The 72,089-nt window shown below is 39.7% G+C and overlaps 1 protein-coding gene across 2 annotated transcripts; it reads left to right on the forward strand.

The window, feature by feature from the left end:
* Positions 1–224: 224 nt before the first annotated feature.
* On the forward strand, positions 225–43,480 carry CNIH3 (cornichon family AMPA receptor auxiliary protein 3; the record flags this gene model as incomplete). 2 transcript variants are annotated; one of them, XM_083858562.1, is made up of 6 exons in its annotated part: positions 225–305; positions 20,575–20,643; positions 23,527–23,574; positions 39,037–39,149; positions 41,590–41,733; positions 43,453–43,480. In XM_083858562.1, 6 exons carry the CDS (start codon positions 225–227, stop codon positions 43,478–43,480), a joined length of 483 nt encoding a protein of 160 aa, XP_083714688.1. The 2 variants fall into 2 exon arrangements, with proteins under 2 accessions (XP_083714688.1, XP_083714689.1); XM_083858563.1 differs by lacking the exon at positions 23,527–23,574.
* Between the last annotated feature and the right edge of the window lie 28,609 nt (positions 43,481–72,089).

Raw genomic sequence — 72,089 nt, forward strand, 5'->3', positions numbered from 1 at the left:
GGGGATCTCGGCCGAGGGGCCGGGCCGGGGGCGTTGCGGGGGTCGGGGCGGGCCCGGGTGCGGCTCAGGGGGGCGGTGGTGCTGCCCGGCCCCGGCTGTGTGCGGTCTCTGCTCCGCTCCATCCGCCCCGCTCTCCGCGCCGCCGCTCCGGGAGCGCCTCTCGCCCGCCCGCCCGCCCGGCACCTCCCGCCCGGCGGAGCGGGGCGCGGAGGGCTCTCCCCGCCATGGCTTTCACCTTCGCCGCCTTCTGCTACATGCTGTCGCTGGTCCTCTGCGCCGCCCTCATCTTCTTCGCCATCTGGCATGTGAGTACCCCGCGCTGGGGGCGGCTCCAGCCCCGGTGTGGCGGGTCGTGCCGTGAGGGAGCGGGGCGGGAGGAGATGAGGCGGCGGCGGGCGAGCATCCTCTGGCCAGGGCAGCCGGGGCGGACTGGGGCTGGCCGGGAGACCTCTGCCCGCGGGACGGGGTTTGTTACACCCTGGAAGCGCACGGAGCCGCCGCCACGGGTCTGTGGCGGGTTGGGATCTGTGTGGGCTCGGGGTCTGTGTCAGCTCGGGGTCTGTGTCAGCTCAGGATCTGTGTGGGCTCGGTTCCCGCCGCCCCAGAGGAATTGAGCGCTGCCCGCCGCTCCCCGCCGGCCGTGCCCTGTCCAGGTAACAACATCTCCTTCTCCTCCCTGCCCATAGAGCGCCGTGACGGGGAAACGCCGTACCTGATGAAGCCGACACGGTCTCTGTAATTAGTTATCCCTTCAGTAATTACTATGTTAATAACTTCCTAAAAAAAGTCGGGGTTGAATGGGAAACTCTCCCATCCTTCGGATGCGTGACCCGCGTGTCGTGGTCCACCTTTGTTAACTGAACTCCACAGGGCTGGTGCTCGCTCCTCACTCTTTGCTGTGGTAGGCGTGAGCGTGTAACTCAAGATGTGAAATCATCCCAATGCATAACTTGCAATTCTTTTGAACTGTTATGTATTTTCGAATTAATTGCACTTTATGTGTGCTGCACGATAGCTCCGTGCTGTGAGCATTCAGGGTGGAACAAGATCATTGGAAAACAGAGCCAGTCTCATGGATGCTCCTGCAGCTACCTGATGGAGTATGATTAAAAGAAAAATCCTCCTTTGACTAACAAGCAAGGGAGATGCAAGATTTATTTTTATTGAAATGAAAGTAAAGCTGGTAGCTTAGTTATATTAGCACTATGAAAGAAATCCTTCTGTACCGAGAATGCTTTGAAATTTACTTATTTTGTACTCTTCATGGGACTGTTACAAGTTTGTATTTTTTTATTAAACCACAAAGGTGTGATGGTAGTGCCAAGGGCTGTTGTGATGTCAAATACTGCAAGGTTGGAAAGGATCTCTAGCAGCCAGCTACTGCACTATGAAAAAAGGAGTAGTAAAATTTAGATTATTACTCATGTTTTCTCTCCTCCTCTTCTGCAAACCTTTAGGTCTCCAAATGTGAGAATTACACAGTTTCCTCAAGGGGCTTAGAGTTAGAAGTGTGTTCTCCTTTGAATCTCTAGCTACAAATTAAACTGCAGCTATTTTAATGGTTTTATATATTTGAGGTCTGTCTCTGTGTCCTCTTTTTTTGGGTCTGGAATTGTTGTAATGTGAATTCATAAAGGACTTCTAGCAAATCTGGCAAATTATTCTCACATAAATGAGTGTAGTGACTACAAATTTACTCTTAGTGGAACATTTTTTTAACTCTCAGTCTATAAACTCATGAAGAGCAATCCCTCAGTATGAGAGCTTTGTAAAGGCAACTAGGAAAGAAAACCTTTTCTTGATACACGTATGTTTATGCTGCATGTTTCTTGCATCTGTTAAGAAATTGTTGAGGGATTGAAATGGAAAATGGCTGGAAAATGGCTCTTCTGTTGTAAGAGAGAAAGAATTGGCACTATCTTTTCTAGTAAATAGAAAAAAATTCTATTAAAATGTATGGTTTGTGAAGGAAAGTAATAGAATAACAGATTCAGCACCCTGCCAAAATAAACTTTCAGGCATACGTGTTACCACATACACAGAACACAAGGATTTTTATTATCCTTTCTACAAGAATTGGTGCAGTCTGGTTTCTTCTGTGAGTTATGTATTGAGTCATAGGAGTTTCTTTTACCTTAAACAACTCAGTTGTGAAAATCTTCCCAAGAAACAAAACTCCTACTGCTTCCCAGTGACCTGATTTTTCTTCCACTATAATATACTGGTAAGGGACAATAAATATATTGTACATAGGTTCTAATAACAGCAGAGGAGTGTTTCAATAATTATATTTTCCTGCTTATTTTTTTTAAAGACCTTCTGTTGCTAGGAATAAGTTGATGAATAATCTGAGCATCCCATCACTTTGGAAGATTTCTGAGAATGAGGATGTATATTTTGTAGATTATTTTTAGGATTATTTTAAATTATTAAAACATAAGAAAAAACTGTAGCATTTGGGCTTGATATTGTTCTAGCCTGAAGCTGAATGAGGTTTGGGCATATATCTTGAATGATTTAACAGCGGATCAAATAAAATTTCATTTTCTTCCTGCTGGCAAGTCAGATGAATTATAATTTTTATTCATGTTGATCTAATAGGTTCAATAAAAATTGTACAACCAAAAAAAAGAGAGTAAGATGAGGATTTTTATTTTTCAACACTGTGCTTATCTGGTGCCTTTCCTCTAGAAAGTAAAGACTGTTTATACGTTCCTGTGCTCCTTATTCTTTGGAAGCAGATGAAATGAAGCTGGTCAGAGCATTTTAAAGGAATTGTAAACAAAACACACACTGTCCTCCAGATATCTGGAACATACTATAGTTTTTTTCCTTCCTCTGAGTGATCTTCTTGTATAGGTAGCCAGAGGTGTCTGTCATAAAAAACTTCCAAACAAAATCAAATTGGATATTATCAGAAACATTTGTTTAAACTCTGCACAAGAATTATCTTAATGTATTATTGCTGTAATTTCACTCATATATATTAAATGGAAGAAAAGGACTTGAAAATCTTCATGTACTACATTCATGTACTACATTCAACCAATGTGACACTCTGTGACAGAGGAATTTTTAAAGCATTTGGGTTGTTGAGTGACCACATTATCTCTTGCTGTAACATCACAGTATTAGAAACGCCACGTAGAAGTGCATGATACAACTAACAGCAGAATTTGGTCTACTAACTACATAATTTGATATCCTCATCTGATCTTCTTGTAAGCTCAAGAAAAGTGTTTGTTTTCCCACTGAATATCACAGACACTTTGTTCTGCCATCCTCAGCTCTTGTTCTTCTTTATATACAACTTTTTACTAATCAGTTTTCTTCCATTCCTAAATGATCTTGAAGTAAGATTTTAGTTTCCTGTTAACATTGAGCTGAGCCGTGTCAAGTCTGTTTGAACTCCTCACATTCATTTCTAGTGTAGCTCCACTAAATTGTGTCTCCAGTGAAGTTAACTGAAGTTGACCAAGTGACTTATTTGTCCTCAGTTAAAAAGGGATACGCTTGTGTTGAGTCCTGCAGCACTGTATTCTCTTAAAGCACATTGGTTTTGAGTAATCTGAATCCTTCCCTTCTGGTGATATTTTAAGATGAAAAGACTTGCTTTGAGATTTGTTATTTAAAGGAAAGCTTTAAGAAAAGAGCTTTTCAAAGTGGTCCATCTTATAATACCACAGCAAAACAATTCATAAATACCAAGAGCATTACTGTTATGAAGAAAAGAACTTCCATGGTGGGCCATCTCTTTTTCAGGTTCCACAAACATATCTTTGCGTGTGACTCTTCATAAACTAAGGATTGCCAGAAAGTATCAGGGGTATCATGCCAGTGAAAAAATTTGCAGTGCCAGCCTGAGAAGTTGTACCACACTGGATGCTCTTTGGAGTATTTTGATGTAGTTGTGAATGCAGGTGAATCCAGGAACAGCTCTTTGGCACAACAAGAGTGATGTGTGTTGAAAGCAATGGCATCTGCTTGAGCCAAGCATTAGGAGAATAAAGCAGCAGAAGATGGAGATTTTTTTGGTTTATGCCCCCCCACACCAACTGATTTTTCTTTTGAAGCATGAGGAGAGTATTAATCTTGATAAACTACCTTAATATAACTTTAGCTTCACTCAACAGGTACAAGCTCACAAGTATAATTAAAAACAGTGGTAAGCAGTGACTGAACAGAGGCTGATTGACTTGTAGTTTTAATCAAAGCATCCTTTTCTTGCAAACACCAGGGAATGAAGCCCTTGGAATCTGTATTCAGTGTTGTTTCTGCTACTGGCTTTGTGTGTTATGTTTATCAGACACCTTGAGTTATGTATGCCTTGTTTTCTCATTTGCTAAGTGTGAATAATGGAACTAAACTGCAAGTACTGCCTGTCATTTTATTTAAGAGCTATTCCTAAAATGTCTTTGCTTTCTGACAGAAGGTGCTATACACATATAAGATGTTGCCACTTCTGTTTTTTGTCACTGTACTCTCCTGGTGATGTGGACTGTGTTTTATTAGCACTCAAGTTTCAATAGCTTAGGTAAAAAAAATTCAAAAGCTCTCAAAGAGTCATGGATGTGGAATTCGGTGAGTATTTGGTTTCTGACTTACTTAGGCTTCCTCATAAAATTCTCACCTAATTTTTGATAAATTGTACATCCTTAATTTTGAAGATGCATTAAAAGCACATAAGCTTGGCTTGCTAGCAAATTCAGTTGAGCAAAACACTTTAGTCACAAATGTGCTGATCTGTCAGTGTTCTCGGTGTATCTGTGTCCTGTTGTTTCTGTAACTTAGGTTTGGAGGAGAGCTCTGCTTTACCTGAAACCTGTAAAGAGATCTACAATCTAATTTGAACCTGTGCTTCTCTCTGGTGAAGGCTACCAGTCATCTCAATTTAATCTCTTTGCAAAGCTTTAGAGCCTGTCTTGAAAAGAAAATAATTTTTTTACAGACTTGTGGTCAAGCCTGAATTTCTTTCGGATTTTGAAGCTCAGTACTGTTCTTTAATGAGTCATTAATGCATTTCTCTGAGAATGTTGGATAATTATGTGCTTAAAAATAAAATCATATTAAGGCTTGATGAAGGGGAGCACAAATGCTGTTGCTGTATGTTATACATATTTCTTGAAAACGTCTTTTCTTGCCTTAGCAGCTAAGCACATTGTCCCTGAAGGTTTTATAGTCAGGACAGTTTAAGGAGTGAGTCTGATATTTCCACTCTTTTTAAAGACAGAGCACAGCCAGATTGCCCTGGCTATAACCTAGCTTGACAGTTCCCTTACAACTTTTCTTTCAGAAGTTTGTCATATTAATGCTGACAGACAGATATTAGGCCAGGCAGCACAGGCTGTGGAGCAAACACATCTTATATATTGGGAAAGAGGTATGTCTCAGTTTAGTAACCTTGCCATGCTTAAATAGTAATTAAACAGCTCAAAGAAGTCTATGGGCTCCAACACAGACTTAAATACTGCGGAAAGATTAAGCAGAATCTCTGTGTATGCTTGAACTGTCATGATGAGATTTATTTGGAGAAGGATTTTAAATTGTGTGTGTTTGCCACTGGCTGTAATTCCAGATGCCTCACAAGTCACAGTGACTCCATTAGCTGTGTAAAATAAATTATTCTGTGGAGTCTCGTGCCTCCCACAATATGTGCAGAGAGCTATTTAAATGTTACTTGGTTGTCACATTTCCAAGGGGGTTTTGGTCTTAGGATTAGTTGTAAAATCTACTTACTAAAGGGATTTATATCCAAATTGGTAAATAATGTATTTCTAGTGCTTTTAAATAACTGCCATGCTTGTTAATAAGCAAGGCAATATAGCTGTCATATTTTATTAGACCGTGAGTAAAGCTCTTAGATTGAGTCAGAGGCATGAGTTTATAGTTCATTACGTGTATTTGTTTATTCAGCCACCACACACTACATTAAATCACATGTAAAACATTGAATTCAGCCCTCAGACCTCTGGCTTAGTGGATTACCCTTACCCCAGTGTAAATATCCTTTTAGCAAAGTATTTTTCAGAAGAAGGAGGAAGCTCAGCAGAGAATGTTTTCCATACAGATAACAGACATCTCTTTGACCCATTCCTCTTTGTCAGAGCCTGTGACTTGTGCCTCATTTATAACCAGTGTGGCTCCTGACAGCTGGAGGTGACTCTGCCAGGCAAAGGAACTAGATCTCCCTTAAGCTGTAAACTGGGAATACTGGGAGGCTTACCCTTCTGGTGGTGGTAGTTTGGAAAACAGGTATCTCTCCCACATGAAACAGGTAAGGATTATTACTATTTCCACTCTGAAAAGAGTCACTTAAAGTCACAGGGCAGTGTCAGCTGATGGGGTAAAGGCAGAAGAATATCAAATACTCTTTGATTTACTAGGTCACCTTCCAGTGTTTCACAGTTGGAAGTTCCCCGTTAAAAAATTCAACTTGTGACCCTGATGGTTTGCAGAGGGCAGGAAGCAATTTTATTAACAGAATGGTTCCTGTGTTCCTTGATAGTAATGACAACTCCAGAAATGTCATGTTCCTGTTAAAAGAAATAATAAAAGGTTCATAGAATAATTCTGATTGGAGGGAATCTAGGAAATAATCTAGTCAAATCTCTTCTTCAAGGCAGGCCTAATTTCAAAGTTGGGCCAGGCTGCTCAAGGTCTTGTCCAGATCACTTACAAACTCTCCATGGGTGGATAAATGAAACACTGGATGGATGGATGGATGGATGGATGGATGGATGGATGGATGGATGGATGAGGGGAGAGCAGTGGATATTGTGGATATTCCTCGACTTCAGCAAGGCTTTCCTCACTGTCTGTCACAGCATCCTCGTAGGCAAACTCAGGAAGGCTGGACTGGATGAGGGGACAGTGGGGTGGATTTGGAGCTGGCTGAATGGCAGATCTCAGAGGGTTGTAATCCATGGCACAGGAGAGGCCTGTCAGGAGTGGTGTCCCCTAAGGGTTGATGCAGGGCCCCGTGTTGTTTAATTTATCCATCCACTTTTACCCATCCATGACTTGGATGAAGGGGCAGAGGCCATCTCAGCTGAGACCAAGCTGGGAGGAGTGGCTGTGCAGCCCTTCAGAAGGATCTCAACAGGATGGAGAGATGGGCAGAGAAGAACTGCTTGAAGTTCAGCAAGGGCAATTTCAGGGTCCTGCACCTGTGGAGGAATAACCCCATGCACTTGTACAGGCTGGGGGCTGACCTGCTGGGGAGCAGCTCTGTGGAGAGGACCTGGGGGTCTGGTTGTACAACAAGCTGTCCCTGAGCCAGCAGTGTGTCCTTTTGGCCAAGAAGACCAATGGTATCCAGGGATGCATTAGGAAAAGCATTGCCAACAGGTGAAGGTGCATTATCCTGCCCCTCTGCCCAGCCCTGGTGAGGCACATCTGGAGTGCTGTGTCCAGTTCTGGGCTCCTCAGCAGAAGAGGGACATGGAGCTGCTGGAGCAGGTCCAGTGGAGGGCTGTGAAGGTGATTAAGGTACTGGAGCTTCTCCCTACTGAGGAAATTGGGCCTGTTTTGCCTTGAGAGGGAACTTCACCAATGTCAGTGTCTGAAGGGAGGGTGTGAAGAGGATGGACAAGGCTCTTCTAGAGTAGTGCAAATCAATAGGACAAAAGGCAATGGGCAAAAGCTGATGCACAGGAAGTTCCACCTGAAGATGAAGGAGAACTTCTTTCCTTGCAGGTAACTGAGCACTGGAACAGATTGCCCAGAGAAGTTGTGGAGTGTCCCTCACTGAAGATATTCCAGAAGCATGTGGACACAATCCTTTGCCATGTGCTCTGGGATGACCCTGCTTGAGCAGGAGGTTGGACCAGACAACCAACTGTGGTCCCTTCCAACCTGATCCACTCTGTGATTCTGCAACCCTGAGAACTTGTTCCGGTACTTACTGCACTGTGAACATTTTTTTCTTACACATGGCTGGAATTTCTGTGGTGCAGCTTCTGACTTTTGTGTCGTTCTCATGGTGCATTCCCCTGAGAAAAGTTTTGTGCTGACTTCTGTGGAACCCACCCCAGGAAACTAATCCTCCTAGATGCCATGCTAAGGCACATGGAGAAGAAAGAAATGGTTGGTGACAGCCAATATGGCCTTACTAAGGGCACTGAGAAATTTGGTGGCCTTTTAGAACAGGATTACAGTGTTGATGGATGAGGGAGGAGCAACAGGTGTCATCTGCCTGGACTTGTGCAAAGCATTTGACACTGCCCTGAATGACATCCTTGTCCCTAAACTGGAGAGACATGGATTAGACAGACGGATAACTGAGTGGATAAGGAACTGGCTGGACAGTTGGACTCTCAGAGTTGTGGCCAACAGCTCAGTTGTTGAAGCCAGTGACAACTGGTGTTCCTCAGGGGTCAGAATTGGAACTGATGGTGTTAAACCCCTCTGGTGACACAGAAAGTGGTATGAGGGCACCCTCAGCCGGTTTAATGACACCAGGCCATGGGGTGGGGTCAACTCATGGGAGGGAAGGGATGCCATCCAGAGGGACCTTGCCAGGTGGACAGATGGGCCTGTGTGAGCCTTGGGACATTCAACAAGGCCAAGAACCAGATCCTGCACCTGTGTCAGGGTGATCCCAAGCACAGATACAGGCAGGGTGGAGAATGGATTGAGAGCAGCCCTGAGGAGAAGGGCTCAGGGGTGTTGGTTGGTGAGAAGCTCAGCATGACCTGTGCTCACAGCCCAGAAAGCCAAACGTGTCCTGGGCTGCATCAACAGGGCTGTGACCAGCAGGTCATGGGAGGGGCTTCTCCCCCTCCACTGTGCCCTCCTGAGACCCCACCTGGAGTGCTGGGTCTGGCTCTGGAATCCCTAACATAAGAAGAACGTGGCTGTTGGAGTGGGTCCAGAGTAGTTCCACAAAAATGCTCAGTGGTTTGGAACACCCTGAGAAGGCTGAAATAATTGGAATTGTTCAGCTTGGAAAAGAGAACTCCAGGGAGACCTTAAAGCCCCTTCCAATACTGGAACGGGGCCTACAAGAGAGCTGGAGGGGGACTTTTTACAAGGACATGTAGTGAAAGAACAAGAGGGAACGGCTTTAAACAAAGGGTAGGTTTAAATGCAGAGAGACAGCAGTGCACCTTGTGAAGGCAAGACAAAAGTCTTTACATTTTTCTCCTCTTCCCATTGAAAAGGTATTGCTATAAAGGAAGGATTTATTTTAGGAATGTCATTGTGGAAAGTTACATTAAAATCACAAAACATTTACAATGGAAGTAGGTTTTCTCAGCAAGATGCTGCAGGAGTGCTGAACTTGTGGCTCCAGTTTTGATAATGTGAGCACATGAAGCAGAATATAAGAGGGATGAAGAAGTAGTGCCATCACTGAGCTCTCCCATTGTACACGGCTTGCAACTCCCTCATCAATGTAACAGGTCATGAAAAATCTGAGTTGGTTTCAGGTCCTTTTTTTTTCTGTGCTTTTGCAGGTCATGTCATATTCTAGCTGTCAAATATAGGATGAGTTTTTTAAAATACATCTGGAAGTCTAAGCACGTTGCTGGAGAAACCAAAGCTTAAAGAATTAAGGAAACCTACAGTAAAATGATGATCATTAGTAACTTATAGCCCTTGCAATTATCTCATACTAGATAGTGTGCAAGTGCCAGGCATTGTTGATACAAGCACTATTTTTTTTAAAATAGAATGACATTTGATTTTTTAAAATGCATTTAAATGCCAACCATCTTCACGCTGTGTGTGAGTCACAGTTTCAAGTGTGTAATTGTTTAGTCAATCTTCTGTTGCATTATTATTTTATCACACTATGAGTTTGGGCTAAATAGTTCACATTGTATCACCATTAACTAGAAACTACTTTATATGTTCACAGAATGGGCATTTATAAGCAAACATAATGAAGGCTCCACTGAAATCAATTTAATTGCATGTACTTCAGAGTCGTTCTTCCCTCAGTATTATATAAACACTATTATCAGATCCTTTAGAAAATTGATTTGCTGATCATCCAAGTGACAGGCCTGTTTTGAGCTATGCTGAAATGTATCCTTATCCTTAATCATGCTCCTGTAATTAAACTAAGGAGTTTTGTGAGAACATGGCTGAACAGATGAGGATGCTTTTTGAGTTGCTGGTTTTTAATCTCAATTTTTGGTCACTTCTACACGTTGCTGTATCCCCTCCTCTTGCCTCTTTTCTGCAACCACAGCTCTAGTGCTGCTTTATTGCTTCCCCTTGCCTTAGCCCAGCAAACACAGCTGTGTGGCTGGAAGCCACTTCATGTGTGTGTCTTGGCCTTGGAGTTGTTTCCTCCAAGTTCTGCCTGGCCTCTTTTTGGCAAAGAAAAAACTTGGGAAGGTCTTTAATGTGGTCATCCCTGCCTGATGCTGCCTGCATTAGGAGAGCCCCTGTTCCATTGTCCTGCCTCTTGCTGGTCCAGCTGGGCTCCTGCTGTGCCACTTAAAGTCAGGAAGCGCAGATCCAGCAGAATTTCTGTCTGCCACAGGCTTCTTTCTGAGACAGCATCAGTAGAACCCACTGCTGAGTGGGTAATGGGGAATAAAAATGACGTGGGAAGGGGGAAAATGGAACTGTGGGAGGGAGGACTTCAGGGAGAAAAATGTGAAGGAAAGAGGAAATGAGAGGAAGAAAATGATCAAGGGACTAACCAGAGGGAAGATTGCTTTGTTCTCATTCTCATTTGAGAGGCAATTATTTGAGCAGAAGAGGCTGCCTGAATCCAGAAGGTATGGTTAATTCAGGTGGTGGATGTTTCTGGACAGCCCGTGTAATGAGTTTTCTGTGTGGGTATGGTGTAATGTGTGACATGCTTGAACAGATTTTTTTGTGACAGAACCCAGCTTCCTTTATGTGTCTCTTGCATTTTGGTGAATGTGCATAAATTGCTGCTGGTAGGAATGAAGAACACAGGAGAGGGGGAAAAAAGTATCAGCAGCAAGGAGAAACCTGAGAGGAAAACTAAGGAGTGTGTGGGGGAAAGGAAGGCAATGCTTCTCCCAAGCATGTATCAGTGTAACAGAACTTTAAAATAACAAAATAATAACTTGGAGCAATATGTAGGCGTCTTTGGAAGCTCAAGAAAAGAACAAATTCTGTTGTGGTGATAAGATTGGATACTTGCTTAGAGACAGCCCTAGCCAGCTGGCCAGTCTCTCACACATGACTTTTATCTACTGATACTGAAAAGAATCTCCTCTTTTGATCTCATTCTCTTACCATCTTCTTTGGGGCAAATATTTTTTCTAGTTGTACCTATTTTGGTACATTTTCCCATCTGTTTACTGCATTGTTTCCCTGAATTTATTCTGCAGAAGCAGCCTATTTATTCCTAGCTTTGGATTATCAGCTTTGGGCTGTTAAGTAATAAAAAAGTGCTTTAGTTAATTTTGAGAATAATTTATGAAGATGGAGCTTTTGGCTGTAATGCATCTGTGTGTTTCTCATTGCATATACTCTAATTCAGATGAGAATAAAAAGACAAGTAGAAACATTGCATGGGAGCACATTGAATTTAAGGTGAGATAAATTAGAAATTATTTGTACTTTTTAGGAAAAACAAGGGCAGAAGAGTAAACCCTCACACATCTACAGGTGGGTAGTTATCTTGCTTCCAGACAGAATAAATCAGATATTGGTCCACTGTAACCAGACCACCTTTTCTCCTACCTTCTGCACCTGGCCAGCCTCTTGTACAGGTGTTTCACCAACTCCTGTCTGGTCTGTCCCCAGTTTGGTGTGGGAAAAAATGGATAGTGAAGAATTTGGCCTATGCAAAAAGCAGATAAACAAGTCTGTAATGATGCATCTGTGATATAGAGGTAGTGAGAAAGACATTGGAGTTAATTTCTTTCTGTGTTTTCTTAGTTGATATGGAATTTTGTATACAGAGAAGCAAGGGCAAAGCAGTGCTGAAAGCAGAGTTCTGCAGCCTCTCCTGGGCATGGGTAGAAAATAATACTGATTTCATCTCTCCCTGCTTGGTTGGGGGATCTGCAAACAAATTCATCTGCACTAGATATCTCCTGAATCACAGCCACAAATACGAGTTTGACACCTCAGCTGTAAAGCTTGGATCCAGACTCCCATCATTTCCTCTTGGTCCATTGAAGAGATCAAGACTAGGGATGAAGTCTTGGCCTAACTTTATACATATGCTTGTTCAGTTTATCTGCAGATGTGGTCCTTGTTTACATCCTTTCCAAGACAGAAGAAAAAGCTGGTGCAAGAATGTGTTTGACTTTGTTACAATGACCTTTGCCTTGATCAAAGGTCTGGAGCATCTCCCTTAAGAGTAAAGGCTGAGGGAACAGGGGCTGTTCAGCCTGAAGAAGGGACAGCTGAGAGAGGACTTCATCAAATGCCTATCAGTATCTGAAGGGAAGGTGCCAAGAGGACAGAGCCAAGGTCTTCTCAGTGGTGCCAGTCAATAGGACAAGTGGCAATGGGCAGTAGCTGCTGCACAGGAAGTTCAACTGGACTATGAGGAATAGCTTCTTTCCTGTGCAGTGACTGAGCACTGGAACAGAATATTCCAGAACCATGTGGACACAATCCTATGCCATGTCCTCTGGGATGACCCTGCTTGAACAGGGAGGTTGGACACACTGTGGCCCTTTCCAGCCTGACCCATTCTGTGATTCTCTGATGCCTTTTCTTAGTTTGCTAGATGTGTGCTGTGACTGGGAATCCTCATTGTAGCAGATTGCTTGCTTTTCAAGTCCTGACCATCAAATCAAGTTAATACCTAACTAAGAAGTGACAGCATTCCCAGTCATGACATGTCAGTTTGATGTCACTGATGCTCTGTCAATATACTGATCGTGGGGTTTTCGTGCTGAACTGAAGAGATCAGAAGTGGTTAGATACTGAAATGTTTAAAAGGTTTTGATCTTGTTATCTGAATCGAAAACCCTGTTTGTTTTGTAAAGACTCACACTAAATACCCTATTGCATGTAGGAGGAGGAGACCATATGCAGGAAGAGAATATTGGCGGCGTACTTGTGTCAAAAGTACAAGGAGTGTGGGAGATTTGTACTCTGTTCCCTACTGCTGCAGAGATTCCACCTGTATTTCCCCCAGCCTACAATGATGCATAAATGTTGTGCCTTTGGGGCTGGTGGGAAACACTGTCAAATCCTCTGTACGATTTTATTGGAAAAAAGAGAAGAGCACACGTACAAGCGCTTGGGAATGCGAACCGTATCTCCTGCCTTTGGTTCAGACCCTGACATTGACTTCACCATTGACTTTACTGACTGACCCATGGAGTCTTCAGTCAACTGAGGTAGAAGAGCTGTTTCTACCACACTGAATGTAATCAAACTGAAGTATTGCATCTCTATGTACAAATAAGCTTCCATTCTGTTCAGAACAATGTGATCTATTCACCAGTTTAGGTGCTAATTGAAAATGTGGGGGGGGTTTTCCTTCATGTTGGTAGCAAGCCTTTGTGTCCCACTGAGGGGTAAGTTGTGGGGTGTGTTTGATTCACAGAACACTGCTGGTTGCTGAACTGGTTCCCTGTAGTGAATGCAGTAAAGTAAGGTTTGTTGTTGTTTTGTTTTTTTAAAAAAAAAGAAGAATCGTGACAACAAAATGATGAAATCCTTTGGGAGAGAAGGAAGGATGGCAGTCTGGACTTACCTTAAAAATTCCTCCTCCGCTTGCAGTCTGTTTGGAAATGTCTTCTAGCTGCAGGGAGCAAACTATTAACCTATTTAGAAACAGGCTCTGTACAGCTATATTAGCATCATCCCTCCTGCACAGCTTGCTGCTTGTCTTCCTTTTCTTAACAAAATGCACTTTATATGTGCACAGCTGATTTTTGTCTGGCTGGATTTCAGCTGGTGTAGACTGGAAGACAGTGAGTGGGTATAAAATTGTGATAAAAGCACAGGTCATCTCTGTCTGTGGTGAATCAGTGGGACATTTGTCTCTCTGCTGCAGGAGGAGGTTGACATCTCACTTTCAGGATGGCTGGGGAAGATATTTCAGTATCTGTGGTGAGCAAGTGAAATCTGTGACCAGAATCCTGTTGTTAGCCAGTAAAAACTGTCTCACCTTGCAGTTTGATGAAATTATTTTTAAAAGCCCGTTTCATAGCAGTTGTAGAAATCTGTCAATAGATGCTTGTCAAATCATCCTTCTGGAAACATTGTGTGCACAACAGAATTTTGCAGTTGCTGAGGGTTTTTTAGTGGTTTTGTCAAAATTAATAACATCAATTCTTTACATTCACGAATCAAGTTGCTTTTCCAAACTGTGATTTGCAGTGTTGCAATAAAAACTGGTACCATGGACATAGTAAGTTTCCAATCAAGGCGCTCAAAGCTCTGTACAGTGTGGATGTACTCCTGAAGATAAATTTCTGTATTTTTCACAGTGTGGATGGAGTTTTTCATGCTTGTCCTAATAGGTGTGGACTGGTTCAGGTGACTGCCAAATAGTTACTCTTAATTGTTAGTGCACTTCTCTATAAGCTTGGAAATCTGATTTTGTGTAGCTGATGCAGTAATATTGCTTTTGTCCATCTGTAAAGGGTTGGGGTGTTTTTTAATTTTGTTACATTTTCACTTGTATGGTTTTGATCTATGCAGGGGGAATGCAGAGGTGTAAATATAGCAATGCAGGCTGGTATGTTTGTGCACACATGCTCTCAAGCAAAAGAGCCTTCTTCTATGGATTTTTGTCAGTATTTACTTACAGTAGTACAATTATACCTCCATATTTCCATAGGTCGGTAGGAAATAATTTTGAGTTGTGTTTACAGAATGGAGATCATGCATTTTTAGATTTGCATATTGGACTTTCTATTGGTAAAGCTGCCTTAGGATCTAACTTAAATACTTGAGAAATTACATTAAGATTTTTGTGACTTAAGTTAGCTTAAGCTTTCAGTTAGAGCCTAAAAAGTTAAAATCGTGTTGTCCTAAATGTAGCATCCTTTTTACAGACAAAAGAACTTCAGTAAAGAGATAGAGACTGAGTGCTCAGGTGTTTGTTTGTGCAGCCCTGAATGGAGCCACATTTTGGATTTCTGTGTGGAGGGTTGTTTGATGGTGGCAGGATGTGAAATTCGAGCTAAGTAGAGCAAGGAAATGCCATACAATTGTTAGTGTGAAATCTGACAAATAGAACAATTTTCTACCCTTGAGTGACTTAAAACCATTTGCAACCTGCTTAAAGCAGTGTTCTGCTCTAGAGATGAACAACAGCACAATAATCAGACAGAAGTGCATTGTTTCACTTTCATGTTATTAGTGTACTGACAGTATTCTCTGTTTCCCCTAAACTTTATATGGTGCAACAATCCAGAGGCTTTGGTTCTTCTGCCACTGATTCTGTAAATAATCATAAAAAATGGAAATTATATTTTCCTTTGTTAAGACCTTCATTGCCTTGGAGGCAGATGTATAACGGCAAAGCATTGTTAGATATTATTGTTTACTTTTATTAATATGTGGCAAATTAATAACTGTAATACTCAGAAAATTAAATACTCTGGGGAGAGAAAAGAGAAGAAAGGAATGCTTCTCATCTCACTTTTTTCTTTGCTCTTGATTTGGCTCTATTGCTAAGGTTCTCATCGACACCAGCATTTCAGATCCACTGGTCTGGGAAACTAGTGTGTTGCATGGAGGGATATGATGAAAATCAAGACTTGGTACTTTTTCTTTTTTAATAGGAAATGCTTAACAAATGGATATAGACAGAAAATACAAAATGATAAAAAACATAAAATTCACTGGAATTTGAGGCAGGTCACTTCTCCATTCATAAAATTTTGAATTACCTTTTGTGCTCAGTAGCATTAAGCAGATCAATTCAACCAGAGAACAAAGAGGGATGAAGAACACCTCATAGCTAAATCTCTTGTTCAGGTTCTTTTCATATCATGATAAGAATTGGGTAGCAAAAAAACCATTCTCTCAATCTGTCACTTTGTTGTTGTCTCTGTTCTCTGTAGCTCTTTATGGGCTCTCTCACTCCCTCATGTCAAGGCAGTGACTTATCTTCCCTTCTTGGTCCTTTTTCATTCCTACCTGACTGACTCGTACCTGACTGACATTTTTTCAGTTGCTGCTTCTGCCCAACAAAATCCAGCAATGCACCTCAGCATATTTTCATCAAAATGGATCAGCTCATGCTCCAAACACATTTTCCCAGCACAGTCAATATGTCTGTGCACCGGTTGCTGGGCAGGCACGAAGTTTAGGAGCACAGCCTGCTCCTAATCCTGCCTGCCTTCTGTCCATGTGCTGACTTGCAGTCAGCCTGTGAACTGCAGGCCCTGGGCACTGTGAAAGCTGCCTGGGAGTGTGGAAGGAGAGACAAATTGTCTAAATGAACCATTAAAGACAGTTCCTTCAATATGGGCTGGCGGTGCATTGATGGGGTGGTGGCAAGGAAGCATATGTTAGGTGTTACTGTTCTGTTCTGTGGTTGTCATCAAGTTCTGTTTTATCTTAACTTTCCTGAGATGCCAGTAGGCAATAATAGCCAACTTCTTTGCTGTCACTGCATTCACACCTACACCAACTTCACTGCCACCCTTAACCACCACATTCTCAATTAAAATATGTTTCTGTAAGAGCTCAGTGATTTAAAAAAATGTATCTTCCCTAAAAATGAGATATCATAGTTAATTTCTAGCATGAAGTGAAATTTTCATTTTGATGGGTACATAAGCATAGAAAGAAAGCAAAATTCATGCTCAATCTTATGTGAATACTTCCTTATTCAAAGCTATGATTATGGTCTCTCTGATAAGAAGAGAGAGTGCAGGTAATTTAAGCAAATTTTATAAATATACTTGCAATTGAAACAAGTATTGTCATCACAATCTCATTGATGCATTGTATGTATAAATTGGGGCAAACTCCTTGCTGAATTGTATTGGGAGTTTTGAGATTTGCAGATGGTGTGAATCACCAGAGACTGCAAGCAGTATTTTTATAGAACTTTGATTTTATTAGGTGGAAAACACAAACAAGTACACATCTCTCACCAGAAAAAAAGCATGGCTAGGGCAGAGGCAGAATAAAATTCCTGCAGTGATTTGCAATTGGATTCACAGGGTAAGTTCCCCAAGACAAAAGGTAGTGCAATATCCATTGTCCATTTAATTCTTGGCCTGTTTATGCAGTAATTATAAAAAAATTATGCTAAACATGATGCAGTTTTTCTTTTCCTCATAAGGCTTCACAAATCAACAGATAACTTGGTGTTTTGGCTTTTTTTCTTCAAGGCCCTAAATAAATGTCAGATGGTCCTTATTCTTGTCTATGAAGCTGTGTACAGCATTAATGTTTCCTAATAGAAATAAGTGTCTCCTTCTTGTAAGAACCAAGCCCTAGCACATGCTTCCAAATTCTGTTCAGCTTTGTGACCAGGGGCTGGTCATTTTTCTTTGGAACAGTGTGTTTACTGTGTGACCTTTGGAGAGATTGGGTTGCTGGTGTCCGTGCCATGAGCATGATTTGTAGTCTCGATTGCCACCCTCCATCAAATTAGATTGGCTCACTGAGAGATAATGAATGCTTTATAAAATACATTCATTTACAAAGGTGAAACAATGTCGTTTCTTATGAACTGCCCTGGCTGGGATCTGTTACATTGTCTGAAGATGAGGTGAGATGAGCTGCCCAGCTCAAGATGCTGCCAAGTGTGGCAGTTTGTGGGGTGAAATAGCCCTTGAGAGTGTCCAGGTGCTCTCCAGGAGCACTCAGGAGCTCTGAGTGGGAATCAGGCAGCTGACCTGACCCAGCTGCAGAGGGAACAGGCAGGAGGTTGTTCCTCAGGCTGTGTCAGAGCACTGCAGCTCCCCTGAGAGCCTTGTGAAATACTTCAGGAGACAAGTGCATGGTTATTTGGGGTTTGGGTGGAAGAATGGCAGTTCCAGCCACTAAGTGCCCCAGGCCATTAAACTGCTACAGGAGGCCAGTTATAATTGAAAGAGGAAGATATTTCCTAATTAATTATGTAAACCCCACTGCAGCGCAGCCCAGCTGTACTTTCAGTAATACAATATCATTTGTTGCACAGTTACTCAGTGTGTTGAGAGCAACTGCTGATCTTAAGAAGCTACAGTTTTACTCAGTTGTGGCTTTCAATTTTAGACAAACAACATTGTAAGATTTAAAAACAACAGCAAAAAAACCCCAACACACCCCACTCCCAACAACAAAACAGAAGAAAACCATACCCCCCCAAATGCTTTGGGAGTTGCTTTATATTCCTTTAATTCTGAGCCTGCCCATGCTTTACATTTTTTCACTGTAACTGAGAAATGGGAAACAGGAATGCCCTTTTTCATAAATTAAAATAGATATTTTCATGTCATCACTAGACTTCTATTTCTGCAGATTTAACAAAATATAAAATATTATGGAACTTTTTTTTGAAATAAATTGAGGAGGATTTATTTTTGTCAGCCTCCTTCCAGAGAGACACTGTAACTTTTATTGAAGAAACTTTCCTTCAGTCATGTGAGCTTGAAACCAGACCTCAATCTCTTTCAGGTGTAGTAGGAATGTCTCTTAACATTGTCATAGCTTGCAGGCTTCTCAAAAGGTTTGTCTGCGAGACTGTTGCATTTACACTTACTGGTTCTGTGAAAACCATGTGCTTAAATACCTGTCAGAGGCATTTCAAGGCACTTGTGTATAATGCAAGCATAACATAAATTATGTGCCAGCAAATAAAGAGTAGAGGTTTGGCTACAGAGCTGGGAATGTTGGTGAAGGTAAAAAAAAAAAAAAAAAAAAAAAAAGGAGGAAAAAATAGATAAATATAAGTAAACAAAAATATGCAGTATATTTGAGGCTAACCTCTTTTCCATCCTTCCCCCTTTCTGTCAGTGCTGATGCTGATATCCAGTTGCAAAGAGACACCCAATTCTATGTGTGTCTGACTCACGTGCTCACGTGTAACCCTCCTGCAGCTGGTCCAGCTGGAGGATATGTAGACCTGTCCAAGAAATATTAAATACAGAGAGGTCATGAGCCTTATCTTTGCAAATGTACTCCAAGCCCCTCACAGCTTCTTTTAGTTGCTCTTTTACCATTGCAGATCTAATTCCAACTTGGAGAGATACTGCATCCATAGGGAGAAATGCTTCACTTGTAATCACATTTTATAGTTCCCTTTGTGGTTTATTCAGCCACTTCGACTTGTCATAGTTGAATAAATTGAATTCTGTGGAGTGCTCTTGTAAAATGCCACACTTTTGATTTTTAAATGTGCTTCTGTGGCACAAATGCAGCATTAGAGTGGGATGAGGAGCAATGCTGGAGTTTGTGGATTGTAGCTCTGGGTTTTATTGTCGAGCCTCTCACCAGATTATTATGATTCAAGAACAGGCCACTTTCAGGTTTTCTGCTCCTGCCTTCCTCCTTCTCTGTTAAATGAAAGTTTTGGCTATGCAGCAGGTCTGTGCAGACACCCAGTTGGTTCTTTCCTGAACAGTCAGGCAGCAGGCACGTTGTTACACATCCAGGAATGGCTGTTGCACTCATACACTAATTACCAGACTGCTGCCTTGTATTTCCATCATCTTTTATTAAGAACAGACACTTTGGTTTGTAAAGTGTCTAAAAAGGAATCATTGTTTTAATGTCTCTTCATGTGGTGTCTGTCAGTGAGCTTTCCTTCCTTGGGTGAAGCAAGACAAAAGCAGCAGAAAAGGTATTACTAGAATGCAAACACAAAGTTAAAAATGTGCTTTGAGATCTCTGAATGAAGTGTACTGAGGATTATTACAGCTGTTTTGTTTCCAAGAAAACAGTCTTCCAAGAAAATGCTAGCTCTTTGCTAGATCTAACACGAGATCTTTCAAGAAAATGCTATCAAACACTATTATTTTTATAGACAAATTGACTGCTGTACTTTAAAAGCACCAGAAATTACCAAGATGTCTCAATCCATCTGTTAACAGAGGAAACCCAAGGACCTGAGCAAAAGGCATCTCTCCATTAATGAGGTCTGAAGTAAAGTTCTAAAACCTGCCAGAATTTAGGAAGGGTATGTTTGCTCTAGAGTTCTTTACCTTTTGAGGAATGTGCTTGTTAATGAATAGCAGCTTAATGGTGAAGCTGATACTAATTAAGAATTAATATCTGAGGTAGGTTTAACAACTAATAAAAATGGACTGTTTATTTACTAAACCTGGAACGTCATATCAGATCCATCTCTGTGTTTTAGGCAGCTAATGACTTTTTCCATCAAATTTGGAGATGTATTCGTTTGTGAAGTAGCTTTATATCACGTGGAAATCTGAGTAAAGAAATCTTGCCGCTATGAGGGAAGAAATATGGAAAGTAGCAACACTGAAAAGACTATAGATATGATTTTGCAGAGTGACAGATTAATGAGTTCTAGGTGTCGTGTGTAGGAGTATCCCATGTTTTGTTTTAACTACTTCATTCTAAAGGGAATGTGTTGGGGAAGCTATTTTTCCATATTTTCCCTGGAAAGCGGGGAAGGCAGGCAATGCGTTTAATTATTCCCTTAAGGTAAATAAGTTTGAAGGGGCATTCATTACAGGACTTGTAAAAATTGTTTTTCAGATAATTGCCTTCGATGAACTTCGGACAGACTTCAAGAGCCCCATCGACCAGTGCAACCCGGCCCACGCAGTGAGTACAGCCAGCCCCGGGGCTGGGGCTGCTCCAGAGACAGGGAGCACCCAGCTGGCAGTGAGGGATGGCTGTGGAAATGAGTTGGGAGTCTCTTGTGAAGTCAGCTGTGGTTCGGAAAATTGATTTATTGGGCCAGTCTTAGGCAGCCAGATGGTGATTTTTTTGTTAATGGCTTTCCTCTTTGCTGAAGGAGGCAGGAAAGTAATTTGTAAATTCAAAAACTGAAGAATGTCATGTGATGCTAATGCTTTCTTTTTTACCTTTTAATTCTGTGGCACGAGTTTTCCTTTTTGAAATACTTTGATTCCTCTGTGCTCAAGCACAGGATGACCACCTTCTCCCATACTGTCTGTATTAATGAGCCAAAAACTTGAAAGAACTTTTTAAGAGGTGCATGCCTGGACCTCTCTGTCCTATGGCAAGGCTCTGGATTATCCTATGCTTTAGGAGTAAATATCATTTTCTGCTGCATCTTCTATAGGAGAGCATTAAATACCTGGGACTGTAAACTCAGTTTTAACTAATGAACCAGAAATGCAGCCTAGATTTAAGCATATCTAAATTCCTTTGATAATTAAAGCTGTAATCTAGGGTTTAGCTGATTTAGCTGATACAGCTACACTTGCCAGTTTGTACCACCAGAACTGAGAGCAGAACTTGGCTCCCCATCACCTCACTGGCAGTGACACTGATTATGACAGGTGCTGAATCTGATCTCTACAGAGTATCAAGTTTTTGAATTGCCTACAATTGATAACCAGATTCACTAGCTAGTACTTTGTCATTTAACCTTGTTTCATAACTCAGCTGAGGACTTATACTGCTTAGACCACTGATGATTTTAAGCATAAACTTTATAATCCTAGAATTTTATTTTTTTTTTTTTTTTTTTACTGTTCACTGACACATAAGCAAAGAATGAGAAGAAAAGAAAGAAATTATATGAAGAAATCCTATTGAGGACATCAGGGGATGTAATCTGGTTTTGAATTTACTGGAAGTAATCTGATTTTCAATCCACTTTATCTGTTTTTACTTCCTATCTGAGAAATGCGCACTGAATTTATATGTACCAAATTCAAGTAAGTTGTTCACTTCCTAAAACTCGAGATGATCTATGGAGATGATCTCATCTTATTTTAAAATGGTAAAGAATTGGTTCCCATGATAAAAAAAAAATAATTAACAAGTCCCTTTTTCAGTCATATTAGTTGAGGAATTAAAACGTGAATCATAAAGTAAAGCACAGCAGAGTATTCTGTGGTTGGTTCACATACTTGACTTCCATGAAACCATCTGTGATAATTCAAGCAATAATCTCAGATTGCTTTTTTCTGCACAGTATACATGTTGATGCCTTTTATATTGTCATAAAGGGAAGATTTTTAGCAGGGATTTCTTATATCTTTTTGTCAAGTGTATTTTCTTTTTTCCCTCTGCACCATTGCTTGTGCCCATATTCCATTTATTTGGTGGTGTAGTTTTCCCTATTGCACTGTAAGAGTGTCTGAAGTTTACCCACATGTCCTCCACAATGTTTTCGTGACAGAGGGTAGAGCCTTTTTGACAAGAGGAGACTGAATTAAATACAAATCAGGGGCATGAAACAATGTCAGTACTGAGAATTTAATTCAAATTTCCTGGTTTGCTGTCCATTACCTTTGGTTCAGAGATAGAACTTCCTACTTCTCCAAGGCCAGCTGCAGTTGGCATCTGTCTTTCCCTCTGCACTTTGAAAGGCAAGGGAGCTTTCTGCAGCTCCACAGGCACATCCACACACATTCATTCTCATGTTTGCAACTGAGTCTAAAATTTCTGACTCTCTTTTAGCTCAGAGACTCCAAAAAGAGGTACAGTGTTTTTCTGCTGCCTATCAAGCTGCCACTGCCTGATTGCCTTTCCAAAATAATACTTTTATTTTAATGGCTTAAACTTGGGGACAGGAAAGCAAAAAAGACATTTATTTGGAGACTAGACAAATTAAATTTGTCACAACTTGAGTTTTAAAGCATTTGAAAAGCAAAAAGCTTAGGGAGAGTTGGCTTCTCACATTGTTATAGTACATTACCTATTTTAAAAAGTTAATAGTTTGGAATATTTTTGCCATAAATGAAAATATCACGTAGTCTTCTGAGGAAAGCAAACCCACTCTGTCTTCTGCAGTATAACTAACAGTAGAATCTTTCATAGTAACTCCAGTCATGGGGTTATGCAGTGAAATTTGGTTTTGCTAGTGAGCTTCTCATTATGAGCCATTGAAAAGAAAGCCTGGCTTTGATTTGTCTTCTTTCTCTGAGCTGAGTTTAGAACATCTTTTGAGTCACAGTACTTAATTACAGTGCTTCTCAGTATTTATGAATGCATTTGTTTTTTAAAGTGGCATTTCTAGGCCATTTCTGGTATTTTTCACTAATTTGTTAAACTCTCTTATCTGATGTTCAGGCACCATCTTAGTGACAGAGGCACTTCAAACTTCATTGTTGTTTTTCCCACTCTGGTTTTTCTTGAAGCCAGAGGTTGGGTGCCTGAAAATGCAAGATCAAGTCTCTGTGCTATCAATTGGCACAACTGGAGAGAGCCATAAATGCTGACTTAAAAAAAGAGTTGCAGCCTCTGACTGAAGGCTGACATAGACTTGAATCCCCAGCTGATATTGTTACACCCAGCATCAAATGAGAAATTACTTATTGGGAGTTAGAAATGGGAAAATCATTGGGTTTGCAAGCAGTAGGTAAGAAGTGAGTGCTGTCGATTCAGATTAATAACGTGTTGCTTCACTGCAGCCATTAATTGAAACATTGACCCTTTGTAATTGTAATATATTGTCTTAATTTGTAACACCAGCTAATCTCCTGCCTTTCCCCCACTTTCTCTCGACAGAGGGAGCGGCTGAGGAATATTGAGCGGATTTGCTTCCTCCTGCGAAAGGTGAGCGTGAACCAGCCAAGGATTTGTGAAGTTTATGAGAATTAAAGCCATCCCGTGGCAATGTGCATTTATTTTCTCTTTGATCCTCGCACTCTATTGATGGAAAGCTGGATTCAACTGAGAAGTGAAAGTCAGGATGACCTTGTAAGGACAGAGTAAGACAGATTATAAAAGGTTGGCATAATAGAGAGTGTCTGGATAAAAATTGAACTTCAGAACATCAGCCCATTTATTTTGGAACAAGCTTTTCCAAGGTGGTGAGTCCTTTTACAGTTGCAGCTGGAGGTTCTTTTATAGTCCTATAAAACTGCTGTTATTGTTGTAGTACAGGCTTTTAAAATACCCTTTTTTTTGAACAGTGGGTTACTACTTGACATGCTGAACATTTTTATTAGTTACATATCTAATGTTCAAGGTTTCTGGTTGATGGAATAAAGAAGTTGATAGCAGTATGTATTTTAGCTTGGCACAAGTGAGAGGCTGAGTGCCTCAGCCTCTGAGAGATTCAAAGGAACTGATAGATTGTGGGTTACTTATCTATGGCTTCCAATGGGATTTTCATAAGCAATCTTTGTTTTTCCTGACTGTCTCCCACTGAAATAAAAATAATCATAGTTCCAAACTATTTCATTCTGTGTTCAAGTTTCTACAGATTGTGTTCTGCAGAGTGGTAACAAAGTCACTAAATCCTACATTTTTCCTTAAAAAGGTCATCACTGCAGTGTGGACTGCTGAATGCACCCTAATCAAGCTGAGAACCTAAATTGGGATAGGATTTTGAAAAACTGGTGGCGTCATTCTCAGAGGTTTTGGGAAAGCCAGTGCTGAGGATTTTCCCTTTGGGTTGATCCAAAGGCATAACTATGACCCCATGTAGAACCTATGGGCTGCCATCCTCTGCTCAGTCAGAACCTGTGAGCATGGGACTGCTGGGAGCCACGTTTAAGTACTTCCTGAGCCTGTTTATGCCACTTGGGATAGGGAAATATCACCAGTATCTTTCCACTTTATCAAATAGGCAGGCAGCCAGTCTCAAGCTGTGTCCCAGTTTTCTTGGACATAAAGCAACTGTTGAGTGGTAATGGTTCAATATATGTGAGCCCCACGGGAACGCCTTGCCTGCATCAATGTTTAATTTTTATTGGGCCTCAGCCTTGTTGTGAACAGCAAAATGGAGTGTTTTGGCTAATTGCAGACTCTGTATTCATGAGGGATTGGCTTGCTTCTGGTTCACTTAAATGGTTTGTTAATTCAGCCTCTTCTTCAAAGTTCTTTGGGGACACATTTGTTTTAATTGAGAGATTATATGCAAGAAGAGGAGGGTGCAATAACTACAGAGATTTGTAGCCTTCAAATCTGACAGCCACTAAAAATAGCTGTGTTTTATGTAGCATAGAGGAAAATTGAGGAAAAACAGTAAAGAACTGAGTGCCAGCTATATTGATACAGGAAAATAGCTGTTAGGATTCTTCCAGCAAGTGCTAAATATATCCTTCAATATTGTGTGGCTTTAGGGTCTGTTTCTATTTCTATGAAACAACAGCATACCTGTTTTGAAGTCAGGAAGTTCTTTTACAGGGCTTTGAAAACAGGCTATTTATGACATTAGAAATTAATGCTTAAGAGCTGATGTAAATTTGTTATTTTAAAGAGGTTATAGGTGGGCTATAAAAGTATGTTCAGTTTAATTATATGCTGATTTTAGAAGGAGTTCTTGGGAATTGTTAAACTGTTAAATATGTCATAGAAATCTGACCCCAGTGAGCAAAGGATCTTTTAAGGGTGTGTTTTTGGTTTTATCTGCAAAATACTTGGAGAAGTTTATTGAGAAACTGTGACCAGATGTGTGATATTTCACCAGACATTATATAACTTACCTAACTTATTTACATTTTCCAAAATAGAATGGGGGGTGCAACTGTTCTGCAGCCAGGCATTTTCTGATGTTTGGTTTGGGGAATATGTTTCTATATCATTAAAATAAGCAGGGTTTGTGTGAAACATGATGATGCTGGCATGCAGGAACACAGGGGTCCTTGTTTCTATGGTGCTGTAGGATTAGATAAGCCCAAATTTTCTGGTTACTGAAGAATGATTGATTCGGCATAAAAAAGATACAAATGTTGGATAGCCACAGTCAGATCTCTCCTGTCCCAAAGTAAAGGAGGAGAAAGCTTATTTTTTGAACCCAGCATCATGAGAGATTCTCTCAGGCTAGAGGTTCCTCATTTCATTCAGTGGTGTGGGGCTTTCTAAGACAGATTTGTGCTGCAAACTGTTGAATATCCCATCATGTGGACATTGGCTGCCACATGAGTGTCAGGTGGGTCACGCAGGACACACCAGTGTGAGCAAATCTGTGGAGGTTTATTTGCTATCAACTACCTTTGTTTCCCTAAGGATGTGGTTCCATGGGTCACTCCAGTGCTGTCCAGAGGACACAAAGTAGTGCTGGGTGGGAGCAGAGCAGTACAGAGCAGCTCAGGCTTCTTGGGCTTATCAGCCCTGCTGAGGGGTGCAGTAGGTAAGATGTGCCTGTGAGGTCTACCATGATTTTTACAGTCAAATATTTTGGTGGGGTTATTAAAATATATTCAGTTACTGATGACAGCAATATTATTTAATTGTAATTGCAGTTGTATTTCAAGAAATCTGTCTAACCGGTTGATTCCTTATTTTTTAATCCTAATTGATACTTACGTTAACACTAAGGACAATTAGGAATTTCCTAGATTAAAATACAGTCAAATTCATTAATCAAGCACTGTAATATTATTACTTTACCTTGGAGGAAATTTAAATTAATTTTTGATTAGGTTATGCATCATAATTTTGGAATTAATTCAATAAATCCTTACTAAGGAGGAGAGTTGATTGAACTTCTTGCTCGGTGAACACATTTCAGATTTCAGTTTCCACGTCAGACACTGCTCAACAATTTAAATAACCCTCCTCCAACTATTAGCAAATACTTGTTTTTAAAGCCCATTAGGCTAAAATAAGAGTGATTTCTGAACATCAGAACTGGAACTTAACTGTGAGGGAGCTGAGGTAGGTAAAAGACAGACTTTTACTCATTTTTCTAATGTGGACCAGCATTTTATTTTAAGTTATGCCTAAAATTCCTAAAACTGGAAGTGTACTGTACAAGAGCTCAATCCCTTTTCTTGATTTTATTCAGGATATTTTGGCTTTTCTTTTTTTTACAACTCCTGAAGGGATGATGGGAAGAGAGTAAATTCAACAAGAATTCTAACTGCAGGCAAGGTGACATTAATCTCAAAGATGTTCCAGATGAACTTGAACTGTCTTGAAAAATACAAACAAATAGGCAGAAAAAAAAAAAAAACCCTGCAGGGACTGCATTTGAATAACCAAACTCAGCCAGTTCAGCACTCCAGTACTAGCAGTAGTATAGTAGATAGTGAATCAGGAGCTGGGGTGTTTAAAACAAAACAAACCTAAAAACCTCTCCACCTAATATTTTTAAAGCAAGTTTTAATGTTTTAGTCAGGTGATTGGGCAGTGCCAGTGCTTGGTGTGGTCTTGTACCTCTGTCACTGTGGTTTCCAGTGGAGCTCTATCTGCTGTAGTAATGGTGAAAATTTATTCTGTGTTCAGTAGTTCTGCTGTTTACAAGGTTCAGTTCTGGTTTTTACCACTTTGCAAAAGGAAAATACAAGTCTATTCTAAATTTATATTTCATTGTATATGCCCTAATACCCATGATAGTTATGTTTTACTGTATTTACAGGTTTTGGTAAATAACCAAAACCCATATTACCTCAAAGAGTGATTGTAGAAGCCATTCCATTCATACTGAGATAGTGTAAATTAAATGTAAAACCTAGTGAGTGTAATATAGAATTCCAAACACAGAATGTTTGTATAGTTTTGTTTTGGTACATTTCAATATTTATATATTCTGTAAAGAAAGTTAAAATTACTCACATGTGTGCAACTAACAGTAATCCAGAGACATGAGCAAACAGGAGCTTGAAGTGTTATGGGTTAACACCACAGGTCAGCTGTGGACAGAGCATTCTGAGGATGAAGACAAGACTTGGTCCTGTGTCTGTGTCATGCCTGTTTGTCAGCACTCAATGCAGACTCTCAAAGTTTGGACAAAACCCCACAATATATTCAGTGAAACATTACTGAGCTCCTTGGATCAGCTAACAGAGAACAAGTTAGCTCTTAGGCTTTTCCTTAACAGCAAAAGAGGATTATTTGAGTACGGAGTTTTCCTTTATATGTATCTGAATATGATGTGAAATTAACCTTATTAAAAAGCCCTATCTTTCCTTGTTTACCCTTATCCAGCTGACTTTTTTTTTCTCCCGTATTTTGGCTGAAGGGGACTGACCAATATGCACTAATTGCCATATTAAATATTTTTTTACTGGGACCTTGATAGGCTCCACACCTTCACCTTGCAGTGGCTCCAACCATTCCCTGCTTGCAGCAGGTACTATGGCCACTCTCCTTTGAGAAGTGTCAGGTGTCCCAACAGCTCATTTCAACCGAGTAATCATATTCTTTTCTTCTTGATAAATTTGCTGGTTATTGTGAGGATCACTCTCTCTGTTGTTCTGCCTTATAGTTACTGGCAAGCCTGAGATAATGTGATGGATTTTAAGAGTGTGATTTTGGGTCAGTCTGCTGATTGCTTCATCATGCATTTAGAGATTTATGGATGTGTGACATTCTTTTAGCCAGTCTGCAGGCTGATAGTCATTAGCAGAGCACTTCTGTCAGCCTATAGCATGGCTCATTAAAATGCTTAATGTGAGGTTATATAAGCAAATTTAGCAAATATTATGCATAATCACAAGGAATTTTGAAAGTGGTGTATAACCATCCATATTGTAAGAAGGAATCACATTTCCTCCCTGGGGCTGAGAAATCTCCTAGGTGGAAACTACAGCTGAAAGACAATTAATTTGTTGTGAAACTGGGAATGACACCAATGGTTTTACCTTGGTAGTGCATTTTTCACAACCTCAATAAAAATGTTTTAATTCCTCATTAAATTTGACTTAACAGAAAAAGAAAATGTTGCAGCATAGCTACACTTAGAGGGATAAGTCTGCAGGGTTAATATATCCCAGGTTTCCTCTTAACTGGTAGTGGACATTTATTCTTTGAAGCTTGGGTGCTTGTGGAAGAGGAAAACAGAATTTTCAGTCTGATCATAAGGCATTTTTGGGCTGTGGAAATGGCAGTGATATTCTGCCTTGCAGGAGGAAGAGGTTGATGCTTCCAGAGTTCTGATAAACTGCTGCTCAAACAAAGATCACAAAAGGGAACAAAAAATGGCAGCGTGTGACATTTTTCCTGTTAATAGTGACTGTTACAATGATGGAGCACATGAACTTTGTCTGCTCTCATTACTGACCAAAGAGTTCATCATTGTTACTGGCTTCTCACGACATTTTATGTTTCTTGATGTATCTAATGCTCTCTCTTTTCACACCTCATAAATGTGCTGAAACTGCTGAGATTTGAGTAATCTTCTGGGCAGTAGGAAAACTGTCAGGAGACCCTTCCCACAGAGTGACTGGGAGCATAAGCCCCAATCAATAGGGAATATGGATATCTCCTGAAGAGTGAATATAAAATTCTGTGTGTAGAAAAAATACTGCAGATACCCAGGTTGTTATTCAATGTCTCCCTGTGACTCAGGACAATACAGAAGATTATACCAAGGCAGTGTATAAAACTATTTAAGTAAATCCTGTGTATTTTTAAGAGTATTTTTATCATCTCAAATGCCTTTCTCTTTTTTTTTTTTTCTCTCCAGTCTTTGCACTGCAGTTTCAGTGGTTCTGAACAGAGTTGAATCCTTTTGATTGGATCACATTATATAGTTCTGTCAAGACCTGAACTTGCTATTAACTGGCCTGATAGGCAATGTGATTCTGAAACAGGTGTTCATTAATCCTTTTTTTAGAGGTTTAAACATACGATCTGTTATTGGGACTACAATGATAGTCTGAATTAACATTATCAGATTAAAACTTCATGTTTTAAAACTGTCTTAAGTCAAAAGGACAGTTTTAGGCTGTTTCATGTGTTTTTTGGAAGAAAATATAATACAGGAGCAACTCTGCTTTTGTTGTCTTTAGGTGGATGTTCTGTTGTCTTACCTTTTGCCACTTTTTGAATTTTGCATTCTGTTCTCTTAGTTGGATACCTTGATCTTTTAAAAGTTGTGTTGTGCTTCAGCCAGAGATGACTTTCAGCAAAACTTGGGTCTCTTTTTCCATAAATTTGCACTGATGTTTGTGTTACAGCAGTGCTTTTGGTCTCAGGTAAAGAATAAAGCCTTGTTGTGTCAGATGCTACAAAAACCACATGGTGATAGATATGAAGAACATTTGTTTACACTCACAAGACATGTACACAACAGGAAAGGAAAGGTTGCACAGTTGTTCTGATGAAAGAAATCTTTTTGGAGACATACTTACTTTTCTTGTTGGCAGGCAGAGCTTGAATCTTTTATTTTTAAGCAAAGGTAAAAATTTGTTTGCTGTTTTTGAGGACTGATGTTTTGTTGTGTCAATAATTGCAAGGGGTCTTAAATCTCTACAGCAGCTGTTCAAATCCAACAGAATTTGGAGTCAGATTCAAACTACAGTGGCCACACTGATGATTGCTGGGAGTGAAATTATCTCATGTATGCTTAGAGGCTTGGGATATTTGCTCTACAGAAATAGTAATAAACATTGGCAATAAGACGAGCTAGATCACTGTCAACATCACACTGAGCATGAGCTACACCCCTCTGCTATTCATACACACACACAATTAGCTTCCAAACTGCCTGAGAAGAAATTCCAGAGTTTGCATGCTGCCACTGGAATAGAGGATATTGCTGTTTCTGAGGCATTAATTGCACATGCAGATTTTGTAGGATGTAAGCTTGTCATGCTCTGCATATTCTGTCAATTAGGATTTGGGCTGTGATTGCATCATGCTTCATAAAACTAAATTCATTGAAGTTCTCCTTTGTTTGAAGAGCCCCAAAACTTTTAAAAATACATTAGACTCTGCCCATATATGAGAAACCCAAAACTGGTCTGTATTTCAGTACTCCATCCTTATTTCAACGGTACTGCTAAACTTCTATTGCATGAGAAAGCCAACTTTGTTCTGGCCTTCAGAGTAGCTCTGACAAGATATTTTTACTTTAGGAGAGAGTATTTTTACACTTCAGGGATAAAATTTGAAGTCAACTAAAAATGTATTAGTACACAATTACAAGTTTATGAAAATCATGACTTATGGTGGAGTTCTTTTTAGACAACTTTCACACAGCATCTCTCATTAGTCAAAACGGACAGGAGATAAATTTTAAATCTTCTCTTCATGTAAACAGTGGGGCTGTCCTTAGGTTGTACAAGGGAAAGAAAGAAGAATGATGACAGGAGAAGTGGAGATACAAGAAAAGGAAGTAAAATATTTGTAACTGAAATATGACACACTTTCGCTGGCTGTGTTGGTTTAATTGTTTTCTGCAGCTTGCCTAAACGAGGAGGGAGTTAATATATTCACAGTGATTCACACTTGGTAGAGGTTTTGTTTGCACCAGAAGGATAAAGGACATAATGATTTTCCCTGAATCTTGTACTAAATTTCCAGTACAGACAAAATTTGGGCCTTCTGTACCTCTGTCACCAAGCTGCCTTTTTCAGTTCTGTGCTCTGACAGGAAACTCAATACAGATCATTTAAAAGCTTCTCTCTTTCCTCTCTTAAGTCTTTTCTGCCTACTTTTTTTTTGTTACATTTGTTGCCTATGAAGTGCGGAATGGGATAAAATTGGGCATTCCCTATTCAGTTAGCCTTTTGGGCACCCACATAGTTTGAATTTCATCAGAAAGCGTGGAACTTGGCACAGAAGCTATTTTGCAGAACTGATAATAGAACAGGGATCAAAGAGCTGTAAGTATTTATAATTTGTACAGAAATTATCCCATAAATGTTGCTTGACTAGAGATAGTGCATCTCTTCTTCACACTTTGTTTTATTTTAAAGAGATTGCACTCATATTTACTAAAAAGGTATTAATATTGCAGTAAAAATACTGAATATAATCCCTTTTGTCCTTTCTTTGGAAACAATATCAAGTCTGGAAAGAAGGTCCTTAAAATAGGACTAAAGAACTGAGAGGAAATGTAGTATTTCTGGCAGGTAATTCATTCACTACTGACACTCATTGATTAAGTGAATTGTGCCAACACTATTTTTAGTCAATTTTACAAGTTCCTGAATTCAGCACTTTTGAAAAGTTAGAACATAACAATTGATATTTTTAGCAATAATTGCCTAAGGATGTCTGTGTGCTTACCTAGGGATAATGAGGAGATGGATCCTGCTGTGTCTGCCAGGTGCTCATAGCAGGGGGAGCTTGTAATGGGAGAAGTTACGAAAACTATTGCAAGAGTGAAGAGTTCAAACTTGTGACTCAGCCACAGTTTGGTCCTTATCCCTCTTCTACTCTGGGGGGGATGCTGGATTTGCCACAGAGCCATGCCTGATGAAATCTGGAATATCCTTTGAAGGGAGATATTCATAGTGTTATTACTCATGAAAATATTTATGTATAAAACTATTTCAGCTTAACTGACTATATTTTGCTGCTAATCTCATCTCTAAGTGTTTAGCCAATAATCAAAGTGCCGAACGAAGTGTCACTGTGTAGCTGTTGACCTCTTGCTCTACAATTCAACTTCTCCCAGTCCTGTTCTGGAGGATTTGTAAACATAAGTCCTTGCAGTGGGAGAACATCACAAGTAACAGTGGAATAAGCTGAAGATGCAGCAAAAATGTAGATGAGCAGTGCTGTCTGTACTGTGCTCCTGAGAGCAGTGTACTTCTCAGCCACTTGGGGTGATGCGATTTATGCATCTGTTCCTCAGAGCTGCGTTGAAATATTGGCAGAATTTGACTTGCTAATGGCCTGTATTTGCTCTAATTCAGTATGCAATAAAGTAAGTATTTGCATTTTAATAAAACGAAGGAAGTTAAACCAAAGGTCACTGTTGTGTTTGGCAGAATGTTCAGTATGGGTTTAAGTTGGGATCACACCCATAAAGCTACTATGCAATTACAAGAAGCAATATAATTCCTAAATGTGGAGCACAATGATTTTACACCATATCTGTTTATGGATGCAATTTTTTTCTGCTGTGAGTTAAATGTCCTACCTTGCATCTTGTTGTTGATGTTTTCTGTAAAGCTGTTGTAGTGCCAGGGAGGGAAATGTCTTTGCCATGTCTGCACTGCACCAAATCGGCTTCCTCAGACTGACAGTCTTTACGCACCCGATACGGGAACAGCCCTTTAGTGAACACTTAGTTTTCAGCATTTATGGAAGTGTCAGTCTTGGGCAGACCCCCAGGAGAAGGCCTGAGGGCCCTTCCTGAGTCGTGCAGATGGCTGAACTTGGTTTTGATCATCCCTGAGGTTTCTGCATTCATAGCCCTGCCTGTGAACTGGGGGGCTGGTTTTGTAGCTGCTAACGAACAGCTGCAGCGCTAATTGCTGTTCTCCCCAGTTTTGGGTGAGCAGACAAAGGCAGCAGGAGCTCTTGGAACAGCCCAGCTGCAGGGTGTCCTGGCTGGTTGTGCCTAAAATACCAAAGTGAGGTAGGGCAAGAAGGGGTTTATTACCCTGTTTTCTGCCAGTGCTGTGGAAATGAGAGGAGTCTGCACTCTGGGGTTGCTAACCCAGCTTCTGTTACTGGTTTGGAATTAGCACTAGAAAAAGGAAGGTCATAAAGATGTCTCCTGATCCCTGCTGAGTGGAAAAGAACAGTTTGCAGAGGAGACACACTTGTAAGATCAGAGCACACCTGCCCTAATGACGTGCCTTCCAAGGATGGGGCACTTCTTGAATTGTGCCGGTGCCCTGCAGACCTTTCAGTCTTTTTTTAAATCCGTTTCATAACCTTTTTACCTGTTGGCTGCTATGACCTCCCATGGGCTCTGCAATACCGAAATATTTATAGATACTCCTGATAAGTGTCCTGTAAAGACCTGATTCTCGTCTGTCACTCCTGTTGAAGTTATTACTGGCTTTAAGAAAAAGCTTAAATATTCTAGTCATAAACTAGCTCCAGTGGAATATATAGAATTGAATATAATTATCCCCATGTTGCAGAAGAGAGAATGAGACAATGAGAAGTGAAATGATAGGCCTAAATATAAATGTGTTTAGTAGCTGAGATGGAAAGCGCATCCAGAAATCCTGTATTTTAATATTAGATCTGGTACTGTGTCACAGATGGATATGGAGTGAGAATAGTAATTAGGCTCTTTGTGTTATTCATTTCATTGTCTTGTATTTGTGCTGTGGAGTGACTTATGTTCACATCCATTTAAAAGAAATGTTTAAAGAAATTCCAATAGCTCTTTAGAATAATTAAATTACCTTCACAAAGCATTGGCTTTTTGCTGTTTTGTTTTATTGTGATCCTGAGCAGTGGGTGGAGGGGGGAAAACACAGATGTTATATCCCCCCCCCTTTTTTTAAAATTTGTGCTCTGCATTTGGTTTGTAGCATTAAGTCTTGCATGTGTGTGCTGCTGCTCTTCCCCAGATAAAATGTAAAGCTGTATATATGAACTTAGTAAGTTCAACTGCACATTGTCCTTTTGATGATCTGGAATCCGTTTCCCAGGCATTTTCTTTTGAACTACATGCACAAATCTACTTACCAAACTGCTAAATACTTCTAAAGGTTTGCATAACATGGTTTTGAATGACTTAAAATGGTTTTGTTATATGTTTGTATTATAACAATTTGATGCTACTGAATTAGCAACTAGTGAACAGTCTGTAGAGACACAAGCAAGTGTGGATTTTAACAGGAGAATTGAAATAAATTGGACCTGAATATTTGGACAGAAAACCCTAATATATTTAATGTGACAGCATTGTATTGGGCTCTAGGGCAGCCTTTCAGAAGAGGTTTTGGAAGTCAAGTAATTCAAATAATTTAAAGTAGATTAGAAAGATACACTAGAAAAGTGGAAAGCCTTCTTGAATTTCAACAGTAAATGTAAGGTTTTGTGTGTTTGATCAGTGCAAACCGTATGTTTAAAACTGTTGGAGTTATTAAGATGTGTGGTCTGTGTATTTAAATTACACACAGTTGACCCTTCTTCTTTGGTTTGTGTACCAGCAGGAGGAAACAGATGATTTGTTCAAAGTATGTACATTCCACATACACACACAGTCTGGGCTAAGGCACATGCTGCTACTAATTTTTTTGTGTGGTTTTGCTTTCTTTTTTTTTTTTTTTTTTTTTTCATTTTCTTGCACTACGCGTCTGATTTTTCTGGTTTGTGCTGTTCAGTTAGGGGAATTTCAGAGTCATTAAATAATCTCCCTTTGATCTCACAATGTCTTAAACTCAGCTGACACTCCCCAGTAACCCAGGTTAGCTCTGGCAGGCTCCGTAGGGATGGGCTTTAAAGTGTTATTGAAATAACTCCTGTGTCCTGAAAACCTTGGGTACAGCTCCACCCCCTCATTCCCTGCTACTGATGAGGACCGGTTCTGTCAGCTTTTTTGAGGGATGTGGTAGAAAAAGCAGCAAATGAGCACCACAGTGACAAGCTGCAGTCATCCTCTAGTGCAAGCAGATGCAGTAGCAATAACCACTGCAATAAAGCAGCGTGGACTTAGATCAGACCTAATCTGGGGCCTGGGAGTGATTCCACACATGCAGGATGCTTTCAGTTTTTGTTACTTTCAGGTGGATGGAAAAGGGCTTATGTGTTTTTAAGGTGAGCAACTTGTTTCCACTGGGGTAATCACCAGAGCTCTTCATGTTACACGAAGGAGATTCAACCCCCACTTCTCTCCAGGATTTTCCTGGCATCTCTAGGAGAAGGCAGGCATTAAGAAGGGAAGTTGTTTCAGCTTCTAACAGCGTAATGAAGACTCTCAGAAACCTGGTAGGGTAGAGTGTGTAATGGCTGGCAATTTCTGGGTACAGTGTAAAATATGTGCTTGCGGTGCAGAGGTTGATGTGCACAGATGGAGACTGATGTAGACTCTTGAGTGTTTTGGGGGAAGGAACAGCGGTTCTGTGAGAATTATTGTTATTTTGTAGCACTCAGGAGCCTGGTCTAAGCAAAGTGCTGGAAAGAAGCATTTTGACATTTTAGTGGCTTAAGAGTGGGAAAACTGTTTGACTGACTTGTTGCAATTGATTTTCTAACTGTGAGAATTTAATGGCACTGATGAAGGGATATTATTATTCCTGCTATATTATCTTCCCAGTTCTGTTTTCTGTGAGGAATTTCATAGGCCCTATTCACTGGTAAGACAAACTGTAAGACTCATTCCATGTAAAAATGATACCGTGTCCAGTAAAATCAAAATTTCATTTGAGAAGGACGTATCCATCTGTAATAAACAGAATAAGGAGGAAAGATACAGATAGAAAATACAGACAGGTTTATCTTTTCTATAAGAACAACAGAACAGATTTAGGAAATAGGAAACAGAATAATATTATTTAGGACTGAGCTTCTCTAAAGAGGTCTTCATATTCCTATAAACAGAAAGGAGCTGCTGATAGGTGCTTAAATTCTGTGCTTGGCTTTCTGATCTTTATTTCAGCCAAGCCTAGATGTGTCTATCCATAGCAAAGCCTGCCTTATTTTCTTTGAAATTAGAGAAGGATCAATCTACACATGTAGTGTGTACTACTTTGCATGAGAATGAATTCTTGTGGTGAGATGGGAATGAGTATGATACCCACCTAAGGTTTTACATTTTAAATGTGAACGATGAATTGTGAATAAGGGTTTACTGATGTGGACATTTACTTAACCATACAGTTATATCAGAGCAAAACTAAGAAAGTTACAGTGGTTTCTTTCCCCCTTGCTTAGGTTGTAGCAAAAGGCATTTCTGATTAGCAGCAATTTTTTTTTGTCTAGAAGCTGAGTTCCTTTTCAGCTTTCCTGTGGTTTTCCACAGGGAAATATCAGCCAGCTGAATTTCTGGTGGTAAATTTGTAGTGCCATTTGAGCTTAGGACTCAAAGTAACCAAGTTGTGTCCCTTAAGAATTGTGCTGCTATGCCAATTTCTCCTTCTTCTCCATGTTTCATAACCATCACAAGCTTCATCTTGAGCTGTGTCAGAAAGCAGAGGTCTTTATTTGAATCAGGATGTTCCTGGTTCAAAATAGAAGTGTACTATTTATATCCTAACATGTTTACCATCTGACAGCTTCCTATGCTCTCACAGGAATGAATTAAAGACATTGGTTTAATTGCTGTTGCAGTTATCTGTATCACTGAAGTTGCTCTTCAGTTGAGTTCCTCAGCAGGAACAGCAAGGATTGACTGCTGCTTGCTTCTCAGCCAGCTTTCTTCTCTCCAGGAGCTCAATCCCATGTTTGCTAAAGTTGATTTCAAGTTTCCATTGTTTTCAGAGGATATAGTGTCAAATTGCAGGATGATTCTTACAGCCAAGAACTGAGGCAGTGTTTTATTTTAGTTCTTTACATGACCTCATAAGCCTTGCTGTTAGTTAGTGCTTTCCTATAATTTATGCTTCCAAGTCTCTCACCTCCTTTTAGATTTTGTCTCTGAAGTACATCAGCTGAATGTAACTGGCTTTGCAGGCTGGGCTTTGTTTGCTTTTTTTGCATGACTTCTCTCCAGAAACAGTGATCAGCAATGATCTTTTCTTTACTCATTTCTACAAGAAAATGCCACTCCAAAAATAGGTTGAAGAGACATAAATGACCCATTTCCTGTTCTACTGAAAGTATAGATAGATTTAATTTACACCAGAGGTTGTGACTGGAAAGTGAGCCTGCTTCTGAGAGTCCTCTGTTTCCTTTGTTTCCTTTCTAGTTTCCCTGCAGATTTTTGTTTTGTTTTTCAAGCTCTGCATAAATACTCACCGTGGGTTTCCTTCCCTGTTATTACCAGCCAGCCCACTGATCAGGCACCAGGGTTGCAGTCTCGCTAAGTTTGTGTATTGTGTTGGAATCAGAAATCAAATACGTGAAAATTAATGTAATGTGCTTTTAAGTGTTGTGATGTTTAGTAGGCAGACATACACCATGAAGACCTTTCTTGTCTATGATTTGTTATGAAGATGAATCATTCTTTGGGGAAAGGTTATAGTCATGTTGTAAATCACATTCTAAAACTGAAAAAGAAAAGATCCAGCAGTGATAAATAAGTACCATCTGGAATCTGAACTATATAATTGTATTATGCTTTGTCATCTACATAAGGTAAGCCCTTGCGAGTGTTTAAGTTGAAGGCACAGTCACAGAGATACCCAAATCTGTTAACTTCTTCAAGTACTGAAGTGAAATGAATTAATAGAGTATGTTCCATGTGAGGTGGAAAGACTCCTAGAACCAAGATGATGGAATTTCTTGCAGCACAGCTGTATGGGAGTAGGTATTTAGAGAAGCTGTACAGTAAATTCTACCTTGTTCAAAAAAAATAGGGCTCACTTTAATTATTTGACAGATGATAATAAATTGTCATCAAAAAAAGCCCCCAAATGCCTTTTGTGAGTTAATTTTGGTTGATGTTTGTCCAAGATGAAGCAATGGATGCAGATGAGTTGTGTATGAATTTGTCTAACTTTGATGGAAATCAGTCTTTTCTATGACTTGAAGAGAAGAAACAGGGATTTCTGAGAAAAGGCATGGGAAGAAAACAAGAGAAGAAAGACAGCTAAGAAATGGGAAAGCAGTGAAGAAAGCAAAGTGCCTTTTGAAATAACTACTCTGAATCAACATCACATACATTTCTGCTTCTGCCAGCTGCCCACTCATTTTCTCTTTTAATAGAAAGAATCGTCATGGTTCTGAAACAAATAGTGTAGGGAGCCATGGATTTTCTTAGGAAGTGAGTTTCCTGTCTTAGTGGGTTTGTGCTTGCAAGACTGACCTGGTAATGGATTTGTTCTCTTTATGGTGTATATAGCTTATCAAAATGGTTGAAGCAGCACTTTGTTTTTCCAAAGACACTCCTCCAATATAGAAGCAAAATTGCAGGAATAGCTTTGTTTCCTTTCTGAATGCTTGAGTAATAAAACTTCATTTTTTGAAAACTCTTTTACTGACGTTCATTTAGTCTCGAAGTGCTTTTGTGAGGGAGGCATTAATATAATGTATGCTCTGTAGACATAAATCTGGAACACCAGATAAGACAGTAAGTGACTTGTCCCATGTCTCTCAACAAGGCCTTGGAGTACAAACTTGGGTAGAACCTTAAGAAACCTGGCCCTGAGTTTTGTGATCCTTGCTCAAAGCCACTCTGTCTGCCAACTGAGGTGTGTCTAGGGACAGACACACAGGAGATTTGCAAGACTTGCAGAGTTGATTTATTCTCTGAAAAACTACCTTGGTGACTAAAATCGAGGTTTGTTTTATTGACTTCTGTTATTTCTGTTCCTTTCCTTTTAGCTGGTGCTGCCAGAGTACTCCATCCACAGTCTTTTCTGCATAATGTTTTTATGTGCTCAGGAGTGGCTCACACTGGGATTAAATGTTCCTTTGCTTTTTTATCACTTCTGGAGGTAAGCCCTTCTTTTATATGCTGTCTGCTTGTTAGCCTTGCTTGCCAGCTCAGCACACATGCAGATTGTGTGAACAATGAAGGACAGGGATAGGAGTTAGATAAGCATCTCTTGCCTAGGGGCTCTTGCCTATAAGCAGCTGAAACTTATATTTCCAGAGAAAAAGGAAATATTTTCATGATTTAGGATGGCTAAGGAAGACATACAATAATACAACTGTGGCTTTCAGTTACTTAGATGGATATTCCAAAGGGTGTCAGTCACAGCAAGTGAGTGGAAACATGGAAGTGAAACAGGCTGGAATCTGAATGTGGAACTTGGTGAGGCTCTAAATACTTCACAGATGGGGAGTTGTAAGACAGCTCGTATCTGAAAGAGCTTGGACCTGTTCATTCAGCCCTAGCAAGGAAACCTTTCCATTGTAGTTGTGAAATGGAGACTGGGAAGGCTGACAGATTTTTGTGTCTCATCTCTTTGGCAGCTTTTTTAAAATTTTTTTTAATTTTTTTTTTAGTGTAAAGTAAGTTGTTTCTTTCTGTACAGTAGGGAACTTCTGCTCTGCAAGGGAATTAATTCTGTTTTATAGACTCATAGAGTAGAGATTGGAGTAGGTGAAGAACTGTTTTCTCACACTGCCCATATGAAAAAGTGGGGAGTGCTCCCACTCTGGATCTCTGAATTGTGTTTATATTCACTGAGGGGCTTCCAGAGTTGATTACATAAAACCTGCTGTTGTTTTCCAGAAAGGCAGTGCAGCTGCTGCTGCTGCATCTTCCTCTGCATTCTAGTGGAGGACCAGCCTTCTGTTGCTTCTGAAAATAACCAAGAGACATTAGTTTTTGTGGTTGTCAATCTGGAGACTTCTCTAGTTTTGCATTTCCACAATGTTTGTAAAAGCACAGATGATTTTGTCTGTCAGGGTCTCTTTGTGTTACGAAGGTACATATGGTAGCAGAAGAATAATTCTGTAAAGAAGTCAAAATCATCATCTCAACCAGGAACTAAAAAGCAGTAGCTTTTTTACACTCTTTTTTCTGCAAAAGCTTGGTAGTAGTGCAGAGTCATATGATAAAGTCTGTTATTCAGAGATTAGAGTGCCAGCATAGTTCTCAGAAAGCTAAATGAAATGAAGTTACCAGTGCTTTTCTCCCTATTGTTCTGGTTCAATAAAAATGATGTTTTGTGATGTTTTTGCTAAGGGTTAACAACCCTTAGTGTGACAATGAGACCCATTTTAAAAATTTCTGAAAACAAATATACCCAAGAGGAAAATTGTCAGATTCTAAGTAATGATATCAATCTTTGGAGAGAATTTTTGATTTTTTTTTTTCTATGATTCTGCATGTGCTTTGCTATAAGTACTCCCTAATTACTCCTGCTTTGACCACAGACAGGTTTGGGTTCCTTGTCTGAAGTTCTGCACAGAACCATGGGAAGACACTGTATAATATCTTCATCCAAATGAAGAAAATTAAGTAGGATTTCACCTGTGGTTCTCCATAAAAGAATTTGCAACCTTATTAGAGGTTTTAAATGGATGTGGCTAACATTGGAAGGGAGAAAGGCAAAGTTATTTTTGAGAACATCTCCTTTCAAAGTTTGCTGCTGGTCACTTGCTTGGTGTTTTTATATCTTCCTATCTGTCTATCCATCTGTAAGCAATCAGCAATGTTCTGTTTATTTTGTCAAAGCAGCAAAAATAACAATATTTCCTCTGATTTGTACTGATCTTAGAGCAGTTCATTAACTTTGTTGAGGACTTGTTTTTTTTGGTTTTGCTTTTTCTTTTTACTGCAAACTGAGACAAAAGCTCCTTTGCCAAAGAAGTTCTTTCGTCACAAGTTTTTCAAACACTCAGTCATTGCTGAGAATAATTAGAAATTTCTCATAGAAGAAAGAAGAATATTTTCTGAAGGAAATTATTTGGATGATAAATTCTTGAGCAGTGCCACATGTAGAAAACATTGGTCAGCCACTTCTTACTTTACTGACTACTTTACATTGGCATTTTTTCTTTTCAGAGTTGGAGGAACTTGTGGTTGGGACTGTCACCTTTCCTCATGTCTGAAATCAGTTGTGTAGGTGCTGTAAAAGCCCAGTAATCCTTCCTCCACTCTGTGATCACAAACCACCATATAATGTCATCCACAATGTGTAAGTTATTAGTGGATAAGCCAGAAATAACTCTGTAGGAAGGGGAAATATTTTGATCTGAAGAATTAATAGAATGCAGAAAATCCTCATCCATTAATTGCTTGGTTCTGTAAGAAAGGAGTGCTTAGACTAGCATCATGGCTTTTACAATGTCTGGAAACAGAGACTAGAAAAAGAAAAGGGAATTCCTCCTATATCATGGAAAATGGTAGTCAGGTGTGTATCTGCACATACTTAATACAGATTATTACAGAGTCATTCTAGGTGTCTTCTCCTGCTCTTTCAGGTATTTTCGTTGCCCAGCAGATAGCTCAGAGCTGGCATATGATCCACCTGCAGTCATGAACGCAGATACCTTGAGTTACTGCCAAAAAGAGGCCTGGTGTAAGCTGGCCTTCTACCTCCTTTCCTTCTTCTACTATCTCTACTGGTAAGTCTGGCCATTTCACTAAGAGAACAGTGGCTGCTTTTTGTTTCACTTGTGAAATTGCATTTAGGGATGACTGGAACCAACTGGACAATTTCCTTAGTCTCATAAAATGTTGCTTCTGATGCTGATTCAGGGGAGCACTCCCACTGACTGCTGGCACTTCAGTACAGAATATTTAGTGTTTACCTAAGGCCTGAGCCAGGTCCCAACACCAACCAAAGGAAATAACTTTTGCTTCTCTGTATGGTCTCTTAGGATGGGGGAAATAGTGAATGTTATGCTAATGGCATTACATCAAGTAAAAAACAATAATTCCTTATGATTCAAGAGGATCATGAGAAAAATACTACACCACTGGTGTAGCAATACTCAAGATGGTAAATAAATGAGTAGGTAGATGTTGGGTGGGAACATGGGATGCACCATGCCTATAGTCATTCCTACAGGCTCCCTTTCATGACAGGGGAAAGCCTGTGCATGATCCAACCTCCTAATAAAGTACATTCATGAAGACATGCACACCAACTGGGCATTGTCCCCCTGCCCCTTTCAGCTGCTGTCACATGTCCTCAGTGCCCAGGCACAAATGCCCAGTGCAAAAATATGTCAAGGTCATTTAAGATAAGGCCTTGCCAGGATCCCAGTGCTTTTAGTCACCCCTGTAATCACACCATAAAAACTACTGGACAACAAACTCTAGCACACTTTAAATGAAAGTGATGCTTTAGATGTTTTTCTTCTACTCCTTCCTCTGTGATGTATTTGCATAGAGTTGCCTCTTCAAGCCAGTCTTGCATGTAGTCATCCCTCTGCAAAGCATGTTTGTGTGCTGGTGGAAGAAAAGTGTGTTTTTCTCCTCTGGTTACTGGTGTCTTCCCTGTTCTTACTGTTCCCCGCATTTGAGGAGTCACTGCTCCACATTTTTGTTTCTCAATATTCCTTTTAAACGCTATTGAGGTTTGTGGAGAAAAGCATTTTTCAGCTCCACATTTTTGTGTTGCAATCAAAGTCAGCTCTGTAGTGTGGTTGTAGCATTTCTCCTGAGACTTTACTGCTGTGCAGCTTCCTCTGCTGCCCTTCATTCTAAAATGTGGCCACCATCCAAAATCCACTGCCTGGTGCTAGATAAAATAGTATAAATTACAGACAGTTTTTCAATGCTTTCCTGGGTATTGGCAGAAATAGAATTGCAGCAAAATGGAGCTGTGGCAATATACTCTGTTTCCTCCACTTTTCCGAGTTGCATTTAATATGTATGGATTCAGTCCAGCTGGTGGCTGCATTTTATGTTTCTTCTAGTGCACAGATTTTTTTATTTTTTTTTTCCAAAGGAATCAAAACAATGCAATTTCAGGGAAAACCTTGCCTGCCCTGCCGAGAGTTGCTGGTTGAAGTTTTAAAGATCAAACACGCTAAAGCAAAATGGTTTTGTTTCTTCGCTGCTCAAATCCAGACATCAGACTGAGCTTTAAAAAGCTCAAACACAGCTTGTGGTGCAGTAGGATGTCGATAATGAATTTGTTATTTCTTGAGTGCCTTTTGATACCCATCTTGAACAGAGCATAATTAAGATGCTCTAGAGAGATAGAAAGAATGCAAAGGAAAGCAGAGGCCATTACAGTCAGACCTGAGGAACAGACAGCAAAGGGTTATAAAAATCAAAGTGCTCTGCATGCTTCAAAAGGATACTTTCATATTGTGTCTTTCTTTTACGTTCAGCATGATCTACACTCTGGTGAGCTCTTAACTGAAAGATCATCACTAAAGACTGAAAACAACAAAGGCTGGAGGTGCAAGGACGAGTGAAGCAAGGGATGCATGATTAAAAAAAGCAAAGAGAAAAACTTTGAACCCAAGCAGTAAATACGGTACACGAAAGAGAGACGCAGCAAAGAGAAGCAGAATACCATGGGAGAATGGCTGAGTTAATTGTGTTTGTCTCCTCTTTCTCCATGTATTGCAGCAAATGATTTTCAAAACCCAAGCAAACAAAAAAAATTGCAACAACGTGGGCCAAATTATACAACTATTCACTTCTCCAGGGATAATGCTGCTTGGTTTAGTGGATTCATTAAAACTATAATGTCCCTGCTGTCTTCCAGGAAGCAACATTTCTTTTCTCAAGGACTATTCTGGACTGAGGAAGCACAGGACAAGGTGATCTTACACGGAAAGAAGAGCTGTACAATACATTCTGGAAACAAGCACTGAGCGGACTTCAGATAAGATGTGTGACTGTCCTGCAGGGCTATTCTCATGACACTAGTCAAACAGGGATGTCAGATCCCATGGAACTGCTTCAGTGGTTTTGGTTTGGGTTTTTTTCCCAACCAAAACAACAATAACAAAAGATTTTGCAGTTTCAGTGTTCTGTATTCTAATTATATGCTATTCCTGCAGGTGAATATCCAGTATATTTCTGTACTTCATTCGTGATATGCCAACACCATACAGTGAGATGTAGAAATACATTGGGTTTAACCTAATCAGGGCAAGCACTTATCAGAATAGTGTTCCTCTGACTGAAAAAAAAACCCCTAAACCGGGTAAAAGCTGCATATATTTAAAGATGATTGTAACATATCTATTATATTCATCACAATGCTGGACAGTGAATACTGGGCCAGCTAATTGTGGTCTGTAATTCTGTTTTGCAGTTTTAATTCTGTTGTAAAATTCAAGCTGGAACAAATACACATAATGTCTTTGTCTTGTATGAGGTTCCTATTGAAGGATGTTCAGTTTTTTATAATTTAAAGGTTTTAAAATTTTGTCATTGAATTCTCATTTGAATTTATTTATATGGGCTGCATATCTTTATACATATATATGTATATACAAATACATAGCTACATAAATACTCACAAACTATTTACATTTTAGGTCAATCTGTTTGACAGGTCAAAGGCATCAAGTGTCCAGAACTGCTGCTAAATATATTTCAGTGCTGATCCAGGTGAACCCAGACTCATTCCTTCAAAATCACTGGTGCTGTGGGTAGTAGCAAGGCTGTAAGCTTGAGATAACACCAGAGCCTTCACAGACGCTGCTTGGCTCTTGCATTGGGAGTAAGCTAATAAGGTGGGTTTCTACCAGAGATTGGCAGAGAACAGTATGGAGAGGCCCATCTGTCCCCTGGATTGTTCACAGCTGGCCCTGTTAGCACAGGCTCACTGCTCACCACATTTGGTCTGGCTGTTGAGAGCCAATGGACTGATCCTGTACCAAGCTCTGAGGGGTTTTTAGGCTGGGTACAGCACTTCAGCAGGAGAGATGCAGTCTCACAATGGCTGTTGAGTCATCCATCCCATGTCTGGTGTGTTCCATATGGAGCTGGAGTTACTGTGTGCCTGCAGTGCCAGGACTCACTCTGGTTTGCTCTGGCTAAGTTGACAAAATTAAATCCTGCTAACCAGCAAAGCATGGTGGTTGCTTGCTAACTCTCTGCTCCTGACCATGCCAGCTCCCAAATCCTGCCAGGACATTGCTTGGAATGGGGCTAGCTGCCCTGTGCAAGTGTTATACTGGGGTCATTCTAACAATATTTATATGAGGTTGTCACAAGGGCTGACATTCCTTAATTTACAATAGTTTCATTATTTAATTTTCAGTAGTTTTTATTGGATACATTTTATCTTTATACAATGTAGTATACCCAGTTCTAGAAGCATAAGACTGCCAAGTCAGATGTTGGGAAGCTGTTTTGGACTCTGATGGTTCATAGGTTTGGATTGCACACACCACAGAGGTGGCTGAGCTGCTCTTGAAATCACATTGACCCTGCAGGCAATACAGATATGTTCTCTTGGAGTGAGCCTGAGCTAAGAAACTGGATCATTACAGAGCTAACTGATGGAGCTCTGCTGCAGTGGTATAATTAATGCACAACCCATGAAAAGCTGATGATTGTGTGTAAGTGAATTTCTTCTCTGCATCCTAACTAAAGCATCCAATTCTACAGCAGCATAGGAGCTGGATTCACAGGAACAAATCACAGTGAATAACTTCTAGATGTCTGTCTACCTCATAAAACATTCATCTCTGAGCAGGTGACTGAATCTTTCTGTGCATCTTCTAGGTTTTCATAGGAGATAAAAAGAAATTAATTCAGGTTCTTTATATTCCAAATACATGCTTTAAAGTCAGTTTCATTGAAAGGGTTGGAACTTTGTGAGGTTGGATGAGTGAAACTATGATCACTTCTTGCTTGAAAACACAGTTTTCAAATCCTGAGGTTTAGGGATGAGCTGGATAGCTATCAGGTCAGTTGTTTGCCTGCAGGGCTGAATAGAAGCTCTGCAGTGAGTTTTTGTAACTGGCATTGGCCTGTAATTCTTGACTTTGCACAAAAAGCAATGTGTGAGGAGTCTTCTGAATGTAACCTCAGGGGGCTTCAAGGACTGGAGTGGATATGCTTGGACATTTGAAAGAGGTTCTCTATTTCAGGCAACTTCATCAATACTTCCCAAACTCCACTGGAAAGCAGAGCACTTCATTTGATCCTACTACTGCTTTGAGCAAGTGTTTCCAGGATTTCACTGCTCTGGCACTAGAAATTTATTTTTTGCATTTCCAGAGTAAATTTATTCTTAGATAATTTATTCCACTTGCTTTTGAGCCAACATTAGCCTAAGTACACTTTCTCTCATACTGCTTAAGATTTCAGTATAAAGAGAAATAAGTCCTTTTCACCCTCCATTCTGTTAAAGTGAGATGTCTTGTGTCCTCCCATAGAAAATTCTGTTCTCCATGTCTTCTTTAAAGGGTTTCTCTGTTGTCTTTCCAGTCAAATTAATATTTTTAAAAGTGGATAATCACAGCTGTTCAGAGTATTCTGGAGAGTATCTTACTCTAATTAGTCCTTGGTGTGAATGGATGATGAAAGCTAGTAATCTCAGTTCTCCTCAGTAATACTAATTCAAAAAAGTAATCACATAGCTCTCAATAGTATTTTATTTCTCTTCAAGATAAATCTTAAAGCTGATTGAAAAAATTATTAATATTAGGATACTTTTCCTTTCATTTAATTTAGTCTGCAGGGCCAGGAGTTGGACTTGATGATCATTGTGGGTCCCTTCCAGCTCAGGAGATTCTGTGATTCTGCTTTAACCAAAGCAAGGGAAGTCAACTATGTAGTTGTTGCCAAAGAATAGAAAGAATACTGTGAGCTTTGGTCACAAGGAAGTGTCTTCCCCATGTCACATTTTTGAGGGAGAAATAATCCATGCTATCATTTTTGTCTCCAGTTCCTCCTTGTTGGTTAGTGAAGGCTGAAGATTTCCTCTGCAAGCTTGCCTTCTTCCTATCTGTTTTCCTGGAAGGGTGAGTGTCATTATTTAGGAGCAGAGTTCTCTTCTCTCCCATGTCTGATCATATAGATAAATCCCAGAAGACATAAGAGAACACATCATCACCCCTTGCTCCTTCAGGAGCAGGTGTGAAATGAACATGTTCTTACATGAACGTGCTCATTTTCCTCAGCTGCACCATCTGTGAAGTGAAAGAGGTGATAGTTACCTTGTGAACTCTTTCCATACATGTTGTACTCTTTTTTTTTTTTTTTTTTTTCCCAGTAACTGTTGAATCTGCTGAAAGGAAAAAGGTAAGAGGTGGAAAAAAAATGGGAGAGGATGAGACCTGCATGAGCTGCTTACCAAAGAGACATCTACACAGTGTGCTGGCCTTTAGCTGCCTGTTCCTGGAAGGGATGAAAGGCAAAATCTCCTATTTATAGTCAGGTAATTGCAGTGATGCTGAATAAAATTGTTGCTGCTCTGACTGTTTCAGTTTCAAGCACAGCAAATCAGTGCTGATAGCAGAATGCTTCGCCTACAAATAATTAACTGTACTTAAGCTGTCAGAAATGTTTTTCCATCTGCTTCCTTGAGCCATAGTCTTCTTTTTGCACTAAACCCCTGAAAGAGAAAGAAAAAGTTCTTCAACCTACACCTTACAGAAACTGCTTTGAGGTTGTTATGATTTGGCACTGCTGTTGGGGTCATGAGTAATCCTACATTATTAGCAAGAGCATTAGCAATCTACTGCTTTTCCTTTCTCCATTCCATCTCCACACAAATATTTTTGCCAAAAAAAAATTTAAAAATCACAGCGCATGATCCAAAATCCTTGAATTTACTGGAGGTTATTTGTTGTTTCCAACTGCAAACAAGCAAAATGTTCCCATTTAATGCCCATTCCTCTAGAGCTACATGGGGCATAGGTTCACACTGGAAAGGTCTCTAGATTTTTGTTGGTAGGGATTCCATCCTTTAGATCTTTATACCACATCCATTTAACTGAAGTATGTTAATGGAAAGGGAACCTGCATTTTTGAGAGATAAGGGTAACATTTCAATGCTTGTGCCAAACTTCCACAGAAAGTTATACCAACTTGGTAAAAATCTGGCTACATGGAAGATGATGGAAATTATACCTTTTGTTTCATGTGAGCCCCACTTAACACTGCATGATTTCTACAAGAGGTTGGTGGGAATTAAAAATAGAAAAAACCCAAACAAATACAGTAAGTTTACTATTTCAAAAATGCTATTGGATGTTAGATACAGCTTAGGTTGCTACAAATAGAACAAGAGATGAAAAGGTCAAAATAAACTGAGAGTTGGGTTTTTTTATTCTTTGGGAAGCAACAAATATTAGGCTGCCATCCATGCTGCACTGAACTTTACATTGGTGATCTCAGTCCCGACTCCTGCTCTGGTGAGTTTTTTGATCATCCATTGCTCAGATTTATTTTTGTCTTGCTCAGTTGTAGGTGGGACGGAGGGAAAATTCTCCTATGAAATACAATATTATTCTTCTTTTCTCCCAGAAAACATATGAACATGCTGTAACAAAATTCTGATGATGCGTTTCAGTGGTGCACCTCAACCAAAGAATGAAGTTCTTTGCTGCAGACAATATTCTGATGCAATTTAATAAACCACAGGTCTAGAAATATTTTTTAGAGCTTACACACTTGAAGTAGTTATTTTATTACCTCTAATTGCTGACCGACTTCCCATATAAGAGAAGATATGTTTTTGTGGCCCAACTCCATGACTTTCTGTGTAGTCAAACTCTCAGTAAAACTCTGAGGAATGTAAAGTGCTTTTTAATTTAATTTTTTCTAATAATGACACTCCATATTTGAGTAGTATGTTATGGCAGTGGAATAAAGCATTAAAAGCCAAAATATCTTGTTTAGTCTAAATCTCAAAGAGATGTTGCTCCTCTTTTCCTATGAATTATCCCTAATATCACCAGTGTCCTGACAGACCTGAAGAAATCTGCCTGTCCCACTGTTCTGACAGTTTCAGTCTTTTTAGATGGATTTGCAGCCACTGATCATTAGTGTGAAACACTGACTGGAAAGAACAACTTTTACAGACCACCCCAAGATTTATGGAAACATCTTAAATAGCACAGAAGTCATCCAGTCTTTGGAATAGCTCTCACCTGTGCTTAGTAATGTAAAGTACCAAGCACTTAATAGTACAAGTAATACACAGTACAAGTCTTGCAGAACAAGCAAAGCAGGATTTCTCTCAGTGTTCTGTGATCTCTTGTGAGATGGGGACATATCTCTGTCTGAGTAGTGCCTGGCACTGCACAGATGAATTTGGGAATTACATGTCTAGATGGTATTATAATCCTGAATAATGAATAATTTTTCCCACAGGAGGAAACAATGGAATTCAGTGGAATTAGTCAAAATGCATTTGTTCCACTGCCAACAGGATGGGTACCTGACCTGGGCTGTTGCTGTGCCTCAGGGCCTACTGACAAACTGAAGTGTGCTTCAGCCTCTGAATGCATGTGTGCTGTAATTTGATGCTGCCAGAAAGCACTAGAATGTAAAGAATAGTGATCAAAACTGGTCCCCACTTCAGTATTTTGCACCCTTCTAATTCGTTTTGGCTTTACCTATTTATCCTCTTCCTTTATCACACAGTGGCTCCTGTTTCACTCACCTTTCAGTGCTGCATTTAAAGTAAACCCAGTGCAAGCTCAGACTGAAACAGTGGCACTGGTTCTAATCCAAATCCTTCATCTGCTTGTGGGCATTTATTTGAGAACAAAATTATCCTAGTTTGGTTGTAACTAGGTACAAATGGAAATTAGCTATTTTGACAGACATCCTTTTCATCTTGGAAAATGAATAAAGCTGCATTCGTACAGGAGTTTGATGTTTAAATGTGCATTAGCACAAGTTTGTTATTAGCCTAGATCAACAGCATAGAAGTTGCCTCAATCTGGCAAAGAATGACATCTTTTTGTAGGCATAACCCAGGTGCAGAACAGCAGCACTGTGTTCACAGGGGGAACATGTCCCATTTACAGGCACTGATGTGACCTTTCATGGTGTGGAGTCATGCAGGTTGCTGGGGGGCATTTGGCCTGTTTTAACCCTTGTTTCATCCACTACAGATTTTTTCACCCTTGAATTTTGCCACATCACATTTTGGTTCTAGATCCTTGAGTTTGGCCCTGAAGCAGATTTTTTTAATACATATTGGTAAATATTTATATTGTCTAATTGCATGAGATGAACTCTGAAGGAATATAAAGTGGGTTTTATATCCCCTTTATTGTCTGTTTAGAGGCTTTTAAATGCTTCAGTATTTAATTACGTGCTCCTGGATATGCACATACCCACACAGGCCATCTAAAATCTAAATAAATTCTTGTCTGTTAATATAATGAACAAAGGAAGTGCTCTTCTGTTATCTTTGTGTCTTATCTGCCACATGAAACAGGTCCTAACAGTAGCATTACTTATGGGGTTATGCTGAACAAGAAAAGGAAGCTGTATTTCTAACATGTTAATTTGGAATACATTTTTGACAAATGCTGCTGGCAGGTTCAGAGTTGCTGCTGTGGGGTCATTGTAAGCCATGCCACCTCAGGTCATTTGAGAGCCTTTTTTCCAGGGATGTCAAAGATATTCCCTGAATGTGCTCCTTCTCTGACTCTTTGGCCTTGAAAACCTAGATGCAGTTAGCAAGGTCTGCAGGAGAAAACAAAAGCTGATCAGTCCTGCCTGTCACCCAGAGCACTGTCATAATCCCAGCAGCATGCGGTGCTTTGGCTTTGACTCTCTGAGGGGGGATCTGTTGCATTTTCTAGCATGCGTTTGCCTTATGAGAGCAGTCAGTGCCCCTTTATGTTAATTATTAAATAAGATTGTTAAGTTGCATTGGAAAATGTGACTCATTCTTTCAAAACCTGTTGCCTTTAAGTAGAAGCAGTATTTATCCTCCAAAAGCTTCCTGAAGTGGTAGTGGCAGCAGCAGAATTTTAATGTACCCTCTCTCATTCATCATTTGAAGTCTACAACAACAAGTGATGAATCTTTGATGAACCTTGTCACGCTCCCTTTGGATTGTAATAGCAGTTTTATAAGCTTCAAAGAGGTTCACAAGTAATTTGCTGTGACTGTATCTACTTTTTTTAATCTATGAGCACTCAGCCCAGCACTGATACATCACTGGATTAGAAAGTCTTTGTCCCTGTGTTTCTGGTATAAATGAAAACCTATGTACCATATATTACAAATATATTTTCCAGAGAAATCCCAATAAAAGCTGCCAGACCACAGAGATCCTTTTAAAAAAAATTTAAAAATATAATAATAATAAAAATATATTAAAAAATGTATTGACAGTATCTGAAGACAATCTCTTATCCTGGATCACAGGGAGCAATTATGAATTGATGCTTCTTTTCATTTGATTGTAGGGCTCTGTTTTCTCTCTGCAGCATGTTTTGACACCCATGAAACACACTTCTATCTCCAGCAGATAAGGGTACAAGATTTTATCAGAGATAAACAGTGTGTTCTCAAACGAGGACATTACTTTTGTCATTTCTTGTTTTGTCATCCTGTTTTTGTGCCTTGCTGTGCTAGAGGCTAGAGTCGGAATTACTGAGTACTCAAAGACCTGGGAATTTGTTTACTGTTAGCACAACCTTTGCAGTCACCAGTATTGTTGGCTACAAAAATAACTCGTCCTTTCAAAAGAAGTTTGCCCTGGAACTTTATGACTTGCAGAAACTCCAGGTGTAGTTTCTCTCCTGAATTAAGGCCCATCTGCAGAGCTGCCATGTTTCAAGCCTTACAAAAAGACAGAGAACTGATCTACAAAACATTCCTGGCACTCTGCAAAGCCCAAATGGAGCAGAGCTGCTTTGCCAGGTCCTTGCCAATGACTGAGGGCAATATGCTCTTGGTAGGACTCCATCCTGCCTAGCTGATTCTGACTGCTGGAGTGCTTCCCAAGGGGGAACTGCTGGCCCAGGCTGAGATCAGCTCTCCTATCATGTTAAATGATGGGCTACTCTGCCAGTTCTAGCTGTGTTTCTCCAGTGTTTCAGTTCAGCAAAACATCAATGGCATAGAGTAACACTGGAGAGGTGCAGCAAAATAATACAGGTTGTTTAGTGGGTTCCTGCTGGTTGGTGGTGAGGCTGCAGACCCCTCAAATCCTCTCAGGGCAGACAGGTGTTTATCAATTCTACCCAAATAAGAATATTTCTGTTACAACGACTGATGACTTAACAAGACTGTATGGGCAGAGGTGAATATATCATGGAAACTTCTTCAATAGTGGGTGAGAGAGATGACCAAATTATGTTGGAAGTGTTATTCTCTATTAAGCTTGACTTTAAGCCTGCAGTTTCTCCAGAATGTTCAGAAAACTCTCACAATGTTGGTCTTTATAATCTGGCTATGAGATCAGCAAGATAGAAAATCCTGATGTATCACCTTTACAATATTCATTATCAAATTCTTTGATGAATAACAACATCTTTTCTTAGTGAGCAATACCATAATTCTGTGTGCTTCTACACCTATTTTTCTATGCCTCATCTCCCTTTCTGTGATGTCATAGCTGCATATATTTTTAGCTGGGGTGATGTGAACAACATTTTCATATTCTGTGTTATTCATTGTTCTACTTCACATACAACTGTGTGTGCTTTTCCCTTTTTTTTATGTTTAAATTGCAGCTGTCATGCAGGAGTCTTCCCTGAGCTCTCCTACTCTGATAGCCAGCTGGGCAGATATCCAGCTGGGCAGATTGAACTGAGATGTCCAGTTGGACCAATTCCTTACTTGGATTTGGAATCCAAAATAGCTACTTTTAAAACTGAAATAACTTGCAAGCTCTGCTCTGGCCTGTCATTTTGCAGAAGCAGACAAGTACACCCCCAAATGGAAATGTTGCTCATCCTAATTTCTCAAGCCAAGAGGTGCAGATTTGTAAGAGGGAGAGTGTAGGAGAAGGGAATACAGGTGACCTCGTCCCTGTAAGTAACAGCTGTGTTAATTACCCAATTCAGCCTCACCCCTGATGAATAACAGCTGTATCCAATAAAGGTAAGTGTGATGAAAGGGAGTGGGTAAGGTGGTGAAGGGAATCATCATGGAGGATCATGAAGGAGGAGGAACCTTGAGGAAGAGGGAACAAGAGGATCATGAAGAAGAAGCAGGATCCTGAGGAGGGAGAATCCCTGCTGTGAGGTCAGTGTGGGTGTGCAGTCAGAGCCTGGTGTTGGAACCTGCAGTCACAGTCTGGCCAGGTAAAAGCTGTAGTCTGCAAACTGATCCCTGCAGTCAGAGGCTGCAAGGGAAACCTACAGCAGGAGCTGCTGCAGGCAGAGTCAGTGAATGGTTGGAGTCAGGATGGCTGAGCTGTAAAGAGGAATAAACCAGGGCCCTTTTAGTGCTGTGATAAACAAGGAGTCTGTGTCTTGGCTCATTTCTACCCTCTAACAAGAGGGCTGCTGCAACAGGAGAGGAGTGAGGGAACACAGAAGAGGATGAAGAAAATTAGCCTTGGAGGGAAACAGGACAGTATGACAAAAGCAAAACATCTGCTTTTCCCAAACAGCCAGTTCTGTTCCTCCAATCTGAAGAGTCTGCTTTGTTTTAATAATCAGTCTGATGGGTTAGGTGGTTATCTGAACAGGCTCACCAGATCTTTTTTGGGTAGATTTTTTGTGTCATTAATGCAAATGTGAGAAGCAGGTGAACTACTGTACTCTGACACAGGCTCAGTGTGTGATCATGGCCAACTGGCCTAAAATTTCTACACTGCTGTAATTTCATCCTTGCCATGGAGATTAAAATACCGTGTCTTGGCACTGCATTGTCAGGTTTATCTATATTCTGTAAAAGAATTTGAGTGCATCAAGTGTGACACATTACACTAATAAAAGAAATCCTTTTCTAATGAAGAGAGGCAGCATATTTTAATATTTCAAATATTTGACAAGGGAGCCTTGGTTTATTTCTGATTACCCTAATGACTTATTGTCAATGAGGCATCACCTCATTTTTTAAGAACACTGATTTTCCTGTCTCCAAATTTGGTTAAGTGTGGAAACATCCTACTTTGTAATGCATAAGGAAATTTCCAGATGGAAAATACCAGAGAGGAAAGCACATTATCACAGCTCAGAAGTGCTGTGTACCCTTCAAAGGATTTTGAATGGTTAACAAATTGCATGTCTTCTTATGAAAACTGCCTTAGCAGCAGAAGTCTTAAAAATGGCACTGTGAAAATGATGGCATTGTTTTTAAGAAATTGTAAGTCCTTATTTGCATAATAGCCCAGCAAGTTCATCTGTTCAGATCCTGATTGCAAGAAAATCAAGGCATTTTGTTGCTGCTCTGAGCAGTCCACAGACACGTGGGTTGTGACACAGGTCATGGAAGTTTTCCAGCTCTGGCTGCAGGATGGCTCCAAGGGTAATAATACTTGGCTGACTGCTCTCAGAGTTACCTAGTTTTATTTGTGTTTGTCAAGTGAACGGGAGACAAAGATTCTCTGTAAAACAGTGCTCCGGTAATCCTGTTATTTGGGTTGGTGAAATCAATTCTCTGGAGAATCTGATAAGGAAAACTCCCATAACCAATATTGGTGCCTGACAAGTGATCACTCATCTCAATTACCAAAGTGCACTTTTTGCTCTCAGCAGCACAGCAGGTTGAGTTTTGACTTTCAGAAACAATTTCTTATAGTGGATCAAAAATCCATTAATTTTCGTTTGCAGTATTTAATTTATTAGACAAATTGGGCTTGCACAGTGGTATAGCAATTCCATTATATTTCTAGCTTAAAAAATTGCAGTTAAAACAAAACAAAACAAAAACAAAACAAAACAAAACAAAAACAAACAAACAAAAAAAAAAAAAAAAAAAAAAAACAAACAAAAAAAAAAGAAGACATACTGGCTATGCTCTCAGAAAGTTTGGCTTAACTCTTGACAAGTCCATAAGGAGATATTTTAGTTGTGTTCTCTAAATTTTGAACCACAGTTCCCAGGGTGGGACCGGGTGATTTTCACCAGTGATGTGCTAAAGCATGAATTTCCAGAGCTCTTTAAAATGTTGGAGTAGAGGATGTAATTGAGTTAAAGTTGATTTGGTTTGGATTTCATTTATTGTAGGAATTGCAAATCTCTTCCTATCTCCACAGCAGCAAATATTTCAAGGGCAAACTTTTACTGTAACTTATCTTGTTCTCTGACACAGTTGTAAGAGTAGAATGACTCTTAAATTTCTACATTGGATTTACTGTCTGAGCTCAAGCTGTGATGGATCCCAAACAACTCAATTTTATATCTCTGTTCTCAGACAAAACAATTTCGGTTTCACAATGAGATCAAACTTTTCATTGGGTTATTTGTAATTTGGGAATATTTTGCCTGGGTCCTAATTGGCTTTCTTGTTTCCAGGTTCTTTCCAGTCATTTGAAGAGGAAAAGGTTTATAAACACTTGCTAGAGACAAGAGGTGAAAAATAAGATGCAAATGTTAATTTCTGTTTATAAATTTAAAAGATACGCTGTTCTTGAAAATGTTTTCTCTACTTTTCTCTGTTGCTTTGGTAATATCTTGGGGAAAATACACTGGATCATCTTCACGTAGGAGTCAATTGATGATTAGCCTGATGTAGCTGGAGGACAGTTTCACTTCCCTGCTGCTTTTATTGCCTCTAAGCAGCTTGGAAAAGGCAAAAGAAAGAAGCTATACTGCCAAAACCACCGAAAAATGTGAAAAAAGGTAAAAAACACACACGGACAAAAGAACCCCCAAACACCAAAAAAGCTATAATGCTTTGATAAAATGTGTTAAAACCCACTAAAATATCAAAAACTGCTTAAAACACCAGGACATGCCATGGACTGTACATGAGTTCACACACAGGAGTGGTGCTGGTCTCTGCCGTGCCACACATTGACCCTTATCCCTGTTTCATGATGGAGATTCTAGAAGTCAGAGGGGTGAAGGACAAACTCTGTACTTCAAAATATGTCCCTCCAATTTCTTTAAAAATTCTACCTTACTGGTGAGATATTTGCTGCCTGCCTTGAGGACTGTGGTGATCCAGGTCCCTCATCCCAGGCAGTGCTGACATTTGGCACACTGTGCATTAAACAGCAGGTAGTGGAGAAACTAAACGAAGCCATCAGCTATCCCCTGAGCTATCACTATCACTCTATCAGCTATCCACTAAGTACATCAAAAATTCTGGGAGAGATTTTAAAGAATAATGACACCATTTGCCTAATTACTTGTTGCATAGTTAACTGACTGTTTTGACAGTAAAATTACTTTAGTTTAGATGTCTGATCACATAGGACGTGATTTTTTTTTTTCTTTTTTTTTTTTTACCTCTTTTACCTCATCACTTCTTGCCCTGCCACTATTCCATTTTATGTTCCCATGGAGTTTAGTCCTCATGTCTCTAAAATATTAAAACCACTTGAGGCACAAGGTCAATGTCGCCATGCACTCAGTGAATACTAATGTGTATGCTGTATGTGTTCCTGACTGAGGCTTCCAGCAGGAGGAAGGATCAGGAAACCTTTTAAGTGCTGCACTAACATTGACAGCTTTATTATAATGTAAATCAAATAAGAGGAAACGTGTTTAACCAAACATTGGTGCTTGTCGGGGTTTTTTTTATTATTTAGGAAATACCACACACAAAATGGAATTTAGTTTGTGGCCTGTATTAGGTGGATATGTAAATGCAGCTGTACAGTGATGGATACAGGGAGTTAATTGTTAAATAGAACACTTGTGTGAATGGCAAAATCTGTTCACAAACCAACATGTGCAACAGACTGTGACTTATTTCTTGGCATGTAAAACTGCATAAGTGGAATTTGGAGTTGCCTGGCAAGGGTCAGCAGTTGCTGCTTCCAAGAGCTGCTGTTGCACTTATGGATTACCACAATAGCTGAGTGGAACTCATAAATATTTGGTGGGTCTTCATATTGTTTCACTGAACCCAAAGGACCTGGTGATAAAGGCATTTATTCAGCATCTGTGCTCTGGAATCAGGAGGAGAGAATAAAGGTGGTGAGAGAAGTAGAGAGGTAATTGGGCAAAATTAATTGATGGAAGAGAGGCAAAAATCCACTTGACAATGGAGAAGGACAGACAGGTAACAAGGGGAATTTGAAATGATAAATAAATCTGTTCTGTCTGTCCATTATATGTTTCTCACTGCTCATCTGAGTTCCAAGAAAACACAATTCCAAGTGTGGAGACTGGGAAAATTGCAATTATTCAGAGCACAGGAGCGAAATAATCATGACGAGTATAATCCTGAACTGGAGCTTGCTCATTTCAATTTCTAATCAGACCCATGCATGGCACAGAATAAATGATAATTATAAGCACTGCAGGAGCTTGTTGCTGTCATGACTGAAGTCTGATCATTCTGTATCTGTTATTTAATTAATTTGCTTATAAATTCCACATTACATGACATTGAAGATAAGCCCCAAAGTTGTTCTTTTAATCCATCAGAACTTCTAGGCCCAAACTGCTCTGTCATGCTTTCTTCCCTGGAAAAGCCAGCTAGTAGCTAAATCTGTTATTTTTATTGTAACAGTCTGCTCCTTTCAAACTCATTCATGCATTGAAGCCAAAGGCTGAGTATTCCATGGTGACTTAAACTTTGGCTTGTTTTTATTAAGTGTAACAGGTCTGATTAGCTATTTATGGAGGCAATGATACAGCCACTGGTGCAGAGCATCTGAATACCTGCAACACTACCAAAATTATCAGGATTTCCAGCCTTAGGGGATTGTATTTCTGATTTCAGGTTTAACAGCTCAGAGGTTGTACAGAAATCATGCATGTACAAGCACCTCACAAGTTCTTTCCCTGCTTGAGAAGGGTCTGTAGATGGAAATTTGGGGCAGCTTGGACTTGGGTCTCTGGGGTGGTTTTGGTCTTTTCTTTTCTCTCCCTTCATTTTTGTGTACATTAACTTCAATATAGCCTGAATTTTACATAGAGAATTGAAAGGACTCAGCAGTGAAAGTGACCACTTCTCTGAGGGGTTTGTGCTTCTATTCATCAGTGACTACTAGATGCTACCATTTCTTACTTTCTTGAGGAGAAGCCTTAACATCCCAGATCTCCCTTTTGTTAAAAATCTGGAATTATATCTCTAGAGGCAGTATTGAGCCAACATTTTTCTTCAAAAGAATTAGTTTACTTTTTGTATATTATTGTTCTCTTCCCCAGACTGACTTAGAATTACAGTTTAGATGTCTTTTTTTCCCCAATACAAAACACAAACTATCAAGTGATGTTTATACAGCTTCATAAAACTCCCTTTTTTTCTTTTACTGGCAAAATGTATCATGACACATCAACTAATTTAAATTATTTTTACTTAATGGTCATGTAGTGTAAATATTTAGTATTTCCTAATATTGATCATAGGATGGGTTGTACTGGAATAGACCTTTAAGATCATCCAGTTCCAACTCCCTTGCCATGGGCAGGAGCACTTTTTCCCAGACCAGGTTGCTCAGAGCCCTGTCCAGCCTAGCACTGAACACTTCTAGGTACAGGTCATCCAGAACTTCTCTGGGAAACCTGTGCCAGGATCTCACCACCCTCACAGCAAAGAATTTCATCCTAATATCTCACCTAAACCTACCTTCTTTCAGTTTAAAAACATTCCCCGTTGTCCTCCTGTTCCTAAGTCCAGGTCTGCAGTTCCTTACTCTGCATTTGGTGCTGTTTGTTATCAAAAGCTCTTTGATGGGAAAAGGGCTGATAAGACTTTGTGATGGTCTGTGAGAGATACAGTGGTCTGGCATATTTTATGGGTTTCATATGATACATTGTCTCTTAACTACAAAGGGTCCTTCAAGTAAAAATAACTTGTGTTCTTAGAATTCATTAACACACAGCAGCACAGACGCTGTCACACCCCTGCTCCAGCTCTACATATTCTTGTTATAATTGGCACTGGACTGCGCTGAGGTATCAATTTTAGTTGGCTAAAACCAATTTGTATATAAGATTTAAGTACAGGACTCTGCATTGTTTTAATTAATGTGGTCTCTGTCTAACCAGTGTTTATAAAACAAATCATTTGTTATAGCTTGCACTCAACTTTCTTGTTTCTTAAAGAAAAACACGCTATTGAACCACTTTAATCATCTTTAATGAAGATTAATTGTGTAGTTGCAGTAATATATTGTCCTCTTTGTGACCAAAATCACAGTAAAATAAGGGTGAGATTTTGGATGAGAAACCTATCATTTTCAATGAATGTAATTAATTGAAATGTAATTCTTTGAAAAACACTAAATGACAAAATTAGGTACAACTTCAGTTTCATCTCTAACTTCACTTTCATCTTGGCCACATCTCCTGTGCTCTTCTCCAATTAGCACAGTGACTTTGTTTATGTCCAGGTCAAGCCTAGAAAATTTACTTTTCTATTTCTAATGCCAGAAAAACCCTCCTGCTTTTCTGTTTAACTTAGCCTAGAGGCAGCTTTTCATACCAAATCTTTTTTTCCCCAGCATTATGGTTCATAATTTTTCTTGCACAGTTTGTTTTCTCTGGTGTGTCTTACTGGAGGCTGATGAGACAGCCCTGAGTCGTTGGAGGAATTTGTACTTGCAGGGTGCTGTGATGCAGCCAGAGCAAAGAATTCCCATATTCCCAGGACTGCAGGGAGATGAGAGTTGTTATTGTGCTGAAGGAGGGGAAAGAGGGCAGGCCCAGCACGTCCTGCTGTGTTTGACATCACGTGTGTGTGTGTGCAGTGGGTGAGGAACAAAGCATTCCCACCTCACAAAGCTGCCCTCCTGCAGCCTGTTGGGAATGTGAACGTGATGCTGCAGAGCTATGGGGTGGATTTTTTTTTTTTTTTTTTTTTTTTTTTTTTTTTTTTTTTTTTTTTGTCTGGGCAAACTTGCCAGGAAAACAATGACTTTTGCACTCAGGAACTAGTGATGGTTATAATGAATTGTCTAAAAAGCACAGCTACCGAGGAAAGATTTTCTGGCTGCTTTATTTTGAGCATGAACATACACACACACTGCCCAGATACTTCATGATTAATTAATGTTTTATGAGTCTGAAGCTCCTTAATTAGACCAACAGTTTGACATTGCATTCAATAATTTAGGTTGTAATTTATATTAGAAATGCCCATAGTAATTATCAAGACTGGAAAAGAGGCAACCCAGGCAGGATTTAACTAAAAAATTGTCAGCAAAAGAAATTAAATAAACACTCAGTGTTCCTGGAAAATGAGAAAAGTGAGTCCCTGATCACTCTCTCACTGGGTGATTTTGTGCAGAACTGGTCTGTCATGCTATTTCAAGGATTACTTTGTGATATTAAAACCCCCCTTTTCTTGTCCTCTATATGGTTTCAAATGGTGAAATCCTTTAAGAATATACCTGTAATATTAGTGAGAACCTGTCAGATTTCTACATAAAAATAACTGTACCTCAGACAGTGACCTTTATATGCATCTTCTAGAGGAAGCAGCTACAAATCATTAACTATCTAATAAGAATTTACTCAATACATTAATCATAATTAACTTCTGGGGTTTTTTAAACAGCTTGTCTTAGGTTATGTGATCCAAGGTCCATCTCTATGGCAAAATAAAGCACAGAAGCTCCGTGGCAGATGGGGGAAGCCCAAATAACTCAGAGGTTATTGCTTGGGAGTGTGTAACACATTGCAGACACTAAACTCTGTTTCTGACTGTTGTCCTGTGGGAGGGCACCCTGTCCTGTGTTTGTATTTCAGTGCCAGCAGCTGAAGTGGGGACCATGGGCCACAGCAGGGGCACACTGTCTTTGTGTCCACCATGGAAGGGATGGGATGGGGGCCATAGCTCCTGTCCAGGTGCTTGTGCCAGCTGTGATCACCAGCAACTCTCAAGCAGGACCAGGGGCTTGGGAAGCAGGCATTGAGGTGTCTGGGTTGTGCGCTGGGGACATCAGCATCACAAGGTGGCCACTGCAGGGCCCAGGGGGTCCAAGCCAGCTCCTGGTGAGACCCCAGGGTCTAGGGCTGACTGACACCAGCTTGTAGGTCTGATTCTATGTGTGAGGAGAAAACAGGGCTGAAAGGATCCAAGAGTGAGCTGCTGGGGCCATGATGTTTGTGCATGTTTATATTATCCACTAATGGACCTTCTTCCTGCTTGTCCAGAGAGGGGAACAGGGCATTGTTGCCGCCCTGTGCCTGCACAAGTGTTTCTGTCTGAGGGAACATGTGTGAGGTTTGTTTATCATCACCTTGCACGAGAAAAGTCACTGGTATCTCCAAGTTACTCTTGAGGTGAACTTTCCTTCCCCTCAGCTCCACTGAGTACTGTGAGGGAAAGGGACCACAGCTGAGGGAAAGGTGTGGATAATAAAAGCAAGATACCCTTGGATCCTTCTTTTTTCCTGTGGATGATCTATGCGAACAGCAGCAACCTTTTACTGGATTGCAAATACACAGTTTGCTCTATGGATATAAGAATTATTCATGATACTGCTTTCAGCTTGAGTTTTCCAGCCCTGAGAAATGAGGACATTGATGGGCATGAATAATCAATCAGTGAAATATATCTTTGTCAGCTCAATAGCTTTTCAGGGATCTGGAAATGAAAATGAGAAAAAAAATTTCTATGAGCATGTTTGTGTTTATGCATTAATGGCTGACAGTTTTAATTATTATTTAATATTTCTATTCAAGGCACCAGGCATTCAGTTATCTGATTGCCCAGACTATTCCTCAGCATTGCATCAGGTTTATGAATAACCTGTAATGACAGATGGCAAAGGGCATTTTCTGACAGCTATTGATTTCCTGGAGTTGCTGAGAGATAGAGGCAAATAGCTCCATAACCATCCCTGGAAGGATTACTATACTGGTCCTCAAAAAAAAAAAAATCCTGGGATAAAAGGTATCAAATTTTCTTCTTCTCCTGATATTTTTTCTAGTTTTGCTCTTTCAGAACCTCTTAAACTTCTGTGGAACAAAAGCTGTCTGCTTTTATTTGCTGTTTTAAACATGTTTCAGTAATAAAGAAAGTCATAGTCAGCTCTGGACCAACAACATTTCCCCAATATGTTGACAAAATACTTTCCTGTGAAGAATTTCAGCATGTTACATGGAACACATTCATTTTCTGAAACAAAAAAAATCCCAAGAGCTGGACCAGGGACCTGACTGCAGATTTGTTGCCAACATGTGCTTCTTTCTTCTGGCTTTTTCAAAAATTGCAACACAGAACATTTTAGTGGAGTACAACATTAGTAGTTTGTCTAGCAAAGTATGTGAAATCCATGTTTTCAAAGAAAATTCATCTTTCTTCTTTTATTAATACAGTTTGAAGTATATCCTAAGATTTCCCTTTGTGTGTTCTAGATTAGCCCTGTAGATCACTAGAAATTCAGTTTCAGGTCTGCAGAGCTGATGCAGATCAGCACTTGTGGGTACCTCTTAAACAAAACTCAGAAGACAAAATGAATCCTGCACAAGGCAAGGCCATCAACAGCTGTAACAGTTTACTTTGAAAGAATTGGGATTTTCTGCCTTTTAGGGCAAAAGCTCAGCTCTCATAAAATGGAAGTTTTTAATATAAATTTTTAACATCACTAAGTGATGCTTATTTGAAAATCACAGTCTATGAGGCTTTCCCCCTCCCCCTTTTTTTCCCTTCTTAATTTTTTTTTTTTAAGAGGTACCATATTATGTGATAATTGTTACTTATCTCTGTGTAATGTTTAGACAGCCTTCCAGTTCCCAGCAGGAAATGGTCTGCCAGCTGAGCTGACCACAAGGTTGACAAGGCTGCCCAATTCTGAGAGCATTTTCTGTGCTGCTGGTACCTGCAAACTGAGAAATAAATTAATCTATATGAATTTCACACTCACATACTGAAATTTGACTAAAGCTTTTATAAAGGAATGATAATGGCACTTAGTTAAAATGAAAAAGAGTGCAGAACAGTACTGCCAAACTTCCATAAGGACAAATATTTTGATCAGGGAACAGTCTGATCTGCTATCTTGTGAGTTCTGATGCAGCACGTTTAGAGTTTTGTTCACAAGTCTCTGTATTTCTGCCACCCTCTTCTTGCTCTAGCAGCAGACACAGGCTGTAAATGCACTTCCTACAGGAGCAGGAAAGTTCAGTACACAATTCATGAAGTTTCTCTTCCAGGCCAGAATTCCATTGCACAAAAGGAAGGACAGGGGGAGCACTGGTCACATAAAAGATACATAGCAAAAAAGTCACTCCATTTCCTATCTTCTTTCTTCTCCTGGTATTTATTTGCCATAACTTCTTTCTCCTGGTACATGCACATTTAGCAGCCTGTTCTTTTGAAGGGTGATTTGAGGTCTTTGACCAAAAAAAAGCAGTTTTCCTGACATGCCAGCAGTCTGAGCCAGATGTCACAGATGTCACAGCCCCCTCAGCATTCTCAGTATGGCTTTTTCAGAGCTCTTCAATCTCAAAGCTATCCATAAGTGTTCCATGCTTTTATTGAGGGACTAATCAGAAAGAACAGGAACAGCAGCCACTTCCCAGGAAGATGGGAGAAAGTGAGGGAGGAGCTGATAACAGAGCAGTAACTACCTACTGCCTAGTTAACACTGTACAGTTATTATGTAGATATCAATTTTACTGGTTATCTGGAAGAGACCACAGTCACTTCCTCATGTCTGGGACAAATTTGTCCCACAGGAGTTCATAGATGCAGGAAACAACGTGGCTCAGAATAGACAAGCAAGTCCTCATCTCCATTGTAGGACTGTCACATTGAGAAACTCAGATCTGGAATTCTTGGAGGAAGTATAAATTGGCCAAATGCTAACATGATCCTATAAACAACAATTTTTGCACTAGAATAAAGCTTGATATTTGCATGTTTACCCTTCCCTGGGTCAAGACTGAACAGCTTTTTTTGCTTTATTTTTTACTAATCTCTTCTCAACCTCAGACACAGCATTGCACAATTGGTCTGCTGTCATCTTTCTTAGCTCAACAGATCAGTAGAATTTTTCCTCAGTAATGGCCCTCATTCATTATGAATTATATTTTCTGTGTGATAACATGTAATCCAATATGAAAAGTTATTCCAAAATATAAGACAACTGCAAACCTGTCTGGAAAGAAGGACTGTAATATTTAACAATTACCTGTATTTGACTCCATGAATGGAAACTTTATCTTCAAAGATGTAGGTTGGCTTTGGGAGTAGGAGCTAACTGTTCCACAAACCCTTTCTTTACAGTCTCACAGTTAGAGATCTTACAGAAACTTGTCAGAAAAATCTAAAAAAAGGAGTGGAGAATGAGACTGTAAAAGTGGATGGTACAGTTCTGTGCTAAAAAGAACTTTGTTTTATGAAAAGAGGAGAGAGAGCAAAACACACAAAGTAAGTTGTACTGAAACTAATGAAAACTACCAGTTTCCTAAACTTTCCTTTAATACTCTCTAATCAAACTCCAGAAACACTTCTCTTCTTCAATTTCCAAGCTTGGAAGAGGTACCCTCCTCTCAGCTGCCTCTCAAGTCACCTATTAATTAAGACAGACTATTAACAGCAAGTATTTTGATGCAAGCCAGAGTGCAGGTCCTTACTGGTCAAATTCTTTATGGTACATAGGATGCAGACCATTCTCATGGCTCAGAACAGATAAAAATTGAGGTTCCATTTCACAAAACCTCATTTTTCACAAGCTGAGAAGTTCGCATCTGCAGCTTTCATATAAGTTTAGATGCAAGGGATCAATTAATTCAAAATTCATTAAGTAGAAACTTCAAATATTTAAATAAAGAATTTAGACCAAAAATACCCTATGTGTGGTTTTAATCCAATCTAAAAAATTCAGGACTTGAGGTGTCCTGTAAGAAAGCACCAACAATGGCAGGTCTGTAGTTGGGCTTTAAGCAAAACCACTTTTCTTCTAATTTGCCATATTTTGTTCCTGAGTTTCAAATACTTCCTGCAGGAAAAGCCCGCACAATGAAAGGCAGCCTTTGAAGTTTTCCTTACAAGGCTCCTAGGAAGAAGGCTTTCACTCCCACAACTGTACAGGCATTAAATATATAATCAAAATGTACTCATATAACACTTTTCCAGGCAAAAGCCAGCCTAAAAAAAAAATTTAAAGTGCCCTACATAAAAATATTGTAAAGTTAATATTATCCTATGTATACCAAAGGGTGCCTGCCTACACTTAAGGCTAACATGAAATTTTCAGTCTTACCCAACATCCCAATTTCCCCAAAGCCTCATTGACAAAAAAAGAAAGTTATGCAAAAACTACTTTAACAGTTGAAGACAGTCTCTAAAGGTTCCTATGTTCTACTACAATATTTTGGGTTTGCAGCACTCCTACACAACCTCTAACCTCTCAGTTGTGCTGCATTTCCAACAGCCACAGCTGCCCAGGCCCAGAGATCTGCCCAGAACCTGCTGCACATGCAGCAGCACTTTCTGGAATTTATGAGTGCATGAGCTAACTTGGGCCCAGAATTAGTAGAATTCTGGACACAATTTTTAAAGATCTGATTTTGGACTTTTGGGCACCTGGATTTAGAAAGGATTCAGGAACATACACGCCTTTGTGTTTAACTTTACTTGCACAGTATATAGTTGTAACAGTAAACTCTCAGTCAGGCTTTTAGTATAATGGAACTCCTACTAGGACGATAACCTTCCTCCTAACAGTAAAAAACAATTACTGAATTAAATCTGCAGCAGTGTCTCCCCACTTTGCCCTCAGTGTGAGCTGCATCCTTGAGATCAGCATGCCTCATTAGAAATCAGGTGGTGTTTGGATATTTGCTTCAGCAGCGTTGCAAATTAAAAGTAGTTGACAAATTAAAACCAGTTAATTGTGCACTAAGTGGCAAATTAAGCATTTATCTGCTTTGAAAAAATTAATAGCGGGAAACTATAAAGGCAAGTACACTCACTGCAAAAAGCACAGTTTAGATAAAAGAATACACATTTTTGTAAGAAGGTCAACAAGAAAAAACAAGAATTTCTGAGTGTTTTAATCCTTATAATTTATAAACACTATCTATGGAAAGTATAAAGGAGTCTGAAAAGATATTTTGAGGATTTTTTTAAATCCTAAATACAGAAAAAAATAGGCATCTAACAAATGCAGTTCAGCAAGACCATTGTATTTTCTAACTACCAAAATATTAATACAGAGGAAAAAAGCATTAAAAACAAAGAAAGAACAGAGGCTTTCAATCCTGGCTTGCAAGTATCACTGAGATACCAGATTTGCTTATTTTCCCTGTTTAGGTCCCCCTTTTCCATTTCCTTGACATGTCTCAAAATCACAGCATCATCAAAGCCCACCCAGCCATGATAATAGATAACCTGGTAAAACTGTCAAGTGTTATAAATTTCATTATGAACTACAAATATATACAAAATAATTTTAAAAATTAGATCAAAATAGATTACTGGAAATCAGCATCTGCAAAAATAGGGGTAGGATCTGGCTCAGTATGTGCTACCTCACTGCAAAACCCAGCCTGTTCTGTACCCACCACTTGTAAATGCTGCTCTCTGCCGACATCTGGTTAAAAGTGTCGAAGAAGAGCTGCTCCCTCCTTCCTTTGATTTGGCCTTCGTGGTGGGCAAGAGACAGATGTGCAAGAGGAGAAAGTGGTTTGACAGGACTTCCAGCTCCATCATCTTTCATTTCACATGTTACCAGCTTTCAGCCCATGTCTTACAAAATTAAATACTCTCACTTCCCACTAAAAAAGGGACTGATGTCCCAATAGCTTCTCTCTAGGGAGGAAAAAAAAAAAATTTGCATTCCATTCTAAATCTTAGGAACTATTGAAGGCAAAAACTTAAATTAAGAATGGACCACTGAAATTGTGTTGCGTATTATAATTTCAGTGATGTTAACAAAGTACACAGAAGAATAAATGCTGCTTGAAATGTTAGTTGCTATTGTATATTATATTAAAAAGAAAGTGTGTGATGTAGAGGAAATAGAGGGGAAGAGCATGCCTCGTTTCACATCCAAATTGCAAAAGGCTTAATCATTGGCCAGAGTGTCTTTTGTCTGGGATTTGAAATTCAGTTTCTAAGTCAAGGAGCCAGGTTTTCTCATTCCTGTGGGAGTTAAGGAAGCAACAGCTGAATATAATTTTATGAGGCTGCAAACTTAGCTGATCCCTTAGGCTCAGTTTCCTTATCCTATTTCTCTAGGATCCACAATTAGGGCCCTTGAAATTAGGAAATGGGAGGAGAGAGGACTTGTCTTCTCCCAGTGGCTGGGATATCTTCCAAACCCACAAATCTTTTAGATCTGGGTATATCCACAGTGGCAGCAAGTCCCTGTGCTCACTGGATTAAAGATTAAGTGCAAGATATGCAAGCACAACCATACCTTAAATTTCACCCTGTGCTGAAGAAGTTTGCTAAATCCTGATGTGGCATTAATGTGGAAGTTTAGTTTTGCTGAATCCTGACCTGGCATTAATGTGGAAGTTTAGCCTGTTTCTGAAGGGCTGGTAACATTACTTTTTTTGGCACTATGAGAACATCCTGTTTTGAGAAGTGGCACTTTCTCTTCCTGCAGTATTCCTTCATAAACAAAGTTTCTAACAGTCTGAGGCAGTTTCTGCAGGGAAGTGCTTTGAGAGTTGGCTGTTGACACAGCTGAAAGCAATGCTGACCCTTCAAACCTCTCCTAGATCCATTCACATCCTGAGAGACCAGCGTGCTGCTCTTTCCTCACCACTTCTTGCCACTCAAACAGGAGCTAATATTGCCACAATCAACACCCTTTCAGACATCACCTGCATGTTCTTCACTCTCTTTAGTACAGAACAGATGGTTCAAACCAATCCAACAACCAACTGTGCCCCAGAACTGATCAGGGCAGAGTTAGCTCATCTCTGGAAGTGTCAGGCTCCAAGTGAGAAGTAATGAACTCTTTTCTCACACGAGCCAGATCCAAAAATTCTTCAATCATGCCTCGAGGGGGCATATGCACTAATAATTCTACACAGGTAAAACATTTTCTTGATACAGAAGCAGCTCTAGTGGGAGTAACCATGCAGAAGTAATTAATACCTCTAACAGCAATATCTCACATCTCTGCTAACAATCAGCTGTTACAGAGCAGGAGAGACTTCTTCCAGCTACACCCCAAGCTTATTCTGTTAAAGCCTGAGCTGTGACATCGCTGGGAAATACAGAGGGAATGACTCTGAGTCACTCATTTCATTAACTTTTAGAGCACAGCAAGATGGGAGAGATAAAATAGGAAGGAAAACAGAAGAAGACTGAAGACACCATTAATTTTTCTTGACTAAAAATATCACTAAGAACTGCCTATTGTTTAGGCACAAGGATCAAAACTGACTAGTGAAAGTCTAAAAAATAATCAATAATTTATTGAGGACTTAACTGACCAAATACTGTAAGGAATCATTATAAGAAATCCAGCCAATGGTCAATCAAAATGCTTCATTTTTGAAATTGCTAGGGAAAAAAAATATGGAAAAACTAATAAAATGCATATCTGCTTGAAAAAAATGCATGAGTCGCTAGTCTCTGCTTGTATTGTAAATATCTTGGTATTTACAGGTCAAAATTTAAACATAAGCATAATCAAAACAGGCACATTTGGTGCTGTAATGAAGTGGGACATGATATAAAAGACTTCAAATTATGGTTGTCTCCTAGATTCATGAGGCACCAAAAATCTGACTGGAGGGTGGTCATTGCAGCATTGAAACCTTGCAGTTGAGAGGTAAATGTTAATTTTTGGTGAAAACTGTTCTATAGCAATGCTGAGTAAAGCCTATGACAAATGAGTGCATTAACTTACTTAAAAAATGTCTGTAGTATGTCTCTCCCTTGTGGGGAGACACTTCAAGCCACAAGAAGTTCAAGATGCCATTAATAAAGCAAAAACTTAGTTGAAATAATCAGATACTATCCCCTCACCTAAGTGATAATCCACCAAAGTGGATTTTTTAAAGGTAAAACTATTTTATACTCCTGTATCTTAAAGTCAATCTGTTGATAAGTTTTCTCGAGTCCATAGTGTATACAGTTTATAACCTTCAACTTTTTTCTTATTAATCATTATATTTTTTCATAATTAAAAGAACATAATGTACTTTAATAAATGTAGGGCTATTCTATCAGAACTGCCAGACTGTCAGAAATCTGAAAAGAAAAATAAAGCTTTGCTCAGGACTAACTTATCCATACTTGATTTGACCATACATGGCTTTCCCTGAAGATGCAAATGATGACTAAGCCTTTAGTTATTAATCTGGACTTCTTACACTCAAATAAAATATGATTTCTTCAAACATATTAATATAAATAAATCTGGCTTGGTGAATCAGTAGCAAGTGCCATACTAAGAAAATGGAATTTGAAGAGACATAACAAATAATTAAATCCTTGCAGGAAACTCATCTATTTTCCCACTTACCCACGGGAGATTTACATGCAAAGCTTGTAGTGGAGCTACTTGTAGTTAATATTAAGCACTTACAAGAACACAGAAAATTTGAATGCTGGGGGCGGGGGGGGGGGGGGGAAGGCAGCATTTTCCAGCCATTAAGATCTACGTCTTAATTTAAATCTGCAGATTTTTATGCTTATAAAAGTTTTGGGTTTATGAAACATGTACAAATGATGACTCCTGAGAACTGAGACTCTCTATTATCCTATTATTCTAGGGCAGGTTCAATTGAAGAACATCCCACTTTAACCCAAGAATAAAAGATTCTATGATAAGTGCTATCATGAATCCAGATGCAACTTGAGAAGCAGTTCTGATAAACTTTTTCAGCTTAAATCAATAAATGGATCTGGTTTCACCTCTTTTTGTTACATGTGACTGTATCGACACAATGTTTTGTAGATTTATGCAGGGTAAATTCTCTCTGTGTGGGAAATTTGTGCTGAGGTAAATCACATTTATGCAAAACTGATTGAAGGATCACATGCTCCTAACCAAGAAAAGCCAACAAACTCCAAATGGACACATACACAGTTTCCTAAGGTAATGTATTGCATTAGGGGACATGAAGTAATGTCTCTAAAAGAATTTTGACCATAAAACATTGCAAATCTAATCTGAGGGCACTCTGGACTGGCTGGGGAATGTCAAGAGGAATGACAGTTTTCCAGTATGGCACATAAGTTCAAATATATTTAAATAAAAGTCTTTAAAACTCTAAATAGTGCATTCAGTGTATATAACAAAAAAATCCCTAGAACACTCAGCAGCAAAGCTGATCCACCTGAATCCTACAGATTTTCACTGAATTTTTTGCATTGTGCTCACATGAAGGAGTATCTGTAACTCATACATGTCCCACTGTCAGCAATCCCAAGAATAACACAGATAAATATCTATGGATTTTCATGAGTTATGAGCCAGCTACTAAGGAACTGATGGAGCAAAGTTTTCTTCACCATTACAAAAGGAAGTAATTTCTAAAATCCTATGTATTTTTACACCAAACCCAGTACCCCTCCAAAGAAAAACTGTGTTTTGTCTTATTAAAGTGGTGATGAAGTACAAAAGTATGACCCTGAAAAATGAAGGCTGTGCAAGCATAGGCCTGGCTTCTGAGGCCAAATAATTCTAAAACTCATGCTCCAGTGCCTCTCTTCTCCAGTGGAGAAGAAGTTTCTTGCAGAAGCCTTTGTGACTGGTTGTTGCAGAGGTATTTGCAATAAGAAGTGTACACCAATTTTCAGAAAAAAAGTGATGGACACCAATGTTTTCCTGCAGCCTCTGAGGCTCCCCCAGCCCAAACACCCCTTTACATTTTCAAATCTTGCTGAATATTCACATGCCAAACCTGTGCCATCTGAGTGCCATGTTCTCTGGCTTTGCTTTTCGCCAGGTGGTTCTTTTCCAGTCAGTAGTGCAGCCTGGTATGACATGCTGGAGTGCCTTTCACATTAGTGACAGTGACACTGCTCAAGGCTGCATTAACTTGACTCCTTCATGGATGTGACATAGAGGTTGTTCCCCAGCAGATCCTCTGTTACACAGCAAAATGAAGTCTCTTCTTCCCACAAAAAAGACTAAAGGCCCATATATCATGATCTGTTTGGAGCTGTCAAATCTGCAGAACAAGATATTCTGTAAATTAAACTTTTCTCATCAGCTCACTGGGAAAGAAAAGAAGAACAAAGAAAGGCTCCATCCCCTTTGCACGTGAATTCACCACTTAGTTCATCCCCTCTCTAAGTGACAAATTTTTAAATTCATAACTCTCAGTCCATGGCCTGTAACTCATGTTCCATTGAGCAAAAATTATCTACAACTGTGAGAGTGCTCATCCTTCCTCTCTCCTCCATCAGACTGTGGGCATCCTTCAGTCACAAAAGCCTGAGCATCCCACTGGGATGCACAAAAATCTGGCTGCTGTGGGAGCAGTTTCAGAAGTTTTTTGAGCAAGCTGACACATTTCTGCTGCTCTGAGTGGAAGTTAATAACTTCTGCTGCCATGAGTTAGGGGGCTCCGAAGAAACTGCCCAAAGTCAGTGTGTAAGGAGGATGGATGGATAGTTGCCTGGCAGTAGGGGACAGTGGCTGCACAGGGACCTTCAGGCTTTCCTGGTGTGGTAAATGGTCAGACTTACACAATGGACTCTAAGTTGGTGAAAAATTGAGAAGACTGGTTGAGGGAAACTTGAGCTGAGCCCCTTCCTTATCTTGCAAGGGCTTGAGCAAAGGCTGAGGACTGCAGGATGTCTGGAATATGAGGCACAGAAGACACCTGCACTTCACTGTGTGTAACAGGCTTTGTTGGAAATCTGGTCCAGTAAGGAGACAAGGATGTGCACAAAGGCTCTCTGATGGAGGTCAGACAGCCTTTACTGCCACCTCAGCACATGAAAGAGGACCAAAAGGTTCATTCTACCTTCTGTGTCAAGTATCAATTCTGACAGAAAGTAACCAAGACCCTCATTAAGCTCCATTTCCATAATAAGTTTCATCACCCTAAGAAGTCAAGAAGAAAAAAAAGGACAT

The sequence above is a fragment of the Zosterops lateralis genome, assembly GCF_965231275.1.
Source record: "Zosterops lateralis genome assembly, chromosome: 3".
In the NCBI taxonomy this organism is placed as follows: Eukaryota; Metazoa; Chordata; class Aves; order Passeriformes; family Zosteropidae; genus Zosterops; species Zosterops lateralis.